Source organism: Triticum dicoccoides, chromosome 7B (genome assembly GCF_002162155.2).
Source record: "Triticum dicoccoides isolate Atlit2015 ecotype Zavitan chromosome 7B, WEW_v2.0, whole genome shotgun sequence".
In the NCBI taxonomy this organism is placed as follows: Eukaryota; Viridiplantae; Streptophyta; class Magnoliopsida; order Poales; family Poaceae; genus Triticum; species Triticum dicoccoides.
In genome coordinates, this window is record NC_041393.1 from 80,323,797 (window position 1) to 80,382,553 (window position 58,757).

General features: G+C 43.0%; 1 protein-coding gene across 1 annotated transcript; it reads right to left on the reverse strand.

Moving 5' to 3' along the window:
* Window positions 1-28,256: 28,256 nt before the first annotated feature.
* Window positions 28,257-33,755, reverse strand: LOC119340070 (serine/arginine repetitive matrix protein 1-like). Its single transcript, XM_037611985.1, has 4 exons — window positions 33,631-33,755; window positions 28,761-30,216; window positions 28,591-28,674; window positions 28,257-28,489 (listed from the first exon to the last, which is right to left on the reverse strand). The coding sequence occupies exons 1-4, from the start codon at window positions 33,739-33,741 to the stop codon at window positions 28,440-28,442; spliced, it is 1,701 nt and encodes a 566-aa protein (XP_037467882.1). The 5' UTR covers window positions 33,742-33,755; the 3' UTR covers window positions 28,257-28,439.
* Between the last annotated feature and the right edge of the window lie 25,002 nt (window positions 33,756-58,757).

The following is a 58,757-nucleotide window of genomic DNA, read 5'->3' on the forward strand; positions in this document are numbered from 1 at the left end:
CCAAAATCTTCAGGTTTGAAAATTATTGGATTAAGTTGGATGGATTCATGGACACTGTAAAGAACTTATGGGAGCTACCAGTGACTGCTAGATCCTCTGCCCATAGAATCACAACAAAGTTTAAAAGACTGAGAAATGGATTAAAAATTTGGGCAAAAAACATTTCCAATCTGGCCAAGAATATCATATCTGCAAATGAGCTAGTTTTGCTGTTTGACACTCTGGAAGATCATAGACCTCTTTCCATAGAGGAATCCAATGGTAGAGAAATCGTCAAAAAACACTTGGGGCAGTTACTGGAGTTTCAAAATACTTAGTGGAGATAGAGGGTGATGACCCACAAGTATAGGGGATCTATAGTCCTTTCGATAAGTAAGAGTGTCGAACCCAACGAGGAGCAAAGGAAACGACAAGCGGTTTTCACTAAGGTATTCTCTGCAAGCACTGAAATTGTAGGTAACAGATAGTTTTGTGATAAGATAATTTGTAACGGGTAACAAGCAATGAAAGTAAATAAAGTGCAGCAAGGTGGCCCAATCCTTTTTGTAGCAAAGGACAAGCCTGGACAATTTCTTATAATGAGAAAAGCGCTCCCGAGGACACATGGGAGTTATCTTCAAGCTAGTTTTCATCACGCTCATATGATTCGCGTTTGGTAATTTGATAATTTGATATGTGGGTGGACCGGTGCTTGTGTACTGCCCTTTCTTGGACAAGCATCCCACTTATGATTAACCCCTATTGCAAGCATCTGCAACTACAAAATAAGTATTAAGGTAAAGCTAACCATAGCATGAAACTAATGGATCCAAATCGACCCCTTACGAAGCAACGCATAAACTAGGGATTAAGCTTCTGTCACTCTAGCAACCCATCATCTACTTATTACTTCCCAATGCCTTCCTCTAGGCCCAAATAATGGTGAAGTGTCATGTAGTCGACGTTCACATAACACCACTAGAGGAGAGACAACATACTTCCCATCAAAATATCTAACGAATACCAAATTCACATGACTACTAATAGCAAGACTTCACCCATGTCCTCAGAAACAAACGTAACTACTCACAAAGCATATTCATGTTCATGATCAGAGGAGTATTAATATGCATTAAGGATCTGAACACATGATCTTCCACCAAGTAAACCAATTAGCATCAACTACAAGGAGTAATCAACACTACTAGCAACCCACAGGTACCAATTTGTTGTTTTGATACAAGATTAGCTACAAGAGATGAACTAGGGTTTTGAGAGGAGATGGTGTTGGTGAAGATGTTGATGGAGATTGACCCCCTCCCGATGAGAGGATCGTTGATGATGACGATGGTGATGATTTCCCCCTCCCAGAGGGAAGTTTCCCTGGCAGAGCAGCTCCGCCGGAGCCCTAGATTGGTTCCGCCAAGGTTCCGCCTCGTGGCGGCGGAGTTTCGTCCCGTAAGCTTGCTTATGATTTTTTTTTCCAGGGTAAAAGCCTTCATATAGCAGAAGATGGGCACCGGAGGGCCACCAGGGGGCCTAGGAGACAGGGGGCGCGCCCAGTAGGGGGGCGCCCCCCACCCTCCTGGCCAGGGTGTGGGCCCCCTCTGGTATTTTCTTTGCTCAGTAAATCTTATTAATTCCAAAAATGACTTCGGTGGAGTTTCAGGATTTTTGGAGTTGTGCAGAATAGGTTTCCAATATTTGCTCCTTTTCCAGCCAGAATCCCAGCTGTCGGCATTCTCCCTCTTCATGATAAACCTTGTAAAATAAGAGAGAATAGCCATAAGTATTGTGACATAATGTGTAATAACAGCCCATAATGCAATACATATTGATATAAAAGCATGATGCAAAATGGACGTATCAACTCCCCAAGCTTAGACCTCGCTTGTCCTCAAACGAAAGCCGAAATCAAAAAATATGTCCACACGTTTAGAGATAGAGGTGTCGACAAAAATAAAATACGGACATGAGGGCATCATGATCATTCTTATAACAGCAACATATACCGATTTTATCATATGATTTCTTATGCTTAAGTAATAATCTATTCACAATGCCAAGTATGGATCATAAACTTTATTGAGAACTAACAAACTATAATCTTAGTAATTGAAGCAATTGCAATTTATCATAACATCAGAAAGAGTCAAGAATAGAGCTTTTCAGCAAGTCCACATACTCAACTATCATATAGTCTTCTACAATTGCTAACACTCGCGCAATACTTATGGTTATGGAGTTTCAATCAGACACTGAGAAATATAGGGGCTTATAATTTCGCCTCCCAACGTATTCACCTTTGGGTGATGTCAACAATAATAGGTCATGCTAACTTACATCCAATTGGATATATATATATATATATATATATATATATATATATATATATATATATATATATATATATATATATATATATATATATATATATATATATATATCAGGATCTTTCCAACACGAGGTGCTTGCCAAAGGATAAAATGAAAAAGGGAAAGGTGAAGATCACCTTGACTCTTGCATAATGTAAAGACATAAAGTAAAAGATAGGCCCTTCGCGGAGGGAAGCAGAGGTTGTCATGTGCTTTTAGGGTTGGATGCACAAAATCTTAATGCAAAAGAACGTCACTTTATATTGCCACTTGTATGTGGACATTTATTATGCAGTCCGTCGCTTTTATTACTTTATGTGGACCTTTATTATGCAGTCTGTCACTTTTATTACTTCCATATCACACGATCGTATAAAGCTTATTTTCTCTGCACTAATAAGTCATACATATTTAGAGAGCAATTTTTATTGCTTGCAACATGACAACTTACTTGAAGGATCTTACTCAATCCATAGGTAGGTATGGTGGACTCTCATGGCAAAACTGGGTTTAAGGATATTAGGAAGCACAAGTAGTATCTCTACTTGGTGCAAGGAGTTTGGCTAGCATGAGGGGGAAAGGCAAGATCAACATGTTAGGAAGATCCATGACAATATACTTTAACTGAGATGTGAGAAAACATAACCCATTACGTTGTCTTCCTTGTCCAACATAAACTCTTTAGCATGTCATACTTAATGAGTGCTCACAATCATAAAAGATGTCCAAGATAGTATATTTATATGTGAAAATCTCTCTTTCTTTATTACTTCCTATTAATTACAACGATGACCAAAACTATGTTTGTCAACTCTCAACAACTTTTATGCCTCGTACTCTTTATATGTGAAGTCATTACTATCCATAAGATCAATATGAACTCTTTTATTCTTTCTATTTTCTCAAGATCATAGCAAGATAGAAAAGCCCTTGACTCAACACTAATCTTTATTATAGATAGCTCACAGACTCGATTACATAGAAGGGATCACGAAGCAAAACTCAAAACTAATTCATACCAAAACTTCAATCTACTAGATCAAGATATTACTAAAAGGATCGAAATAAGTAAAATGGTAAAGATAGGAGTGTGATGGTGATACGATACCGGGGCACCTCCCCCAAGCATGGTTGCCAAGGGGAGTGCCCATACCCATGTGATTATGTCCTCGGAGGTAGTGAAGAAGGAGTTGTTGATGATGTAGGCTTGTCGTCCATCTTCCAAGGCATAGACTCACCATCATAGAAGGATGATCGAGTCTCCGGGATCCTCAAATCTGCAGCCAAACTCATCCTCTTGAATCTATATTCATACTCACAGTTTTAGTTTTGCAGGTCATAGATCTGTGGTTGGAGGTGCTCGATTTTCTCATGAAGCTTGGAGATGGTATCCCCAATGTTCTTGGCGTCTAGCTTGTGGTTGTTGGTGAATTCCACGATCATCATCTGGTTGGCGTTGAGTCCACGCTCCACCATCCCTTGGCACTTGAAAACTTGTTGCTCCATAGCTTCGAGCTTTGTCTCCACGCTTCCGGTATGCCTTGGTCCCTCTACATCGCGGATGTGCAGCACCCCCTCACGTATCTCAATGGTTTGAGGGTGTTGCGGCACCTCCGCGAGATAGGGGTTGATAACCCTCTCTAAAAAAATTTCCTTGGAAGCGCTTGGAGACGTCATGGTGCTCTAGATCTGTCAAAAAAACAGCTCAAAACGAAAACAGAGGATTTTTGCGTGATATGGTGGTCAAAACCTTCGGGAGATTATATAATGAATTTTTACCGACCAAGAGAAGTAACGTGCAAGAAAACAGAGTCCGGAGGGCACGCGAGGTGCCCACGAGACAGGGGGGCGCGCCCTCCACCCTCGTGGAGGCCTCATGTCCTTCCCATATTACTTCTTGCTTTCTAAAATTCTTACATATTCCAAAACGGAGAAAAAGTGCCATTAGAATTGTTTTGGAGTCGGTTTACTTACCGTACCACATACTTATTCCTTTTCGGAGTCTACAACATTCTGGAAAGTGTCCCTTATGTATTCCTCTCGGGTTACGGTCTCAATAATATTAGTTTCAACGTTGATAGGATTACCTGAGATATAATGTTTGATTCTTTGACCGCTCACCACCCTCGGACTTGTGCCTTCAAAGTTGTTGATTTTTATGGCAACGGAATGATAGACCTCCTCGATAACGTAAGGACCTTCCCACTTAGAGAGAAGTTTCCCTGCAAAAAATCTTAAACGAGAGTTGAATAGCAACACATAATCACCTACGTTAAACTCACGCTTTTGTATTCTTTTGTCATGCCATCTTTTAACTTTTTCTTTGAATAGCTTGGCATTCTCATATGCTTGGGTTCTCCATTCATCAAGTGGGCTAATATCAAATAACCTCTTCTCACCGGCAAGTTTGAAGTCATAGTTGAGCTCTTTAATAGCCCAATATGCTTTATGTTCAAGTTCAAGAGGTAAGTGACATGCTTTCCCATATACCATCTTATACGGAGACATACCCATAGGATTCTTGTATGCAGTTCTATAGGCCCATAATGCATCAGCAAGTTTCTTGGACCAATTCTTTCTAGATCTATTAACAGTCTGTTGCAAAATTAATTTGAGCTCTCTATTACTCAACTCTACTTGACCACTAGACTGTGGGTGATAAGGGGATGCAATTCTATGATTAACATCATACTTAGCAAGCATTTTACGAAAAGCACCATGAATAAAATGTGAACCACCATCAGTCATAAGATATCTAGGGACTCCAAACCTCGGAAAAATAACTTCTTTAAGCATCTTAATAGAGGTGTTATGATCAGCACTACTAGTTGGAGTAGCTTCTACCCACTTAGTAACATAATCAACAGCAACTAAAATATGTGTATATCCATTAGAGGCAGGAAAAGGTCCCATATAATAAAAGCCCCAAACAACAAATGGTTCAATAACAAGAGAATATTCATACGCATTTCTTGACGTCTACTAATATTACCAATTCTTTGACATTCATCACAAGACAAAACAAACTTACGAGCATCTTTGAAGAGAGTAGGCCAATAAAAATCAGATTGCAATACCTTATGTGCAGTTCTATCTCCAGCGTGGTGTCCTCCATATGGTTTGGAGTGACACTTGCGTAGGATCTGTTCCTGTTCATGCTCAGGTACATAACGTCTATAACACCATCTACTCCTTCTTTATAAAGGTGTGGGTCATCTCAGAAGTAATGTCTTAAATCATAAAAGAACTTTTTCTTTTGCTGGTATGTGAAGCTAGGTGGTATAAATTTAGCAACAATGTAATTAGCATAACCAGCATACCATGGAGCAGTATGAGAAGCATTAATGACCGCTAATTGTTCATCAGGAAAGCTATCATCAATAGGTAGTGGGTCATCAAGAACATTCTCTAACCTAGACAAGTTGTGTGCAATGGGGTTCTTAGCTCCCTTTCTATCAATAATATGCAAATCAAATTCTTGGAGCAAGAGAACCCATCTAATAAGTGTAGGCTTAGCATCTTTCTTTTCCATAAGATATTTAATAGCAGCATGATAAGTGTGAATAGTAACTTTAGAATCAACAATGTACGGTCTGAACTTATCACAAGCAAATACAACTGCTAGGACTTCTTTTTCAGTAGTAGCATAATTTCTCTGGGCAGTGTCAAGAGTTTTACTAGCATACTGGATAACATTCAATTTCTTATCAACTCTTTGCCCTAGAACAGCATAATCACTAGCATCACACATAATTTCAAAAGGTAAATTCCAATCAGGTGGCTGAACAATAGCTACAGTGATCAAAGATTTCTTAAGTATTTCAAATGCTTCTACACAATCATCATCAAAGACAAAAAAGAATATCTTTTTGCAATAAATTAGTGAGAGGCCTAGAGATTTTAGAAAAGTCCTTAATGAACCTCCTATAAAAACCACGGCATGACCAAGGAAACTTCTTATACCTTTTATGTCCTTAGGACATGGCATCTTTTCAATAGCATCAACTTTAGCTTTATCAACTTCGATACCTCTTTCAGAAATTTTATGCCCCAAGACAATGCCTTCGTTAACCATAAAGTGGCACTTTTCCCAATTCAAGACGAGACTAGTGTCTTCACATCTTTGCAACACTTGATCAAGGTTTCTCAAGCAATCATCAAAAGAGGATCGATAAACGGAGAAGTCATCCATGAATACCTCACAAATCTTTTCACAAAAATCAGAGAATATGTCCATCATGCATCTTTGAAAGGTAGCAGGTGCATTACATAAACCAAAAGGTATACGTCTATAAGCAAAAGTACCGAAAGGGCAAGTAAAAGTAGTTTTTGATTGATCCTCCACTGACACATGTATTTGAGAGAAGCCAGAATAACCATCTAGAAAGCAGAAATGTGTATGTTTGGGTAGTCTTTCTAGCATTTGATCAATAAAAGGTAAAGGGTAATGATCTTTCTTAGTAGCTTTATTTAATTTACAGAAATCAATTACCATTCTATAACCTGTAATAATTCTTTGCGGGATCAATTCATCTGTATCATTAGGAACGACAGTAATACCTCCTTTCTTGGGGACACAATGGACAGGACTTACCCAATCACTATCAGCAACGGGATAAATTATACCTGCCTCAAGGAGATTTAGTATCTCCTTTCTTACCACTTCTTTCATCTTAGGATTTAACCGTCGTTGAAGATCTCTAACTGGTTTGGCATCTTTTTCCAATTTTATTTTGTGTTGGCATAGAGTGGGACTAATGCCCTTAAGATCATCCAGAGTATATCCAATAGCAGCACGGTGTTTCTTCAGAGCTTTCAATAATCTTTCCTCTTCCTGCTCTGAAAGGTTAGCACTAATAATAAAAGGATATATCTTCTTTTCATCAAGATAAGCATATTTAAGATTATCAGGTAATGGTTTGAGCTCGAACACGGGATCACCCTTGGGTGGAGGGGGATCCCCTAAGATTTCAACAAGTAAGTTGTGTTTCAGAATAGGACCCTGTTGAAGGAATACTTCATCTATTTCCCTTCTTTCATTCATAAACATATCATTTTCATGGTCTAGAAAATATTGTTCTAACGGATCAGTAGGATACACGGCAATAGAAGCAAGACCAATAATTTCATCCTTACTAGGCAATTCTCTATCACGGGGTTGTCTACGAAATTTAGCAAAATTAAACTCATGAGACATATCCCCTAAGCCAATTGTAACAATATCCTTTTCGCAATCAATCCTAGCATAACAGTATTCAAGAAGGGTCTACCAAATATAATGGGACAAAAGTCATCTTGTTGGGAACCAAGAACAAGAAAATCAGCAGGGTATTTAACTTTCCCACACAAGACTTCGACATCTCTAACGATCTCAACTGGCTTAATGGTATCCCTATTGGCAAGCTTAATTGTAACATCAATATCTTCTAACTCAGCAGGTGCAATATCATGCATAATTTCTTTATATAAGGAAAAAGGTATTGCACTAGCACTAGCACCCATATCACATAAGCCATGCTAACAATGATCTCCTATTTTAACAGAAATAACAGGCATGCCTACAACAGGTCTATGTATCTTAGCATCTGGCCTAGCAATATTAGCAGTTTCACCACAGAAGTAAATAACATGCCCATCTATATTATCATCCAAGAGATCTTTAACCATAGCAATACTAGGTTCAACTTTGATTTGCTCAGGGGGTGTATAAGTTCTAGTATTACTCTTACGAACAACAGTTGAAGCTTTAGCATGATCCTTTATCCTAACAGGAAAAGGTGGTTTCCCAACATAAGTAGTAGGAACAATAGGATCATTATAAGTGATAGTCTTTTCTTCAACTGTAATAGATGCAACTACTTTTACTTCAATGGGAGGATTATATTTAAACCACTTCTCCTTAGGGAGATCAACGTGAGTAGCAAAAGATTCACAGAAAGAAGCTACTATCTCAGAGTCAAGTCCATATTTAGCGCTAAATCCACGAAAAGCATCGGTATCCATAAAAGATTTAACACAATCAAACTTAGGTGTTATACCTGACTCCTTACCATCGTCGGAACCCCAATCTTCAGAGTTGCGTTTAATTCTTTCCAATAAATCCCACTTGAATTCAGTAGTCTTAAGCATATAAGAACCAGCACGGGAAGTATCGAGCATGGTGCGATCATTGAGAGAAAGCCGAGCATAAAAATTTTAAATAATCATATCTCTTGAGAGCTCATGATTGGGGCATGAATATAACATTGACTTAAGGCTCCCCCAAGCTTGAGCGATGCTTTCTCCTTCGCGAGGCCGAAAATTATATATGTAATTACGATCACGATGAACAAGATGCATAGGATAGAACTTCTGGTGAAATTCCAACTTCAATCGTTTATAGTTCCAAGATCCCGTATCATCACATAGCCTATACCATGTCAATGCATCTCCCTTCAAAGATAAAGGGAGGACCTTCCTCTTAACAACATCATCGGGTATACCTACAAGCTTAAATAATCCACAAACTTTATCCACAAAGATAAGGTGTAAATCGGGATGCAATGTTCCATCTCCTGCAAAGGGATTAGCTAGCAGTTTCTCTATCATACCCGAAGGAATGTCAAAGTAAACATTTTCAGTAGGTTCGGTAGGTTGAGGAGCAATTCTTTGCTCTACTGGTCGGGGCGAAGATGCCCCAAACAAGCCCCTCAAAGGATTAGTTTCCATAGTAACAAGTGATAGAAAATTTCAGCACACTATATAAATGTTTCCTTACCAAGTTCCACTCACCAAAGGCGCTTCATTCCCCAGCAATGGCGCCAGAAAAGAGTCTTGATTACCCACAAGTATAGGGGCTCTATCGTAGTCCTTTTGATAAGTAAGAGTGTTGAACCCAATGAGGAGCAGAAGGAAATGACAAGCGGTTTTCACTAAGGTATTGTCTACAAGCACTAAAATTGTAGGTAACAGATAGTTTTGTGATAAGATGATTTGTAACAGGTAACAAGCAATGAAAGTAAATAAAGTGCAGCAAGGTGGCCCAATCCTTTTTGAAGCAAAGGACAAACCTGGACAATTTCTTATAATGAGAAAAGTGCTCACGTGGACACATGGGAATTATCGTCAAGCTAGTTTTCATCATGCTCATATGATTCGCGTTCGGTACTTTGATAATTTGATATGTGGGTGGACCGGTGCTTGGTTACTGCCCTTTCTTGGACAAGCATCCCACTTATGATTAACCCCTATTGCAAGCATCCGCAACTACAAAAGAAGTATTAAGGTAAAGCTAATCATAGCATAAAACTAGTGGATCCAAATCAGTCCCTTATGAAGCAACGCATAAACTAGGGTTTAAGCTTCTGTCACTCTAGCAACCCATCATCTACTTATTACTTCCCAATGCCTTCCTCTAGGCCCAAATAATGGTGAAGTGTCATGTAGTCGACGTTCACATAACACCACTAGAGGAGAGACAACATACATCTCATCAAAATATCGAACGAATACCAAATTCACATGACTACTAATAGCAAGACTTCACCCATGTCCTCAGGAACAAACGTAACTAGTCAAAAAACATATTCATGTTCATGATCAGAGGAGTATTAATATGCATTAAGGATCTGAACATATGATCTTCCACCAAGTAAACCAATTATCATCAACTGCAAGGAGTAATCAACACTACTAGCAACCCACAGGTACCAATTTATGGTTTTGATACAAGATTGGATACAAGAGATGAACTAGGGTTTTGAGAGGAGATGGTGCTGGTGAAGATGTTGATGGAGATTGACCCCCTCCCAATGAGAGGGTCGTTGATGATGACGATGGTGATGATTTCCCCCTCCCGGAGATAAATTTCCCCGGCAGAACAGCTCCGCCGGAGCCCTAGATTGGTTCCGCCAAGGTTCCGCCTCGTGGCGGCGGAGTTTCGTCCCGTAAGCTTGCTTATGATTGTTTCCAGGGTAAAAGCCTTCATATAGCAGAAGATGGGCACCGGAGGGCCACTAGGGGGCCTAGTAGACAGGGGCGCGCCCAATAGGGGGGGCGCCCCCCATCCTCCTAGCCAGGGTGTGGGCCCCCTCTGGTATTTTCTTCGCTCAATAATTCTTATTAATTCCAAAAATGACTTTTGTGGAGTTTCAGGATTTTTGGAGCTGTGCATAATAGGTTTCCAATATTTGCTCCTTTTCTAGCCAGAATCCCAGATGTCGGCATTCTCCCTCTTCATGATAAACCTTGTAAAATAAGAGAGAATAGCCATAAGTATTGTGATATAATGTGTAATAACAACCCATAATGCAATAAATATTGATATAAAAGCATGATGCAAAATGGACGTATCAGAGGGCCACAATCAGATGGGTGAAATTTGGAGATGAGATCACTAAACTCTTTAAAGCTAAAGCTACAATCAAGTATAGAAACAATCACATTGATGTTCTCAAAGATGAGCACATGCCAGAACACTTTTAGCACCAGGAAAAGGTAGCTATTCTTTGGAGGTCTTTTAGAGAGAGACTTGGAACTTCAAATGAGATTGTGGACTTTTTTGACCTCCCCAGCATCGACTCCATTTACCAAAGAAGAAATTGATGCAATCATAAAGGTAATGCCCATAGACAAAGCACCTGGTCCGGATGGTTTTAATGGTCAGTTCATCAAATCTTGTTGGGATATCATAGCTGGGGATTTTTATGATCTTACTGAAGACTTCTATCATGGAAGGATCAGTTTGCATTCCATCAACAGCTCCTTCATCACTCTCATTCCAAAAAAGATAATCCTATGTCTCCTGCAGATTTTAGGCATATTTCACTGCTAAACTGCACTATAAAAATCATCACCAAGCCGCTAGCCGACAAACTTCAAAAAGTGATTCTCAAAATTGTTCATACAAATCAATATGGATTTCTCAAAGCTAGATCAATCTAGGATTGTCTTGCATGGGCTTTTGAATTCATCCATCAATGCACACAATCAAAAAAGGAGCTTATAGTCCTTAAACTGGATTTTGAGAAAGCATTTGATCTCATTGAGCAGAAGGTAATTCTACAAATATTAAAAGCCAGAGGATTTGGTAACATATGGTTAATGTGGATTAAAATGCTACTGGATTCAAGAACTTCAGTAGTTCTACTTAATGGTGTTCCTGGGAAGCAATTTATCTGCAAAGAAGGGGTTAGATAATGGGATCCAATCTCCCCCTTTCTGTTTGTCTTAGCTGCTGACCTCCTTCAAACTGTAATGAATAATGCCATGCATGCCAATATCATTCAACATCCCATGGCAAGTGCAACAAACCCTGATTTCCCAGTTATCCAATATTTAGATGATACAGTGATGATTTTGCCTGCAGTGCCTGGTAAGATTGGGCAAGTAAACAATCTACTGAAACACTATGCAGCTCAAACTGGGTTGAAAATAAACTATGCAAAGTATATGCTCATTCCACTCAATGTTAACCCTCAAACCCTGAACATTATTCTTTCTGAATTGGGATGCAAGCAAGGAAGTTTCTCATTCACTTACTTAGGGCTACCTTTGAGTGATCACAGATTAAGAGTTGAAGATTTCAATCCCATATGTCAAAAGATTGAAAGAAGATTGAGTGGGTGCTCCAGCATGTTGTCATATGATGGTAAATTACTGCTTGCCAGAGCAGTTTTCTCTGCTCTACCCATCTTCTTCATGAGCACTATGGCTCTCTCTGTCAACACTATAGATCAAATAAACAAGTATCTAAGGCATTTTTTCCTGGAGGAAATTTGTACAAGATCAATAAGGACCAACTCTTATCTCCTGGAAGAAGGTTTGTCAGCCAAAGGAGCAACGAGGTTTAGGAATTCTAGATATTTCTTTACACAACAAAACTCTCCTATTGAAAAATCTCCACAAGTTCTTTAATAAAGAGGATTTGCCATGGGTTAAGCTTATCTGGAACACTTATTACACCTCACAACTACCAGGACAGAAAATGGAGGGATCCAGTTGGTGGAAAAATCACTTAAAACTACTTCCAATGTTCAAAGAGAATTTTCAATGCACTATGGGAAATGGGCAATCCCTCACTTTTTGGCATGACAAATGGATGGATACACCTCTATCCATCAAATTCCCAGAATTATACTCTTTTGTAAAGAAGGATTCCATCTCTGTTGCAAACTGGGTTGCAGAGCCAAACCCTCATGTGTTACTCCACACACCACTTTTAGAATTAGCTTATGCTCAACTGAATGAAATTCAGACCCTTGTGGCTGGGCACTGGAATGTGCAAAGAGATGATAAATGGAAAGGAACTGGGCAAGGTTCAAATACTCTTCTATCAGAATGTACAACACCATTTGGCCAAAGACTAAAAAGAATATGTTGTTCAAATGGATTTGGAAGACTTCAAATAGATTCAGGCATAAAATTTTCTTTTGGCATCTTATACATGACAGAATCAACATTAGAAACTTGCTGAGAAGGATAAAGATGCAATTGGATGATTATAATTGTATACAATGTAGAGACAACACTAAAGAAACTTTAAGACATCTCTTTTGGGACTGCAACTTTGCACAAGAATGCTAGAACTGCATTGTACCTGATAGAAGACTGGGCATATCAAGTTTTGATGACATTCTAATTTTGCACTCACACCTTCAAAAAACAATTGCTCTGGACATCATTATTCAAGGTTGTTGGAGACTTTGGATGCTGAGAAATGGAAAGATTTTTAGAAAAGAGGTGCCAAGTATTGAATGTTGGAAGTTTTGGGTCAAGGAAGATTTGGGTCTTCTGCAACACAAGATCAAAGGAAAATATTTGGACAAATTCAAAGCCTGGCTATCTACTCATCTATGATGATTGTAGAGATTGTAGTTATTGATATTTAACTTTATCATGTTTCCCAGACTAGGAATAGGATAAACTACTCCACTGGAGAGGTCGTTCTTTTTTTATTTCTTTTGTACATATAGAGTTGATTAATGGAAAATTACCGTAGAACAATTGTTCTGTGGTTTCGGATTCAAAAAAAATACTTGTCATTTCTCTGGCAGGGTGGTTTGAATAAGAACTACTACTCGGTTTCCATGTTTTTCGATATGGTGCATGTCCTTTATTTTCAGTTTTGCCGATTTTAATTATGGATCTAAGGATTCAGATTTGTTCCGAGCATTTTGCATGCAGTAAAACTCTTCCTAGAGACAATTGGATATAGGAAACCAAGTGAACTACCAGTTTTGTCTTGAACAATCACTACTCTGATTTTATTATGGCATACCTAAATTTATTTTTAGAGAAAACTTGACATGCAGATTGGATTTTCTTATGTATCATTTCAGTAACATGATTACATAGTAATCTGTTTATAACTATGCAAGAGCCAATATGAGACAGAACATTGTAGCTTTGTACTACTATTACAGTTATACATGATTCTATATTGCTAAAAATATGTCCTGCTGTATTCAAACGAACAGATCCTTCTAATACAACAGCTATACATTGGCAGAGAGATAGTATATACTTGTTTCAGTTAGATTTTGTTCTTCATGTCCATATATAAATTCTCTTATTATCTCTTTGTGTACATCTTCAAATAGCAGCTTAGTTGGTGTGGAATTTATGTTCCTAGTTTATGTAGCTAAATAAATATCAGGAACTATGTTGTAGTGTTTATTCCTTAGCACTTCTGATTTATAAATAAGTCTACTATTGTACAATCCTTATAACTGAAGTTTGTTGTTCAAGCAGACACAATGTGCACTGACAGAGGATGGCAGGAACAATGGTACACATTCGAGTATGTATCTGCCAAAAATGATTATGTTTAACTCTAGGCATTGCATTACTATGTCATGGTGTACTATTCTTTGAAGAATTTGTATGAGTTACTAGAAAAGTATGACTTGATGAGGGATGCCTTGATTTTAAAAAATAGCCGAAAAGAATTTAGTTTAGTAAAATATTGTATAGCATTCTCGTAAGTTTGATACACTTTTCAAGAAAACGAACTTTGGTTAATCATTAAGTTATAACTTTTCTCATATTTGAACAACAAGGTTATTTGAGTTCTGCTAAAAACGGTCTTTTTTTTAACTTTTGCAAACTTTGTGGAAAGAAGCTACAAATAACTGATTTCGATGTCAAGTCTACAATTCAATGTTGATCTAGACGGTGGAATCTTTCAACTTCGTTGATGCTTTCTTGTCCGTTTTAATCTAATATCTATATGATGTGGTTTGTATAAAACTTATGGTGGTATAATTAGTTTTTCTCTTTTTTTTGCAGGATATAATAACGATGTAGATAGACGAAGACTAAATTAGTTCACACTACTTTGATGTCTATCGAGCCAATGGGACAGCGAAGGTAGTTCTTTCGCACAATTTGAAGAATGTTATTTTATATTGCATGATATGTCTGACTCATTTCTGTGGGCCTTCAATTAATTTGAGGCATCCTTTCCTAGGATCTTACCTTGATATTCCTCTATTTTCTCTTATTCGTCTCATGTTTTTTTAAGAACTGAAATAATTATAACCAGTGTTACAAATGTTTGCTGAGGAAAAGTACCTGCAGTAAACAAGAACCAGATGCAGGTTTTCTATCTTCACCAGTATTTACTTTTGTTTCTAATTGTTGGATCTTTCCTATGGCCCAAGATTAAGGATTAATGCTTTTGATATCTTATTTGAGAAAACGGCTTCATAGAACATAAGTAGAAGGTAAACTGTAGCATTGATCATTGCTATTTTGTACATAGGCAGTTCAACGAACTGCTCTGAGAGGGGATGTTGAGGGTGACGACGCCAACGAGCAAGTCGGCGTATGTAAATCTTCGCCAGAGCCATTCCAGCTCTTTCAGAGCCACAAGGTGAGCCGGAAGTCAGTGTATGTTTGATCGAGCACACTCGCTTCTCTCAGAATTCATATAATCATTAGAAGCTCAGAACCAATCATGCCACAAAAATGAAGTGGAATTCATTTGAAGGCAAGGAAGCCGAGGAATCAGGACGCCAACGGTGTGGAGCCGTTTGGAATCGAGAGGACTAGGGCTGCCATCATGGACCTCTAGACCAAGCTCAACATCTCCCTCGCGCCTCCATCAACACCGAGTCCTGGAGGGTCGCCGCCGTCCGTGACGGCAAGCTACTGCCGCTGCATCGTCAGCCGCATGGTTAGAGGGAGGCATCAAGGGCCTGCCAGCGACATGCGTGCAATTTCTATTAATGTATCTTATGTTGCCAAACAGCAACATGCTCCTGTCGACGCTATATCGTTGTGGACGTGGCATTTCAGTTTCTTCCTCAATGATGTTCCAATATAATAAGTTCCATCAAAAATTGCATGTACATGTGCTGCTATCTTGATCCAAAAAGGAAAGTAAAAATGGGCGTTCATCTACCTGGCACCGCCCAGATGCCCCTCAAACGGTGTGCCATGGGCGTGCCCCAACTACTAGTGTGTTAAGCCTAGATGATGCCTTTCTTACAAATAAGTGTGTTCTTCTGGGGTTTTTCATGATCTAAATTTGTACTAAAACACATGGGCCCCAGCCGCCAGTACTGGAAAATTAAACGGCTCCCATCCGTGCTCCCACTTCATCCTACGGCAGTTTTTTTTTCTTTTTCCTTCCTAATCTAATCATCCTCCTGATTTTAACGGGGTGGGCCCAGGTCTTATTTTGTTCTACAAATCAAGCCACGTACGCAGGAGCACGGATGGGCGCACGCATAGAGCGCAGGCAAGTCTTGTCTGGAAAGGAGTGCATCATGGGTCGAACGCGTGACTTACTGCAATAATGCCAGCCAAATTAACCACTCCAACAATCGCACTATTATGGAATAATTTTTTTCAAGAGTACGTCAAAAGCGTATTATATTTTTATAAAAGATAAAGAGAATATGTACAATAAGTGTAAGCCCAAATGGACACATTCGGGCAACACACAACCCCAACTCCAAGTACGCTGTGCTCTGTACTATTATAGAACAATTTAGATAACAGTCTTTCATTTAGGATCAGCCGGAGGCATGTGAGGCTTAAATGGGTTGAAAATAGTGCGGCCCATTTTGCACGCACTAGGTTTTTTAAAGATATTTGTAAAATGTATATGTAATAAAAATAATGTTAAAATATTCATTTTTTATAAATATTATAATTTATTTTGGGGATATACTCCCTCCTTTCATGTATATAGGCTCTAATGCGTTTTTTGAGGTTAACTTTGACCATATTTTAGAGCAATAATATATGACACGCAAGTTAAACAAACCACACCATCAAGTTCGTACTTACAAGAAGCTGATAACGATGTAATTTTCACATTATACATCTTATATATTATTAATCTTATCAATAGTCAACGGCAACCTCAAAAAATGTATTAGGCACTATATATACGAAAGGAAGTAAATATTACTAGATAAAGACGATGATTAGTAAATAAAAATATTTAAATATACAGCCATGTATTATATAAAAATGTTTCATAAATATGGACATTTCAATCTTTACTAAATAAAAATGGTTAATGAATAAAAATTAAATATATACCCATGTATTATATTAATATTTTTGAAAATAATACGTGATGATATTTTGTTATTGAGATTAGAATTTACATACCTTTTACAAATATCTAAAAGATACGAGCAGGTGCAAATGGGCTGCACTGATCGCATGAACGCCTTCGTTATTTACTACTCCCTCCGTTCCCAAATATAAGTCTTTTTAGAGATTTCAACAAGTGACTACATACGAAGCAAAATGAGTGAATCTACACTATAAAACATGTCTACATACATCCGTATGTTGTTGTTCATTTGAAATGTCTAAAAAGACTTATATTAAGGAACTGAGGGAGTAAAAAATAAAAGAGTGCCTCTGTTCAACTACATTTGGTATAGTTATCCATGTGAGACAAGAGTGCGTTACGGGTGGAGTGGCTTGGACCGACTAGTAGCCAGTCGCCTGTCGCTGGTTCGAGGGGCAAAGCACTCTTTTTCGTGTTAATTTTTCAGAAAAATTGAGATGCCGCCTCACCAATAATGACAGGGCCTTTTGTTGTAAATAAAAAATTCGAGGTGGTTTCTGTAAAAAACTGGCCACGCGCCCCCTTCCCGTCGTCGAGTCACTCTCAGCGGGCCCCACGCCACACTGGCATGCCTAGTCAGCGGTCCGGACGTACACAATCATGATTTGCACCGTATTTGCACGCGTTTCTGTAAAAAACTGGCCACGCGCCCCCTTCCCGTCGTCGAGTCGCTCTCAGCGGGCCCCACGCCACACTGGCATGCCTAGTCAGCGGTCCGGGCGTACACAATCATGATTTGCACCGTATTTACACGCGCGAACCAAGTCATTGCACAAGTTCAATATATGCCGCAAGTTCTAGTATCAAAGTGACCGTTTTCTAGCATCACCAGTATAATTGACTTTTTTCTATACGAAGAAAACGGAATAAAAACTAAAAGACCAAATAATAGTTTTTTTCTAAAAAAACTGAATTAGTGGCAATGGTATGATCCTTTAAGAAGGAACAAAATGAAAAAAGAAAAATAACAAAATAAGCACACAAAAATTGTGTTTTTTATAATATCCAACAATAGGCATATCATAGTAGAATTACTGCAAAAAAAAATTTCCTGAGAAGGAATAAATTAGTGCCATCATTATTACCTTTAAAGAGGAAAGAAAAAGAAATAAAACCTCAGAAAATTAAAATAGTGAAGTTTCCTAAGGAAGAATGAACTGTTGACATTGGTATTACCCTTTTAGGAGAAACAAAATGAAAAACAATCGAAATAAATAATAATAGAAATTGCTCACTTTACACAAAAATTGTGTTTTTATAATATGGAAAAATGAACATATAATAGTGGATTTTTTTCATAAAAAGACGTTTTCTAGGAAGGGATGAATTAGTGGAAATGGTATTGACAAGAATGAATAGTGACACTGGTATTACCATTTAAGAAGACAAAAAATAAAAATGAAAAAACTTGCACACAATTTATATAATAGGGGAATTACTCATAAGAAGTTTTCTAAGAAATGAATTAGTGACATTGGTATAACGCTTAAAGAACAAACAAAACGAAATACATTTTTAATGAGGTTTTCTAAGGAAGAATGAATTATTTGCATTTGTATTGCCCTTCAAGAAGAAAGAAAATAAAATAAAAAAAATAATGAAAATTTTGCATAACATTTGTAACTGAATTGCTCTAATATGTAGGAATAAACATGTCATAGTGGAATTTCCGCAAAAAATGAAGTTTTGTAAAGGAACGAATTAGTGGTATAGGTGTTACCCTTAAAAGAAGGAAGGAAATAAAATATAAACTCAAAATATAATGAAGTTTTCTAAGAGTAAATGAAAGAGTGGCATTGGTATTTTAATTTAAGAAGAAAGAAAATAATGCAAATAATGGCAAATTTTACACACAATATACACATAGTTACAGTTATTATAATATCCAACAATATGCATATAGTGGCATTTCAATGAAAAAATTGTTTTTAAGAAGAAATGAATTGGTGGTACTGATATTACCCTTAAAAAGAAAATGATATAAAGCTAAAATAAATTCAAAGTAAAGAAGTTTTCTAATAAGGAATGAATTAGCGGTATTGAGATTACCCTTTAACGAGAAAGAAAATAAAAATAAAATACTCATACAATTTACACAGTAAATTACAATTTTTAAAATATGCAAGAATAAGCATATAATAGTGAAATTTTCACAAAAAGATAAGTTTTCTACGAAGAAATGAATTAGTGGCATTGGTATTAGCATTAAGAATGAAAGGAATTGAATAAAAACATAAATATATCAAAATATAATATTTGCTTAGAAAGAATGAATTAGTGGCTTTTCTATTACCCTCTAAGAAGAAAGAAAATGAAATGATAGCTAAAACAAAATCAAAATAATGAGGTTTTTCTAAGGAAGAATGAATTAGTTGCATTGGTATTACCCTTTAAGAAGAAAGAAAATGAAAAAATATCTAAAACAAACAATGAAAAATTAGCACACAACATACACAAAAATTCTACTTTATTAAACTATGCATGAATACACATATAGTAGTGGAATTTTCGCAAGAATAGTTTCCTAAGAAAGAAAATGAAGTGATAACTAAATAATTAAAATAATGATCTTTTGAAGTAACAATGAATTAGTAGCATTAGTATAACCCTTAAAAAAGAAAGATAATACAAAAATAAAAAACTTGCACACAACTTTGCACTAAAATTACACTTTTTGTAGTATGCAAATAATAATCATATAATAGTGTATTTTTTTCCACATATTGCATAGTATTTGCGTATATATGCACATTGACTCAACATGCTAAAAATACCAACAAAATCAAACATAAAACCAAGTAATAAAGGACACACAAAAGCAAAAGCAGAAAACACATAAAAAGAGAAAAATTGTAAAAAAAGAAAGAGAGGGTAGGGATGGACTTCGCCTAGTGAAAAGAAGACTGGCCCAAATATGGGTTAGTAAAAAATAAAGCCATCCCAAAACAACTCAAAGACCAAACTAGAAAAAAATGGAGCACGAATCTCAAAGAACAATGAACGGGCAAAAAATTCGACTGAACCAAAATCAATTTTCAGGTGACTTACATTTAGCTAAAGTGATTTAATATATGTTTCAATTAATTAAGTTCGGCGATGGCATAATCTTATAGTCTTACTTGTATATTAGAAGTGTGAAGTTGTACTATCTCAAAATCCATATTGGCCGGGACTGCTCTCAACACTTCACTACTAGTAGTCACCACAGGAACATTTTTATTAAAATGGTGAAATTGTTGAATATCTCATGATTATTTCCCTCGTTGTCACTAGAGATATTAGCTTGGTTGCCTTGCCTGACATTCATTCTGAATTCTTGTACCAGGAGTTGTGCAAATAAGCCCATATGCAACCCCGGACCAAGATTCTCATTGTGGGTATTGAGCAACTGCCCCATTCCAGGAGTGTTCTTTCCTAGCATCCGATCAAACACTATCCTCCACTTGCAGTACACGACAAAGATCACCATGGAGACATTCACGAGCTCAGCAATGCCACCACAGACTGCAAAAGCGTGCACCTCGCGGTAGGTCGCGACGCTTGGGCGTGAGCGCAGGCGGGCAGCATGGACACAAGCATGACTGAGTCAGGCCACATAAAGCAACAAGCATGTTTCAGGCAACATGATATCGCAAGAGCATATTGTCGAAGACCCTGTGCTTGTCGCCGGGCAACGAAGTCTCGCACGGGCATATTGCAGAAGAAAGAATAAGTTGCACTCATTGTTGTATTTCTTCCTCATAAAAAACCTTGATGTTTCCTATCGAAGAGCAAAAACTAAGTGTGATGTTGAAGCATCACTTAACGGAGAAAATTTTTCTAGTTTCATCACAAGTGTTTCCTTCCTGGTATCTCTATTCCTTTTCTATCTTTTAGTCCTTGTATTTTTGGCTATTTAAGGATGTAGCAGAAAATTTGTTATGTGGTGTAACTCAATGACTCATGAAGCCTCAACATGGATGTATGTTTAAGTAGACATTACAGCGGGGAGAAGGGGTTATTACACGTTATAGAAACCATCTTCCAACCATAGGTCACAGATCATCTCTATTGATTCTTCTGTAAACTCCACATTCTTGTGCAACTTGCAAGCGCCTAAAAATTGCACCATAAACACTAAGGTCATTGTACATAGGCATTTGTTGGATAAAGGCCATGCTTCATCTAGGTTCCTATCTCAGCCAAAATATCCACCATGGTACCATAATGCGTCATCCCAGGTCAAGCCCATAGTCCTCCCTCATGCTCGAAAATTTTTGTCTTTCGTCAACCAAATCAGTATGACTGCATGCCGAGAGGATTGAGAGGAATGTTGTGTCATTGGCCACCCTGCCAAAATTTATCATCTCCTTAGACAGCTCCACTACAACCTTGCCAAAACCATGTCAGCCGCACCCATGGATCAAAAAATGCCCCTCCCTTGCTGAGTTGAAGAAACATCAAACTATACTAACACAACCACATTTGCATACATGTCAATAATGGTTGTTAAAACATGCACATCTCGATTTAATTGAAGTCCGATAGAGCATCCATGAGTCAATCTTGATTTAGGTGCAGCCTGAGAGAGTATTCATGGATCAATCTTGCCTGTAGTGGGTCTGAAATGTGTACAAGGGCGGGAGTGAAACTGGAAAGAGCAAGCGAATCAAGTTTCACACACGTTGCATCCTAGATAAGAGCCTCACCGCATCATATGACCTTCCATTATGTGTGAATCATGTCTTGTAGCCCAACTTATTGAGCACCTAAACAACAAGGACACATTTGGTCAGCACGTCTTGCAAAAGCGTGCACCTCACAGCAGGTCCCAACCGAGTACCTGGGCTCAGCACAAGTGGGCAGCATGAACACAAGTGTGACGTAGTCAGGCCGCTCCCCATCGTCATCCTACATCCGAACCACCATCAGCATAGCCACCCCCGCGAGCTCGTTCCTCGTGTACACTACAACAAGTGTATTCCAATCCATACAACACAGTCTCACATGGGCATATTATCGAACACCGTGCCCGGTCGGCGGCACTTCGTGTCCGTGTTGGCCAGTGTCGAGGCCGCGAGCTAGGCCTTGACCGCGCGACCCATGGTGAGGTCTACATGTGCTCTGTAGAGTTGGAGGATGAGGTGAATGTACGGACCATGGGGGCATGGAAGAATACACGGTGGCGAATGTTGTGAGCCCTCCCAGCAGGTAGGAGCATGTGGTTGTGGACCTCATTGCACGTATCTCCACGTGATCCTTCTGTATTCCTACATATCTTCCTCGTAAAGAAACTTTGAAGCTTTTTGTCATAGAGCAAATAATGGTATTGCATTGAAACATCCCTCGTTTAAGCAAGTTTTTTTGGTTTGATCCAGAGTGTCTCATTCCTGGTGTCTCCTATTCTCAAGCTAAGCTAGCCTCTCCTTTTCTATCTCTTATTTCTTGCACTATTGCTATTAAAGGGAGTAGGAGGAAATTAGCTATGTGGCGAAACTCAATGACTCACGAAGCAGTCAATTTCGTGAGATGTATATAAGGTGTGAGTCATATAAGGTGTGGTTGGTGAAACTATTTATCAGCAGTCAATTTCGTGAGATGTTTTTGACAAAACATAGACCATTCTTTATATATGGAGGGCAAGGGACACCTTCTCATTTAATCTTAGTACAGGCTTTTTTCTCATGTGAGAACCAACTCATATAGTTCTCTCTTCGTTAATTAATGTACTTTGGCAAGCGCCCCCGTCGTGAGAGCTTGGACTGCAGCTGGGCATGGATAGATACGTCTTGTAGATAGAACTTTCGAAAGAAGGTGAATGTGTGGAGGAAGACATGCTAGCGAGCACGCCTAGTAGGTCAGAGTGCATGACCACTAGTGCGAAAGGCTGCTAGTATCTTGCACATGATCAACCAGCAAAGCACGCTAGCGCATATCTTTCCTCGGTAGTACAAATGATCCTCCATTGTTTTTGACGTATCTGCTCCAAAAGCTCAATCCTAAATTACAGTAGAACATTCAAAATGTGGTTTTCCTTATTGCTCCTAATGCACGAGAGAGACTTCTTCTTTAGTCATATACGATTATAAAAATTGAAGCACACTAATCGCATCATTCCAAGGCACGGAGCTCTTATCGGCATACAATCAAACACCACCATCGACTACCCCACAATTGTAGTACACATCAAGGATCACCATGGATACATTCACGAGCTCACCAAATCCATCACAAAGTGCAAAAGTGTGCACCTTGTTTATGAAGGGTAACATCATTGTTTTCATTCATTAAGGAGATAAAAGCATACAAGGGGTAGGTGAGAACATCTAAACCACATCAAAAAAGAGAAATGAAGCTAAGATTATAGGGGGAATGCAAAAGAAGGAAAAGGATAGAGCTTGGTGTCAATGCTCTCATTGAACTCAACCAAAGTGGAGTAGGTTTTTCAGCTTTCATCTTCACATAACTAAGCACAACAAAAGCTCCTTGAGCTTCGTCGTCTTGTTGTCACCTAATAACACTCCCAAAAATAGAGGACATGTGTCGTATGGGAACGTGGTGATCCAAGATGGGTCACAAGCTCGCTAACCTTCCTTCCCATGAAGGTATCACACCTTTCCATGAATTGATCAAGCATTTAGATCAATTTCTGGCCTCATCACGGTAGCATCGGAAGATAGAACACACAAGAAGGAGTACAACCACAACTAGCTGCCACCAAGCTCAAACAGACCAGACCAACCAAGGATCAGCATTTCCAAGACAATGCCCCAAAGAATATAGCGACATGTTAAAAGGCGTCGTTATTTTCCAGTCCAAAAGTTGACCAGAGGCTTTTGCCCAGAGCACACTAGGGGGAGGGGGCTATGTGTGAAGCTCCATGATGACTCTTCCATGAAGGGAAACGACATCGGTGCCAGCATAGCCGACACATGTATTTCACCCACGTGCTCACACAATTACCCGACCTAACCATGCCAGCCTCTAGGGGCCTCGACCAGTTGGTTCTACGAACAAGCAAAACTACGGCGGCTACGTCGGGCCACACGCCCACCTAGCTCGCGGCCTTCCTAAGTCAGGGTGTCCCAGCCTGGCAAGCTACTTGACCAAAGCTGGATAATCCCGTCTATATCGGGACGGGCCAGACATGCCCTACTTCGAGCCAACTGGGCAACGAGCATCACCAAGGGATGTCGCCCCTCGCAATTAGCCAAAGATGACGGGTGACTCCCATTGTATGCGGAATCTATAGCCCAAGACACCACACCCTAGGATGCAAGGACAACAGAGAGCTCCGCCACCTTTGGTCACGGGCCCATCACCGCTGTGACTGAGGCAGACGGTGATAGAAAGAAGATAGTGGATAGGAGGGTTCGAGTAGTAGGGGTGGGGGAGTCTCCCGGGTCTCCATAGGTGAGGCGGCACGGGAGTTGGGAAAGAGGTCCATGGAGGAATCCACCCAATGTTTCCCGTAAGCTAAAACAGTTCATTTCCACCTTGCGGAAATAGAATGCTTAAAAAGCATGCACCTCGTGGCGCGCCCCAAGTGCCTGGGCTCCATGCAAGTGGGTAACATGAGATGAGTGCCATGGAGTTAGGTCATGCCCCATCCTCATCTTAGATCCAAACCACTATCTACATGGCCACCCTAACGAACTTGTTCCTCACTTAACCCGCAACGAGCGTGCTCCTGGCAACGCAGCTCACACGATCATATTGTTGAACACCCTGCATGTGTTGCTAGGCCAGTGGCATGTGGCGTACATGTTGGCCAGAGCCGTCACCCCGTTCTGCGCAAGCTGCACACAGTTTGAAGAGTGAGGTGAATGGGGGGATGGGTACTCGGTAGGTCGAAGTGCGTGATCGTGGACCTCAAGGGCGCATGGTGGTCGGACGTGCCCTGCTTACTGTCGGGAGAAGATGACAATGTGGCGGAGCACACCATTTTTTTCTTTTCTCTGGTTATAGGGTTACAACTTTTCCTTTCCAGATAAACCAAAAAAACTTGCATCTAGATGCATTCATAGATAGAGAAAAGTGTTTTGTACAAACCTCCACAGCGGACCAACACCCCAAAATACAACACTATGCATTGGAGAAGTACTCACCTGGAGAAGTGCGGCAAGGCTTGATCGTGTCGAGAAAGATGTCTATCAAGTTGTGAACAAGATGACAGAGGAGATGCCCTTGTACAGTGCAAGATGGGGGCGAATGGGATGTTTCACTACCACCAGTCTACGATCGCATCACAACCTCTAAAGTCATGCACACGAAACTCCAAGGTACACTGCACATATCTCCACTAGTTTCCCCGTGCCAAGCTACATTTGGTGCCAGACATGAACTTGACCTTTTTTACTGGAGAGCTAAGAATGGCGTGGCATTGAAGCCTACCTTGTTCGAGGAAGCTTTTCAGATTTGATCCAAACTGTTTCATTCCTAGTGTCTCCTATTCTCAAGCCAAGCTAGCCTCTCATTTTTGTAGTTCTTCTTTCTTGAAGCATTGTTGCTATTATAGGTTGTAGGAGAAAGTTCTGTTAGGTGGTGAAACTCATGTACTATGAAGAGAACCATTCACAGTAACGGTTGCATATACAAATAAGTTGCAAGACGTGTAGGGTGCAGTTGGTGAAACTATTTATCACCGGCTGATTTTAAGAGATATTTACTTGCAATGCTTTATATATGGAGGGAAAGGGACACTAAGGGTGGAGACACACATGGGCTAGAACCCCCACAAACGCACACACCACCATCGATCAGCTCCTCTGAATTTCTCACGGGCCATAGCAGTAGTATTATGTACTAACATACTACTACTTCCGTTCCATAATGTAAGACGTTTTTTGCCACTATTTATAGTGTCAAAAAACGTCTTACATTATGGGACAGAGGGAATATATGCTAATGGCAGTACATAATGGCTACTACTTAATTAGAAATTGAGCCTAAAGTTAATACTAATATGTTTAAATAAACGAAGCGCAGGTAATAGCCCATTTGCCCACTTTGACCATTGCCGGAACTATGAAGCCTACAAGATCTTTCAGTGAACCGGTGTGAGTCTAATCTTCAAGATCGATCTGCCAATTTTGCTAGGGCTCCCGCCACCACAGGTTGCCTTCTTGCTCCTGCAGTCCAGCCGTCGGGTGCTAAGAGACTCGACGCGTTTGGTTCCTGCTACCGTAACATAATGGGATACGGTATGGGGAAGCGCTGCTTCCAATTTTTCTATGTGGAATACTGGCTTTGTTTGGTTGGCGTCCGGTTTCCTAATCACCTTCCACTGGGCTGGTTTCGGCTTTGCGAAGCTGCGTATCAGAAACCGCTGCTGCCGGAAACGTAGTACGCGAACCAAACGTAATCTACCCCTGCAAAAAAAATAGAACCAAGCGTAATCTACGGTTTAAGAAAGCGTGGGGATCAGAAACCACGCCACTTTTGCCGAACCAAACGCGTTGGACGTGTGTGACAAGGTAGATCACATGCTGAGACAGGTTTCTTCCGCTAACCCATTGTGGTTGGCGCTCTGTTAATCTTCCCATGAAGCCATGCCATGGAGTCCATCGAGTATTTGTGCATGATGTAGGACTCAATTTCAAAGGTGTTGAACGTAATATGGCAACGCCTAGTGCTGTACGTGGCAGAGATTCAGAGTCCTGAAGATAACCATCGCCCAGGACTCCAACCGAAGATAGACTAGGATCTAGCTCGTATGCGTTTATCTTTGTAACCTCTCTTACTCTTCTTCTCCAAGTTGTAATCTGAACCAACTTGTACGCTATACCAGGAGGTCGCGACCTGGCTATATAAACATGCAACCGTCGCCCAGGATGGGCACGACGTTCCTCCATAAAAGGTACGCAGGTATACACTACCTCTACTGCTAGCTGGTATAGTGGTACATTCTATTTATTTATTTTTACTTTTTTGCGGGAAGTATAGTGGTACATTTTAAAGCACATGCGACACTTCTAAGCAAACCCATTCGTAGTTTTCTATTTTTAGGACTGCTAATGTGGCAAGGCAGCCCTAAAATAAGCATCTTCGCGTTCATTTTCAAGGAAAAATTTGCAACAAGGAAGAAACACGTGAGAGATCTTTTCAACATAAATACTAGTATCACTGTTGCCGCCTACCTGACTTCACATGATTCGTTGATGGTTTTGTGAGAGTAGAAAAGAATGTCTCACTAGAGCAGCACGCGTTGGAGTACAACTTAATTGGTCTACAGAAGTGTCCCATTCCTGTTGTCTCCCATAATAGCACAAAAGGGGTACCTCGTAACGACAAAACACCAGTATACTCTTTGAGCCAACATTGAACTTGTCACCAAAAAGACCATCATTCCCGGGATCAGACTAACTCTACAACAAATATGATGATCCTGGAGGCTCAAATTTTCCACAAGTCTCTGGACATTGGTAACTAGATCGACACCAATTCCGATGGAGTTGAACTACACCTTTTTTTAGCAACGAGTTGAACTACACTTATCCTTATTGTGTTTGCTATCTTGTCGAGGTGACGATGCTTCAACAACCTAGCCATAAACACTTAGGGACTATGAACATGCCAAAATATGTGATGCTTTTAGAACTTGAGAATGTTGTATGCTGCAAATATGAAACGTGTGCAAGGGGTATGCTATTGAATTGAGTGGAGTTCATGTCAAAATTTTGAATCTACATCTGATCGAGACAAACAATTTATTTACTTGCATGTGAGTCGGTGGCATTTATGAGATGTATGCACATCACACTAGTCCGTTTAGTGCAAGACAATGTGATGTCATGGAAATGTCCAACTCTACAGAACGTGTTTGGTTCACATTTATTTGGCATTTTTTCTCCACCATGTCTAAAAACCAGCATTCCCATGACGCTAATGTTTCATGGTCTACCTCTGACTCGGTATCGTTCTGGTTTGCCTCGGAGAGCTCTTAAAAGTAGAAACACCCTTTCCCTGATGATAATCAGTGACGGGTACAAAATTAAGTTTGGAACCATCGAAGTTTACGTTGATAAAACTCGATCTCGCTGCAAAGTTTGCGTTGGAACCATCTTAAAACTCATTCTTGCTGCGAAGTTTGTGTTGATGACATGAAAGTAACGGTTCATCGTTATTGTTTAATCATAGTCGAGTTGGTTACATAGTCTCGTGATTATGATTTTGCCCCTAAAATGGATGGTACTTGTAGAACTTCGGCTGGAGCACCAAACTTTCTTCTTTTTCAGATTAGAACCAAACAGTATTAATAATGACAGATGGATGGCTCATATTCATCCTGGCCGATCTTAATAAAATTTGAAATATATCTGAAATCAGAAGTTAGAAAAGGCCGACTGTACTCTTAAAACAGACACTTATTTATAAACAGGGGTAGTATTACACATTATGTGAGGTTAATATTGTTAACTCACAAAGTCATTCACCAGACAATCAAAATGTCGAGAGGAATCAATAATATAAGAACCTAAAAATAAATAAGTAGAATGCACGAGCAACAGCTTTGCCAGTAATTCCAGGCATCAGTTCCCTCTGTTTTTGAACGACGAGAACGAGAAGAACGATCGGGGTACTGCAACGACAAAGTAAAACAGAGCATAAGTGAAACGGCGAAAGAAACAAGCCGTGGCTATGGCGATGGTATGATGTGTGCCAAGTTTGTATCAGCGGAACCTCTTGGAGATTTTGCAGGCAGGGCCATCTCCTTGAGCTGAGACCTTGCAGGAGACAGCGGCACGAAGCTCTGCAGGGACCGAACTGCATGCGCACGCCGCGTCTTGGTGATCAGAAAAATGGCGAACACGTCGGAGGTAGACAATATGCAGAGAGCGCCCAGGAATTACCGTGGGGAGAGACGACATGGCTGCTGTCAAGATCGTCGGAGGCAGCATCCGACCAGCACGCTCTCGGCTTGTTGATCGGATCACCTTGCGCCGGCCCTTGGCTCGCGCAGCCGTCAGCTGCTGGAGGCGCCCCGCGCTCGATGACGACGGCGGCGGCGGCGGAACCGTCGGCACCGTTCCCGTTGAAGCCGTTCTTCTTGCCAAAGGTGAGGAACCTCTTGAGCCCCGCCACGGTGTCCATCGGCGACTGCGGCATCCCGGCTACGGGGACGGCTTCGCTCCTCGAGGCACAGCATGTGCTCGGGAGGAACACTATGCTCTGGTGCTCGGCCTCCTCCACCTCATCCGCCTCCTCCCGTTTCATCCTCAGCATCGCCGCGTCTGCCTCCAGCAGCTCTTCCGTGGACAGAGCTCCGCCGGAAGGCGGCGGGGTGGGGAGCGGGGAGCCGGCCGCTGAGGTGTCGAGCTCCGATCCATGGGAGAACGACGACTGCACGTTCGAGTACAGGGACCCGGAGCTCTCCTTGACGCTCGTGCCGGTCGCGTCAGATGCTGCTGCCATTGTCTCTGATGATGGCGATGATGCCATGGTCTCCGATGATGGTGATGATGCCATGGTGTCCTCGAAGACCTCAGCGGCTTCCTCGTCCCCAACCTGTTCGTGGTCTCTCTTGACGTACACGTAGCTCGGCTCGGTGTCGGAGTCACCGGTGATCTCCGCGTCGCCAAGCTTGTCACCAGATCGTGCGACCTCGCCGTCGCCATTGCCGTCCGCCTTGTTGTTGGAGTTCTTCGCTTTGGCGTCTGAGTGTTCGGAGCTTTGAACATCGTTGCGGTCGCTGTTTCCTAGCCTGGTCAAGAAATCGACCTGTCCGCGGCCAAGAGCCACCGACGGCGACGACGCGCGCGCGACGCCGTTGCCCGATCTCCTGGTGCGGTGAGGCCCGGGAGAAACGGCGGCCGCCGTCTTGATCTCTGCAAGAACGACCTGCTCGTGGAACCGGCTCCGCGCCGCGGCGATGGCGGCATCGGCGTCGCTTCTCGGCGCCGGAGCCGCGGCCTGCTTCACCTTCACACCACCCGCGCCGCCGTCGTAGCTGGCCCGCGGGGGCTGGAAGCGCGGCGGCCGCGGGCTCTCCCCCTTTACGGAGGATGAGGACGAGGAGGAGACGCTGCCGCGCTCCTCCTTGCTGCTGTCCTTGAGCGAGCTCCTGGTCCGCGACAGCGTCTTGAGCGGCCTCGGCGTCGCGGCGGTGGACGGCGGTGGCATCCTGTTCTCCTTCCGGGGAGTGGTGGGTGGCTCCGGGTGGGACGCTCGGCGGCTGGAGGGTAGCCTCGGGCTTGCCGCCGCCGGTGACGGCGATGCCGTGGCGCTCCTGAGACGTGGGAGCTTCATGGCAGGGATGCATTTTGGCGTGGCAGGGGAGGCTGGCTTCTCGATGCTCCGGGGCTTTTGCTGCACGAAATGAGAGAATTAGACAAGAAAATACAGTATGGCTTCTTAATCTGAAAAAGTGATACTCCCTCTCTCTCAATTTACAGGGCGTGCGCGTACATCTAGGTTGTCAATTTGACCAACCTAATACAAGTCATATATTACAAAAAATATACCAATATAAACTTTAGATGTTCTATTTTCAAATGATCTATTTTTTGTGTTATATAATTTATATTAGGTTGATAAAATTGACAACCTAGGTATACGCGTAGGACTTGTAAACTGAGACGGAGGTAGTAGAAAACTAGTACTACTACTAGAAGGTGTGTAAATTTTGTCTGAAATCAAATGAAGCAAGATTTATTAAAAAAATAAGAACAATTACAAACTAAATGGACATAATACGAAAATATAATTTATTATATACTGTATTTAGTAGTACTAATTTGGTATTGTGGTTACTTGTAATTTTTGCTGCAAACTTGGTCAAAGTTTGCATTGTTTGACTTCAGACAAATTTTATTGGCTTTATTTTCAAGTACGGGGGAAGTGCAAGTCCATGAGCATCAGAACTAATTGGTGAAAATAACCTCCAATGAATTTAAAGTTTAAACCTAGTAGAAAACCTCCACATGCAATATTTCGCTTATGTGTTTGCAACATTCTCCCTTTGTTAAAATTGGCTGCAACACTGAGCTCTAACTCGAGCTAGAGCTCCATCATATGGCCATGGCAGCTTTCACGCCAGGGATTTTGTTAGTAGCCATGGCCATGAGCTCTCCTGGAGGGGTCAGCTACGCCGCATCTTTTTCATGCCTCTCCTTGGTTTCTTAAATTTTGATTACATCAGAAAGCAAAGGCATGCACATCTACACGAGAACGGCATTTTCGAGCTCGGCCTTCATGTAGGCCGGGTTTTTTTAATTCAAAATTCATACTTTTTGGTTTCAAAAAATTCTGCAAAAAATTGTACAAGTATAGAAGCATGTGATGTGTATGTGTGTAAATTTTCAGGATGAAATACCTTGAGATGCGATCTGTGCAAAAAGAACAAATTCATGAACTTTTGGGATGAATAGTATCATGTTTTCAAAAGCCATAGATTTGTCTGTTTTGCACAGCCCTCATTTCAACATATTTCATCCTGAAAATTTACGCACATGTGTGTTATGCCTCCATGTATGCCTCTATTTTTTTTCGAATCTTCTGAAATGTAAAAATATGAATTTTTTGGAATTTTGAACTTTTTAAAACCCGGCCTCCACGGAGGCCGAGCACCAAAAGCAATTTTCGCACCTACACATGCAATATTTATAGGCATCTCAAGTTTCCAATTACCGGAAATTAACTTTCCCAGAGAGGTACGATGCAACAAGCAAAGGCATGGACACCTACTCTACTGAACCACATAATTCAAAAGCTACCTGATGAAAATTGCCTAGAGCTATCAAATTCCAATGAAATTCTACAAAAGGCAGCCGGTTAAGCCTAATAACAGTCCAGTAACCATATCAAATAACACCTGGCATGTTTCAACAACATTTTTGGTGCCGATGCTTGTCAAATTACTATCACTTTCTTGCCAGATTGTTAGCCACTTAATTGTCAGATCGTTGGAAGTCGGTATACGCACTAAAAGACTTGCTTCATGTTACTTAGGGGTGGGCATAAAAACCGAATACCGAACCGATTTCGAAACAAAAACACCAAAATTTTGTTTTTTATGCAGGCACGGGAGAATTTGGTTTTTAACTGTGCTAACCGAGCTTATATCGGTTGCCGCAAAAAAAAGAGCTTATATCAGATGGTTCGGTTTTCCCACTTGTTAATCGAAAATAAACCGAGTTTACATCAAGTCAAAAGCGCGAAAGAACAGCCCGAACGAGCTTGTCCCGCGCCCAACCTTGCTATGATGAAATAGTTCCGCTCCAGGGCGGCTAGCGTGCGTGCAACTCCCGTGGGTCGACCTGACCACCTGCACGCAAGGCCCAAAGTGCATAGTGTTGGCCGTTGTAATGAGTTTGCATGTACATATGGGGTCTACTATGAGTAATGCTAGACCCATGTAAAGTTACTTGAAGATTTTACGTAACAGACAACATGAAAGATTGAGATTAGATGGAAGGGGTTGGGAGGGACCCACCCATGAGAATCCGGGGGGCGAGAGAGTTTGTTAGGCAGGTTACGTAGCTCTTCCTATCAGCTTTCGTAGGTGTGGGATTATTCGTTTACTATTTAGTACCCCTTGCCTCGTTACTTGGAATAACCAGAAACCTTGGCTATAGTAGGTGTAAACTGAACAACGAACTGAATTAGCGGTTAACCGAACTTTTGGTTTCTTAATTTTTGTTGTTCACTGAAATTTAAAAATTACCCCGCTTTTACTTATTGTTAACAAACTTGAATACTCATCGTTAGCTTTTGGGTTTACCCGTAGGTCTAGCATTACTCGACTACAAACAATCATCGTGGTAACTCTTCATTGTTAAGATGGCAACTGTGATGATATATACTCTTGCAACTTTGTGGCGACAAAAAATATCATCAAAACATGTCAAGATGGGGTCTTGTTTTGAATTCCTCGTCGAGATGAACCCACGGGTAAAGCCAGATTGGATCAAATGTTTGTGCGATAATTTTTATTTTTATTTTGAAAAAAAAAACAATCAATGGGATGATCTTTGCAAATGATGTGTAAGATTCGTACATGTATGCTTGCGCGTTCTTTATATAGATAGCCAAAATCCCATTGGGATGCCTCTTGCCTCATATAGATTTCCTGAATCAACAAATATATATCCCGGTTGTTGGTTAAGTGAGGCGTACACATTTTCAAAGATTTTACTTTTAATTTGGTCAGTGAGTAATTAGTTGAAGAATATATATCATCCACCCGTGATGCAAAACCCGTGCCCGTGCCCGTGCGTTGGTGACAAGCGTACAGCAACCTCGGACCAGAAAGACCAATGGATACCAAGACATGCGTGCCACGTCTCTCACCCGATGGACCGAAGGACTGCACCACTGACACGATAGCTCAACTAAGCCTATCTTAATTAAGGAATCACAAGAAAGGCACAAAAAGCGTGTCCCACGAACACAAGGATCGGCAGGACAAACACGTCACCAAACAAACAAGGAACGAACGTGAAACTTGCTGCGTCCGCCGGAATGTCGTCGACGCCGAGCAAAAGGATCCAAGAACACTGACTGCTTTTGTCCCAGAGATTGCATGATCAGCTTAGAATTCTTACCATTTCGGAGGCAAAAGCAATGGGTTTTTGAACGTTTCTTATTATTCGGTTTTTAATCCTTCGAACGGAAAAAGGCGATCGGTTTTTCAACTTTTTGTTTTTGGAACACGCACTGGGCGAAAGAGACAAGGAGATCAACACAGTGATAAACTAGGCGTTGGGTTACATGATTCGTTACCTCTCTGGCGGGGCTGGCGGCGGCGGCGGCGGCGAGCCCGTCGCCCGGGCGGTGGCGGCCGCCGTCGAGGCGCGCCCAGAGCGCCTTCACCTCGGCCTCCTTGCGCTCCATGCGCGCGAGCCAGCCCTGGCGCAGCTTCTCGTCCCGCCGCCGCACGTACGCCTCGTACCTCCTCCCCCTCCCCACCTCCTCCTCCTCCTCCTTCTCCCCCGCGCCGTGGCTGCCGTCGTCGGGACGGCGGCGGTCGGACACGGCCGCGGCTGCGGCGGCGGCGGCGTCCCTCCGCTCGGCGAGGCGGCGCTTGTAGCCTTCGAACTGCCGCTCCAGCTCGGCTGCCTGCGCCCACAGCGGGTCCGCGGCGTGCGCGCCGCGCGGGAGCGGCAGCATCGTGGTCGTCGCCATGGGCGCGTCGTTTGCGCTTGCTCGCTTCGATGCGAGGCGCGCGCGCGACTACTACGTATGGTGTGCGACGTGTGGAGGAGCTCTTGCCTCTGGCTGGGGTTTTGACCTGGACGGGGTCGTGTCGTGGCCGCACGGCCGGCCGGCGCGGCAAGGCAACGCAAGATATGTGGCGGCGGGCCGGCGGGCTTTCGCTGCTCGACATATGGCGCGTTTTCTTCCGCTCGGGCCTGCGGCTTCTGGGCGAAATGTGGTCCGGGCGGGCTGGGATGTCAGTGGGCTAATGAGGGAAAGCCCATATTTGAGATGGCGGCAAAATGGCACAAGGCGCTGCTTCCTCATAAAAAAAATGCACAAGGCGCTGTGTGTGTGTGCGTGTGTGTGTGTTTTCGTCGAAAGGGGATTTATTCAAGCAATAATGGTTCGGTTACAATCTGCTCGAAGACTACTAAGCAAGAAGTCTGGGCTACTAACAATCCAGCTATCAGTACCCTCAAGCGTACAAGCACGCTGAGCACAAAGGTGAGCCGGAAAATTTTGCTCCCTACCAATATGACGAACCAAAAACGAAGAGAAACTAGATACGATATCCTCCACTTCCTTCAAGATAGGCGCTGCAATTGAACGAGAATTGTGGCGCGAATTCCATAGGTTGACAAGCTCCAGGCAGTTAACCTCCAATATCACATGTGAGTATCCACGTAGCTGTGCAAAGATGACCCCTTCACGAAGAGCTAAGAGCTCGGCAACAAAGGGATCCGACACACCTGGTAGAGGCTTACTTCATGTGCCAAGGAACTCAAGATGAGATCGGGCCACACCACTAGCTCCTCCTGCCATGGAGTCCGCAAGAATAGAACCGTCAGTGTTTATGGTGATCCAGCCCGCCTCTGGTGGTTTCCAACCCTGTACTCCCTGTGACGCGCGGCCCTTCGGGATGTCGAGGATGGAAAGGGTTTCATGTACCCACTTGATGGCCTGAACCGGGTCAAAGCCATCCCGATCGTGAGTCCATTTGTTGCGCGAAGACCAAATGGAATGCATAATAGTTATGATCTTGCATCTTGCATCCATTGGGAACATTGGGTTCAGCAAGATATCGCGAGCCCAAGTTTGTGGGTGCAGTCTCGGGAGGTGAAGATCAAACCTCTGTTGAGCTGCCATCCAGAAATGTTTTGCATGCACGCATCCAATCAATGCATGCATCAGGTTTTCCTCCATGGCTTGGCAAACGCCACAAATGCCAATGGGTTTAATGTGTCTGTACTTCAAGGTCATCGAGTCCAGAAGGATGCCGCACAAAACCCTCCACCAGAAGACCCTCACTTTCGGTACCACATGCAGCTTCCACAAGGCAGCCCACATCTGTTTATTTGCCGATGAAGATTCTGTAATCGCCCCTTCGTCATGAGCACGAAGCTCGTTTCGAGTCACAAGAGAACGATACGCCGATTTAACAGTGTAGTTGCCCGATTTTTCTAGAGCCCAAGCAAGGCTATCTTCCCCACCATTTGCACTCAGAGGAATGTTGAGGATAGCTTCTGCGTTAGGGTGAAGAAAATTTTGCCAAACTAGCTTGATGTTCCACATGCCTGTATAATCATCTATCAAATCTGAAACATGAGGTAATGGAGCAGAACTTAGGCGTCCCATAGGTTTCAGAGTTGCAGTATTGGGGATCCAAGGATCGGTCCAAGTTGAAGTGCTTGTGTCATCGCCTATCCTATGGATCAGTCCCTGCTCCAATGCTTCTCTGCCCGCCACAATGGCTTTCCACGTCGCCGATGCCCTCGCCAGGATAGTTGCATGGAGAAAATCCATATCAGGGTAGTACTTCCCCTTCAGCACACGAGCACAAAGGGAATTCGGGTGGGTCAGGAGGCGCCACCCATGCTTGCCAAGCATAGCCAGATTGAATAGTGGGAGGTCTTTGAACCCCATCCCACCCTTGATTTTTGGTGACGCTAGTTTGTCCCAAGACAGTCAGTGGAGAGCCCTTTTACCTATCAAGCTTGACCACCAATACTTTGCCATACAGGATGAAATACCCGTGCAAACCTTTTTTGTTAACTGAAAGCAGCTCATACTATAGGTTGGGATTGATCGGACCACTGATTTCAGCAAAACCTCTCGGCCGGCGCATGCCAGATTTCTTTCGGACCAGCCGCGGACCTTGCTGCGTATTCGTTCATTTATATGCATGAACGTTCCACTAGTAATTCTTCCAATTGCTGTCGGGAGCCCAAAATATCGTTCTGAGAAAGCTTCGATCGAGATCCCAAGAGCTAGCTTCAGGGATTCTCGAAGGGGTGCGCCCGTATTTGCGCTAAAGAAAATAGAACTCTTCTCCTTATTTACCGCCTGGCCGGAGCACTCAGCGTATATTCGAAGAATTTCATTTAGCCTGTCTGCACTTTGGGTCTTTGCACTGATAAAAATGAGACTGTCGTCGGCAAATAACAAGTGATTAACCCACGGTGCATGGATACTCACCCTGATTCCTCTGTCAATGTATGCTCCACCATAGTTATTCAGGAGGGAAGTTAGTCCTTGAGCACAGATGAGAAAGAGATATGGTGAAATAGGGCATCCCTGGCGCAACCCTCTCGAGGGGTTGAAAAAAGGAAGAAGATCACCGTTGACCTTGATCGTGAATCGTACCGAGGTAACGCACTTCATGATCAACCTGATAAAACGATCACCGAAGCCCAGTCTAGTCAACATCGCTTCGAGATAATGCCATTCCACCCTATCATATTCCTTCTCGATGAACTCATTCATGGCCTCAGAGACACGAGGTTGCACACATGGGAGAAGTTCTTCCATCGGAAAGTACCCTTGTGATTGGTATAATGCTTGATAAAAGCTCATTATTTCATGTTTTACTTCCCCTGGTTCGCTGCATGTCTGACCGTCCGCTTTCTCCAGGGAAGTTATTCTGTTTATGCGCTTGCGGTGGGCAGCCTGGGCCTGAAAGTATCCAGTGTTCCGGACGCCCTCCTTAAGCCATGTCACACGAGATCGCTGCTTAAGCCATATTTCCTCTTGACGAAGTGCTTCTCGCAGTTGTGATTCCACCGCTTTCTCTTCGTCCGTTGGTCCGCGGCCCAACGAGGTACGTCTTAGGCGATCAAGACGTTGATGAATCTTGCGTACTTTTTTCGCTAAGTTTCCAAACTCACGCTGGCCCCGAGTGCCCAAGTCGTTTTGGACCACCGAGAGAGCATCAATTAGCCCTTGAAGTCCACCTTGCCCAGCTCCTGTCTGCCATAATCTCCTGATCAAGTCATCATAATCAGGGTGAGATTGCCAAACGTTTTCATAACAAAAGGAACGATGTGCACGTGACCATCCCGGCTCCATTGTAGCCTTAAGTTCCGCAAGCAAGAAGCAATGATCAGACTCGATACTGCTGATATGCTTGACACATGAGAATTCAAACAAATCTAGAAACCATTGGTTGACGAGTGATCGATCCAATCTGGCCTTGACGTTCCGATCCCCTTGTTGTTTGTTGTCCCATGTGAAAGGGACTCCATGCCACCCCATCTCCTGGAGTGCACAATCAGCTGCCATGTCCCGGAATGCACGCATTTTCCCCTCCGGTCTTGGGTTAATTCCGAACTGCTCGTCCGCCTGAAGAATTTTATTGAAATCTCCCATGCATATCCATGCTTCATGAGGGACAGCATACAAAGTGTGCATGAAGCACCAGCTATGGTGTCTATTTTCCACCCGTGACTCGCCATAGAAGCCCGTGAAATGCCAGGTTTTATTTGCTTGACTCACGGTTACATCAATGTGGGAACCACTGTAATTTTGCAAAGTTACATTGACATCGCTTGACCAAAATAGGCCAATACCTCCACTAAGTCCGTCACTGTCAACGGCAAAACAACCTGAGAAACCTAAAGAATGCTTCAGTTCGTCAACTCTCTTGCCCCTAATCTTCGTCTCCATGACAAACAGTAGGGTGGGCCCTTCTTGCTTCACAAGCTTGCGAAGCTCTCGAACTGTCCAGGGGTTCTCAAGCCCCCGGCAGTTCCAAGACAAAGTGCTCATTGACTCGGGCAGGGTTGACTAGCAGCCGCTGCCGAATTTTCAAATGATGGGGGGTGGGCTTCTTTTTCTTTTGATCTCGCTCGGGAAAGGCCTCCTTGAGGTCTCCCATGTCTGTCTCAGTAGGCGTCACCTCCCCGGCGTCCTGGTCCATGTGTGCCTCTCCATGTTCAGTGATGGCGAGCTGTGCAGGTAGCACCTTGCAATAGACTTGAGTGGTCTGAGGCCCTCGTTTGCGCTTGTTCTGAAGGTGATTCTTGACAGGTGAGTTAACCTCCGTACCTCTCTGCTGCTTGGTGTTGGACGAGCATGACTCACGTGTGCTAGGATGTGAATCGGGTCTCCCCTTTGTCGTTCGCGCTCCAGAATTTTCCTTCTTTTTGTACTCTGGCGCCCTGAGGCTAGACTTGAAGGGTAGATCCCCCTTCTCGTCGCGCGTCCCCGGCATAGGGCAGAATAAGTCTGAGTTTCCCAAGCGGCTGCAAGAGAAGCAGAAGTGCGGAATATTTTCATATTGAATGTCATAGCAGTCCGTGCTTTTCCTCTTGGCCGACTCGATCAAGATCCATCTACGTAGGGGTTTCTGCACTGCAATGGTAACTCGGGCTCTAAGAAATCCCCCCACAGGATCAATCTCCACCACGGTGGCCTTATGATCAATCTGCTTTGCAATAGCCAGGCCCCAAGTGTTATTCTTCAGGTTGTAAGGAAGATTGGCAACCCTTGCCCACACCATCAACTGATCGAATTTGAGTTCCGATGGCTGCATGTGTGATTCGAAGTCCTCTAGGATCACTGCGTGTTTGCTGATGTGCCACGGGGATCCCTCCCAGATGCGATCCCGATCTCTTTTGGATTCAAACTCCGCAGCGAACATATTTTCCCCCAATGGACGAAAAGCCAAGCCCCTAGGGTTACCCCAAGCTGGACAAAGGGCATTGGATATGGTATTGATGTGGAAAAGATTTCGGTACATGACCTTGCCCGCCAGTAGCCACTTGGGTGCTGCACCGTCGTCCGTGTCATCGATCAGCGAAGACGTCGCCTCCTCTTCAGAGATATCAAGGGTCTGTTTGGTTCATGACTAACTTTGCCACAACTAAGCTTAGGCAAAGTGTGGATGCCACAAAAAGTGTGGCTAACAAAATGGCCACCACAAGTGTGGCAAGATTCGGCAAGAAGTTGAGTCTATGACATGTGGACCATGTATCTAGAAAAGTGTGGCAAGCCACAAGTGTGGCAATGAACCAAACACTTGCCTAAGATATTGTGGCTTGCCTAAGCGTAGGCGTGGTTGTTGGGGAACGTAGCACAAATTCAAAATTTTCTATGCAACACCAAGATCAATCTATGGAGATTCTAGCAACAAGAGATGGAGAGGATGAGCATCTTCATACCTTTGAAGATCGCTAAGCGGAAGTGTTACAAGAACGCGGTTGATGGAGTCGTACTCGCGGCGATTCAAATCGCAGAAGATCCGATCTAGCGCCGAACGGACGGCGCCTCCACATTCAACACACGTACATCCCGGGGACGTCTCCTCCTTCTTGATCCAGCAAGGGGAGAGGAGAAGTTGAGGGAGAACTCCTACAGCACGACGATGTGGTCGTGGTGGAGCTCGTGGTTCTCCAGCAGGGCTTTGCCAAGCACTACGGAGGAGAAGGAGGTGTTAGAGGAGGGAGAGTGTTGCGCCAGGGGAAGGGTGTGGCTGCCCTCCCACCCCCTCACTATATATAGGAGGAAGGGTAGAGGGGGACAGCCCCTCTAGATCCCTTCTAGAGGAGGGGGCGGCGGCCAGGGGAAACCCTAGATGGGTTTGGGCGCCCCCACCCCCTAGGAGACTCCCCCCCCCCCCCAAGCCGGGAGGGGTGTCTGCCCTAGGGAAGGCGCCCCAACCCTTCAGGTTATATGAGATGGGGTGGGAGGGGCGCTCAGCCCCTTAGTGGGCTGATGTGCCCCCTCCCCTTGCCTCATAAGGCCCCCCAACGCTTGCCCGGGCCTCCGAAACCCCTTTCGGACACGCTGGTCGTCACCCGGTACCCCCAGAACAATTCCGGACTCCAATACCCTTCGTCCAATATACCGATCTTCACCTCCGGACCATTCCGGAGTTCCTCGTCACATCCGGGATCTCATCCGGGACTCCGAACAACCTTCGATAACCACATACTATATCCCATAACAACTCTAGCGTCATCGAACCTTAAGTGTGTAGACCCTACGGGTTCGGGAACCATGTAGACATGACCGAGACATTCTCCGGCCAATAACCAACAGCAGGATCTGGATACCCATGTTGGCTCCCACATGTTCCATGATGATCTCATCGGATGAACTATGATGTCAAGGATTCAATCAATCCCGTATACAATTCCCTTTGTCAATCGGTATGTTACTTGCCCGAGATTCGATCGTCGGTATCCCAATACCTCATTCAATCTCGTTACCAGCAAGTCACTTTACTCGTTCCGTAATGCATGATCCCATGACTAACTACTTAGTGATACATCTCCAACGTATCTATAATTTTTGATTGTTCCATGCTATTATATTACCCCTTTTGGATGTTTATGGGCTTTTTTTTTACACATTTATATCATTTTTGGGACTAACCTACTAACCGGAGGCCCATCCCGTATTGCTGTTTTTTTTTTGCCTATTTCAGTATTTCGAAGAAAAGGAATATCAAACGGAGTCCAAACGGAATGAAACCTTCGGGGCCGTGATTTTTGGAATGAACGTGATCCGGAGAGCTTGGAGTGCAAGTTAAGAAGCTCCCGACGACCCCACGAGATAGCCCCCCCCTTAGGGCGTGCCCCCCTGTCTTGTGGGCCCCTCGGGCGTCCACCGACGTGCTTCTTCCTCCTATATATACCTACAGACCCCGAAAACATCCAGGAGCACCACGAAACACAATTTCCACCGCCGTAACCTTCTGTATCCGCGAGATCCCATCTTGGAGCCTTCGCCGCACTCTGCCGGAGGGGGAATCGACCACGGAGGGCCTCTACATCAACATCCTTGCCCGTCCGATGAGTTGTGAGTAGTTTACCACAGACCTACGGGTCCATAGTTATTAGCTAGATGGCTTCTTCTCTCTTTCTGGATCTCAATACAATGTTCTCCCCCTCTCTTGTGGAGATCTATTCAATGTAATCTCTTTTTGCGGTGTGTTTGTCGAGATCCGATGAATTATGGGTTTATGATCAGATTTATCTATGGATAATAATTGAATCTTCTCTGAATTCTTCTATGTATGATTGAGTTATCTTTGCAAGTCTCATCGAATTATCAGTTTGGTTTGGCCTACTAGATTGGTCTTTCTTTCCATGGGAGAAGTGCTTAGCTTTGGGTTCAATCTTGCGGTGTTCTTACCCAGTGACAGAAAGGGTTGCAAGACACGTATTGTATTCTTGCCATCGAGGATAACAAGATGGGGTTTATATCATATTGCATGAGTTTATCCCTCTACATCATGGCATCTTTCTTAATGCGTTGCTCTGTTCTTATGAATTTAATACTCTATATGCAGGCAGGAGTCGGTCGATGTGTGGAGTAATAGTAGTAGATGCAGGCAGGAGTCGGTCTACTTGTTATGGACGTGATGCCTATATACATGATCATGCCTAGATAATCTCATAACTATGCACTTTTCTATCAATTGCTCGACAGTAATTTGTTCACCCACCGTAATACTTATGCTATCTTGAGAGAAGCCTCTAGTGAAACCTATGGCCCCCAGGTCTATCTCTTATCATATTTGCTTTCAATCTACTTTATTTGCATCTTTACTTTTTGCATCTATATTATAAAATACCAAAAATATATTTATCTTATCATACTATCTCTATCAGATCTCACTTTCGTAAGTGGCCATGAAGGGATTGACAACCCCTTTATTGCGTTGGTTGTGAGTTCTCAGTTTGTTTGTGTAGGTGCGTGGGACTTTTGAGGAGCCTCCTACTGGATTGATACCTTGGTTCTCAAAACTGAGGGAAATACTTACGCTACATTTGCTACATCACCCTCTCCTCTTCGGGGAAAACCAATGCTAGCTCAAGACGTAGCACTTAGTCACATTGAGCTCATTATGATGATGCATTACCGAGTGGGCTCAGAGATACCTCTCCGTCATACGGAGTGACAAATCCCAATCTAGATTCGTGCCAACCCAACAGACACTTTCGGATATACCTGTAGTGCACCTTTATAGCCACCCAGTTATGTTGTGACGTTTGGTACACCCAAAGCACTCCTACGGTATCCGGGAGTTTCACAATCTCATGGTCTAAGGAAATGATACTTGACATTAGAAAAGCTCTTAGCAAAGGAACTATACGATCTTGTGCTATGCTTAGGATTGGGTGTTGTCCATCACACCATTCTCCTAATGATGTGATCCCGTTATCAATGACATCCAATGTCCATGGCCAAGAAACCATAACCATCTATTGATCAACGAGCTAGTCAACTAGAGGCTCACTAGGGACATGTTGTGGTCTATGTATTCACACATGTATTACGGTTTCCAGTTAATACAATTATAGCATGAACAATAGACAATTATCATGAACAAGGAAATACAATAATAACCATTTTATTATTGCCTCTAGGGCATATTTCCAACAGTCTCCCACTTGCACTAGAGTCAATAATCTAGTTCACATCACCATGTGATTGTAACGAGTGCAACACCCATTGGGTTTGATCATATCTCGCTTGTGAGAGAGGTTATTAGTCAACGGGTCTGAATCTTTCATATCCGTGTGTGCTTTACAAATCTCTATGTCATCTCCTAGATGCAGCTACCACACTCTATTTGGAGCTATTCCAAATAACTGTTCTACTATACGAATCCGATTTACTACTCAGAATAAATCCGGATCAGTGTCAAAGTTTGCATCGGCGTAACCCTTTACGACAAACTCTTTTACCACCTCCATAATCGAGAAAATTCCTTAGTCCACTAGTTACTAAGGATAACTTTGACCGTTGTCCTGTGATCCATTCCTGGATCACTCTTGTACCCCTTGACTGACTCATGGCAAGGCACACTTCAGGTGCGGTACACAGCATAGCATACTGTAGAGCCTACGTCTAAAGCATAGGGGACGACCTTCGTCCTTTCTCTCTCTTCTGTCGTGGTCAGGTCTTGAGTCTTACCCAATACTCACACCTTATAACACAGCCAAGAACTTGTTGGGGAACGTAGTAATTTCAAAAAAAAATCCTACGCACACGCAAGATCATGGTGATGCATAGCAACGAGAGGGGAGAGTGTTGTCCACGTACCCTCGTAGACCGATAGTGGAAGCGTTATAACAACGTGGTTGATGTAGTCATACGTCTTCACGGCCCGACCGATCAAGCACCGAAACTACGGCACCTCCGAGTTCTAGCACACGTTCAACTCGATGACGATCCCCGGACTCCGATCCAGCAAAGTGTCGGGGAGGAGTTCTGTCAGCACGACGGCGTGGTGACGATCTTGATGTTCAACCGTCGCAGGGCTTCGCCTAAGCACGACTATAGTTTTATCGAGGTGGACTATGGTGGAGGGGGCACCACACATGGCTAAGAGATCCAAGGGATCAATTGTTGTGTCTATGGGGTGCCCCCCTCCTCCGTATATAAAGGAGTGGAGGAGGGGGCCGGCCAAGGGGGGTGGCGCGCCCAAGGGGGGGAGTCCAACTCCCACCGGGAGTAGGACTCCCCCTTTTCCTATTAGGAGTAGGAGAGGAAGGAAGAGGAAGGAGGGAGGAAGGAAAGGGGGGGCCGGCCCCCTTCCCAATTCGGATTGGGCTTGGGGGGCGCCCCCTCCCTTGCTCCTTTCCCCTCCTTTCCACTAAGGCCCAATAAGGCCCATATACCTCCCGGGGGGTTCCGATAACCTCCCGGTGATCCGGTATTGTCCCAATCTCACCCGGAACCTTTCCGGTGTCCAAATATAGTCGTCCAATATATCGATCTTTATGTCTCGACCATTTCGAGACTCCTCGTCAAGTCTGTGATCATATCCGGGACTCGGAACAACCTTCGGTACATCAAAATATATAAACTCATAATGAAACTGTCATCGTAACGTTAAGCGTGCGGACCCTACGGGTTCGAGAACAATGTAGACATGACCGAGACACGTCTCCGGTCAATAACCAATAGCGGAACCTGGATGCTCATATTGGCTCCCACATATTCTACGAAGATCTTTATCGGTCAGACCGCATAACAACATACGTTGTTCCCTTTGTCATCGGTATGTTACTTGCCCGAGATTCGATCGTCGGTATCTCAATACCTAGTTCAATCTCATTACCGGCAAGTCTCTTTACTCGTTCCGTAATACATTATCTCACAACTAACTCATTAGTTGCAATGCTTGCAAGGCTTAAGTGATGTGCATTACCAAGAGGGCCCAGAGATACCTCTCCGACAATCGGAGTGACAAATCCTAATCTCGAAATACGCCAACCCAACATGTAACTTTGGAGACACCTGTAGAGCTCCTTTATAATCACTCAGTTACGTTGTGACGTTTGGTAGCACACAAAGTGTTCCTCCGGTAAACGGGAGTTGCATAATCTCATAGTCATAGGAACATGTATAAGTCATGAAGAAAGCAATAGCAATATACTAAACGATCGTGTGCTAAGCTAACGGAATGGGTCATGTCAATCACATCATTCTCCTAATGATGTGATCCCGTTAATCAAATGACAACACATGTCTATGGTTAGGAAATATAACCATCTTTGATCAACAAGCTAGTCAAGTAGAGGCATACCAGTGACACTCTGTTTGTCTATGTATTCACACATGTATTATGTTTCCGGTTAATACAATTCTAGCATGAATAATAAACATTTATCATGATATAAGGAAATAAATAATAACTTTATTATTGCCTCTAGGGCATATTTCCTTCAGTCTCCCACTTGCACTAGAGTCAATAATCTAGATTACACTGTAATGATTCTAACACCCATGGAGCCTTGGTGTTGATCATGTTTTGCTCGTGGAAGAGGCTTAGTCAACGGGTCTGCTACATTCAGATCCGTATGTATCTTGCAAATTTCTATGTCTCCCACTTGGACTAAATCCCGAATGGAATTGAAGCGTCTCTTGATGTGCTTGGTTCTTTTGTGAAATCTGGATTCCTTCGCCAAAGCAATTGCACTAGTATTGTCACAAAAGATTTTCATTGGACCCGATGCACTAGGTATGACATCTAGATCGGATATGAACTCCTTCATCCAGACTCCTTCGTTTGCTGCTTCCGAAGCAGCTATGTACTCCGCTTCACATGTAGATCCTGCCACAACGCTTTGTTTAGAACTGCATCAACTGATAGCTCCACCGTTCAATGTAAACACATGTCCGGTTTGCGATTTAGAATCGTCCGGATCAGTGTCAAAGCTTGCATCAACGTAACCATTTACGATGAGCTCTTTGTCACCTTCATAAACGAGAAACATATCCTTAGTCCTTTTCAGGTATTTCAGGATGTTCTTGACCGTTGTCTAGTGATCCACTCCTGGATTACTTTGGTACCTCCCTGCTAAACTTATAGCAAGGCACACATCAGGTCTGGTACACAGCATTGCATACATGATAGATCCTGTGGCTGAAGCATAGGGAACTTCTTTCATCTTTTCTCTATCTTCTGCAGTGGTCGGGCATTGACTCTTACTCAACTTCACACCTTGTAACACAGGCAAGAACCCTTTCTTTGCTTGATCCATTTTGAACTTCTTCAAAACTTTGTCAAGGTATGTGCTTTGTGAAAGTCCAATTAAGCGTCTTGATCTATCTCTATAGATCTTAATGCCCAATATGTAAGCAGCTTCACCGAGGTCTTTCATTGAAAAACTTTTATTCAAGTATCCTTTTATGCTATCCAGAAATTCTATATCATTTCCGATCAGCAATATGTCTTCTACATACAGTATCAGAAATGCTACAGAGCTCCCACTCACTTTCTTGTAAATACAGGCTTCTCCAAAAGTCTATATAAAACCAAATGCTTTGATCACACTATCAAAGTGTTTATTCCAACTCTGAGAGGCTTGCACTAGTCCATAAATGGATCGTTGGAGCTTGCACACTTTGTTAGCTCCCTTTGGATCGACAAAACCTTCCGGTTGCATCATATACAATTCTTCTTCCAGAAATCCATTCAGGAATGCAGTTTTGACATCCATCTGCCATATTTCATAATCATAAAATGCGGCAATTGCTAACATGATTCGAACAGACTTAAGCATCTCTACGGGTGAGAAGGTCTCATTGTAGTCAACCCCTTGAACTTGTCGAAAACCTTTCGCGACAAGTCGAGCTTTGTAGACAGTAACATTACCGTCAGCGTCAGTCTTCTTCTTGAAGATCCATTTATTTTCAATTGCTTGCCGGTCATCGGGCAAGTCAACCAAAGTCCACACTTTGTTCTCATACATGGATCTCATCTCAGATTTCATGGCCCCAAGCCATTTTGCGGAATTTGGGCTCGCCATCGCTTCTACATAGTTTGTAGGTTCATTATGGTCTAGTAACATGACTTCCAGAACAGGATTACCGTACCACTCTGGTGCGGATCTTACTCTGGTTGATCTATGAGGTTCAGTAACAACTTGATCTGAAGTTTCATGATCATCATCATTATCTTCCTCACTAATTGGTGTAGGTGTCACAGAAACCTGTTTCTGCGATATACTACTTTCCAATAGGGGAGCAGGTACAGTTACCTCATCAAGTTCTACTTTCCTCCAACTCACTTCTTTCGAGAGAAACTCCTTCTCTAGAAAGTTTCTGAATTTAGCGACAAACGTCTTGCCTTCGGATCTATGATAGAAGGTGTACCCAACAGTCTTCTTTGGGTATCCTATGAAGACACATTTCTCCGATTTGGGTTCGAGCTTATCAGGTTGAAGCTTTTTCACATAAGCATCGCAGCCCCAAACTTTCAGAAACGACAACTTTGGTTTCTTGCCAAACCACAGTTCATAAGGCGTTGTCTCAACGGATTTTGATGGTGCCCTATTTAACGTGAATGCGGTCGTCTCTAAAGCATAACCCCAAAATGATAGTGGTAAATCTGTAAGAGACATCATAGATCACACCATATCTAGTAAAGTAAGATTACGACGTTCGGACACACCATTACGCTGTGGTGTTCCGGGTGGCGTTAGTTGCGAAACTATTCTGCATTGTTTCAAATGTAGACCAAACTCATAACTCAAATATTCTCCTCCATGATCAGATCTTAGAAACTTTATTTTCTTGTTACGATGATTTTCAACTTCACTCTGAAATTCTTTGAACTTTTCAAATGTTTCAGACGTATGCTTCATTAAGTAGATATACCCATATCTGCTCAAATCATCTGTGAAGGTGAGAAAATAACGATATCCGCCACGACCCTCAACATTCATCGGACCACATACATCTATATGTATGATCTCCAATAAATCAGTTGCTCTCTCCATAGTACCAGAGAACGGTGTTTTAGTCATCTTGCCCATGAGGCACGGTTCGCAAGTACCAAGTGATTCATAATCAAGTGGTTCCAAAAGTCCATCAGTATGGAGTTTCTTCATGCGCTTTACACTGATATGACCTAAACGGCAGTGCCACAAATAAGTTGCACTATCATTATCAACTCTGCATCTTTTGGCTTCAACATTATGAATATGTGTATCACTACTATCGAGATTCAATAAAAATAGACCACTCTTCAAGGGTGCATGACCATAAAGGATATTACTCGTATAAATAGAACAACCATTATTCTCTGATTTAAATGAATAACCGTCTCGCGTCAAACAATATCCAGATATAATGTTCATGCTCAACGCTGGCACCAAATAACAATTATTTAGGTCTAAAACTAATCCCGAAGGTAGATGTAGAGGTAGCGTGCCGACCGCGATCACATCGACTTTGGAACCATTTCCCACGCGCATCGTCACCTCGTCCTTAGCTAATCTTCGCTTAATCCGTAGTCCCTGTTTCGAGTTGCAAATATTAGCAACAGAACCCGTATCAAATACCCAGGTGCTACTGCGAGCATTAGTAAGGTACACATCAATAACATGTATATCACATATACCTTTGTTCACCTTGCCATCCTTCTTATCCGCCAAATACTTGGGGCAGTTCCGCTTCCAGTGACCAGTCTGCTTGCAGTAGAAGCACTCAGTTTCAGGCTTAGGTCCAGACTTGGGTTTCTTCTCCTGAGCAGCAACTTGTTTGTTCTTCTTCTTGAAGTTTCCCTTCTTCTTCCCTTTGACCTTTTTCTTGAAACTAGTGGTCTTGTTAACCATCAACACTTGATGCTCCTTTTTGATTTCTACCTCCGCAGCTTTTAGCATCGCGAAGAGCTCGGGAATAGTCTTTTCCATCCCTTGCATATTATAGTTCATCACAAAGCTCTTGTAGCTTGGTGGCTGTGATTGGAGAATTCTGTCAATGACGTTATCATCCGGAAGATTAACTCCCAGTTGAATCAAGTGATTATTATACCCAGACATTTTGAGTATATGCTCACTGACCGAACTATTCTCCTCCATCTTGTAGCTGTAGAACTTATTGGAGACTTCATATCTCTTAATCCGGGCATTTGCTTGAAATATTAACTTCAACTCTTGGAACATCTCATATGCTCCATGACGTTCAAAACGTCGTTGAAGACCCGGTTCTAAGCCGTAAAGCATGGCACACTGAACTATAGAGTAGTCATCAGCTTTGCTCTGCCACACGTTCATAACATCTGGCGTTGCTCTAGCAGCAGGCCTGGCACCCAGTGGTGCTTCCGGGACGTAATTCTTCTGTGCAGCAATGAGGATAATCCTCAAGTTACGGACCCAGTCCGTGTAATTGCTACCATCATCTTTCAACTTTGCTTTCTCAAGGAATGCATTAAAATTCAGCGGAACAATAGCACGGGCCATCTATCTACAATCAACATAGACAAGCAAGATACTATGAGGTACTAAGTTCATGATAAATTTCAGTTCAATTAATCATATTACTAAAGAACTCCCACTTAGATAGACATCCCTCTAATCCTCTAAGTGATTACGTGATCCATATGAACTACACCATGTCCGATCATCACGTGAGATGGAGTAGTTTCAACGATGAACATCAATATGTTGATCATATCTACTATATGATTCACGCTCGACCTTTCGGTCTCCGTGTTCCGAGGCCATATCTCTTATATGCTAGGCTCGTCAAGTATAACCTGAGTATTCCGCGTGTGCAACTGTTTTGCACCCGTTGTATTTGAACGTAGAGCCTATCACACCCGATCATCACGTGGTGTCTCAGCACGAAGAACTTTCGCAACGGTGCATACTCAGGGAGAACACTTTTACTATGATAATTTAGTGAGGGATCATCTTATAATGCTACCGTCAATCAAAGCAAGATAAGATGCATAAAAGATAAACATCACATGCAATCAATATAAGTGATATGATATGGCCATCATCATCTTGTGCTTGTGATCTCCATCTTCGAAGCACCGTCATGATCACCATTGTCACCGGCGCGACACCTTGATCTCCATCGTAGCATCGTTGTCGTCTCACCAATCTTATGCTTCTATGACTATCGCTACCACTTAGTGATAAAGTAAAGCATTACAGGGCGATTGCATTGCATACAATAAAGCGACAACCATATGGCTCCTGCCAGTTGCCGATAACTCTGTTACAAAACATGATCATCTCATACAATAAAATTTAGCATCATGTCTTGACCATATCACATCACAACATGCCCTGCAAAAACAAGTTAGACGTCCTCTACTTTGTTGTTGCAAGTTTTACGTGGCTGCTACGAGCTTAGCAAGAATCGTTCTTACCTACGCATCAAAACCACAACGATAGTTTGTCAAGTTGGTGTTGTTTTAACCTTCGCAAGGACCGTGCGTAGCCACACTCGGTTCAACTAAAGTTGGAGAAACTGACACCCGCCAGCCACCTGTGTGCAAAGCACGTCAGTAGAACCAGTCTCGCGTAAGCGTACCCGTAATGTCGGTTCGGGCCGCTTCATCCAACAATACCGCCGAACCAAAGTATGACATGCTGGTAAGCAGTATGACTTATATCGCCCACAAATCACTTGTGTTCTACTCGTGCATATGACATCTACGCATAAAACCTGGCTCGGATGCCACTGTTGGGGAACATGGTAATATCAAAAAAAAATCCTACGCACACGCAAGATCATGGTGATGCATAGCAACGAGAGGGGAGAGTGTTGTCCACGTACCCTCGTAGACCAATAGAGGAAGCGTTATAACAACGCGGTTGATGTAGTCGTACGTCTTCACGGACCGACCGATCAAGCACCGAAACTACGGCACCTCCGAGTTCTAGCACACGTTCAGCTCGATGACGATCCCCGGACTCCGATCCAGCAAAGTGTCGGGGAAGAGTTCTGTCAGCACGACGGCGTGGTGACGATCTTGATGTTCTACCGTCGCAGGGCTTCACCTAAGCACAACTACAGTTTTATCGAGGTGGACTATGGTGGAGGGGGGCACCGCACACGGCTAAGAGATCCAAGGGATCAATTGTTGTGTATATGGGGTGCACCCCTCCTCCGTATATAAAGGAGTGGAGGAGGGGCCGGTCAAGGGGGTGGCGCACCCAAGGGGGGGAGTCCAACTCCCACCGGGAGTAGGACTCCCCCTTTTCCTATTAGGAGTAGGAGAGGGAAGGAAGAGGAAGGAGGGAGGAAGGAAAGGGGGGCCGGCCCCCTTCCCAATTTGGATTGGGCTTGGGGGGGCGCCCCCTCCCTTTCTCCTTTCCCCTCCTTTCCACTAAGGCCCAATAAGGCCCATATACCTCCCGGGGGGTTCCGATAACCTCCCGGTGATCCAGTATTGTCCCAGTCTCACCCGGAACCTTTCCGGTGTCCAAATATAGTCATCCAATATATAGATCTTTATGTCTCGACCATTTCGAGACTCCTCGTCAAGTCCGTGATCATATCCGGGATTCGGAACAACCTTTGGTACATCAAAATATATAAACTCATAATGAAACTATCATCATAATGTTAAGCGTGCGGACCCTACGGGTTCGAGAACAATGTAGACATGACCGAGACACGTCTCCGGTCAATAACCAATAGCGGAACCTGGATGCTCATATTGGCTCCCACATATTCTACGAAGATCTTTATCGGTCAGACCGCATAACAACATACGTTGTTCCCTTTGTCATCGGTATGTTACTTGCCCGAGATTCGATCGTCGGTATCTCAATACCTAGTTCAATCTCATTACCGGCAAGTCTCTTTACTCGTTCCGTAATACATTATCTCACAACTAACTCATTAGTTGCAATGCTTGCAAGGCTTAAGTGATGTGCATTACCAAGAGGGCCCAGAGATACCTCTCCGACAATCGGAGTGACAAATCCTAATCTCGAAATACGCCAACCCAACATGTAACTTTGGAGACACCTGTAGAGCTCCTTTATAATCACTCAGTTACGTTGTGACGTTTGGTAGCACACAAAGTGTTCCTCCGGTAAACGGGAGTTGCATAATCTCATAGTCATAGGAACATGTATAAGTCATGAAGAAAGCAATAGCAATATACTAAACGATCGTGTGCTAAGCTAACGGAATGGGTCATGTCAATCACATCATTCTCCTAATGATGTGATCCCGTTAATCAAATGACAACACATGTCTATGGTTAGGAAATATAACCATCTTTGATCAACAAGCTAGTCAAGTAGAGGCATACCAGTGACACTCTGTTTGTCTATGTATTCACACATGTATTATGTTTCCGGTTAATACAATTCTAGCATGAATAATAAACATTTATCATGATATAAGGAAATAAATAATAACTTTATTATTGCCTCTAGGGCATATTTCCTTCAGTCTCCCACTTGCACTAGAGTCAATAATCTAGATTACACTGTAATGATTCTAACACCCATGGAGCCTTGGGGTTGATCATGTTTTGCTCGTGGAAGAGGCTTAGTCAACGGGTCTGCTACATTCAGATCCGTATGTATCTTGCAAATTTCTATGTCTCCCACTTGGACTAAATCCCGAATGGAATTGAAGCGTCTCTTGATGTGCTTGGTTCTTTTGTGAAATCTGGATTCCTTCGCCAAAGCAATTGCACTAGTATTGTCACAAAAGATTTTCATTGGACCCGATGCACTAGGTATGACATCTAGATCGGATATGAACTCCTTCATCCAGACTCCTTCGTTTGCTGCTTCCGAAGCAGCTATGTACTCCGCTTCACATGTAGATCCTGCCACAACGCTTTGTTTAGAACTGCACCAACTGATAGCTCCACCGTTCAATGTAAACACATGTCCGGTTTGCGATTTAGAATCGTCCGGATCAGTGTCAAAGCTTGCATCAACGTAACCATTTACGATGAGCTCTTTGTCACCTTCATAAACGAGAAACATATCCTTAGTCCTTTTCAGGTATTTCAGGATGTTCTTGACTGTTGTCTAGTGATCCACTCCTGGATTACTTTGGTACCTCCCTGCTAAACTTATAGCAAGGCACACATCAGGTCTGGTACACAGCATTGCATACATGATAGATCCTGTGGCTGAAGCATAGGGAACTTCTTTCATCTTTTCTCTATCTTCTGCAGTGGTCGGGCATGAGTCTTACTCAACTTCACACCTTGTAACACAGGCAAGAACCCTTTCTTTGCTTGATCCATTTTGAACTTCTTCAAAACTTTGTCAAGGTATGTGCTTTGTGAAAGTCCAATTAAGCATCTTGATCTATCTCTATAGATCTTAATGCCCAATATGTAAGCAGCTTCACCGAGGTCTTTCATTGAAAAACTTTTATTCAAGTATCCTTTTATGCTATCCAGAAATTCTATATCATTTCCGATCAGCAATATGTCATCTACATACAGTATCAGAAATGCTACAGAGCTCCCACTCACTTTCTTGTAAATACAGGCTTCTCCAAAAGTCTATATAAAACCAAATGCTTTGATCACACTATCAAAGTGTTTATTCCAACTCTGAGAGGCTTGCACTAGTCCATAAATGGATCGTTGGAGCTTGCACACTTTGTTAGCTCCCTTTGGATCGACAAAACCTTCCGGTTGCATCATATACAATTCTTCTTCCAGAAATCCATTCAGGAATGCAGTTTTGACATCCATCTGCCATATTTCATAATCATAAAATGCGGCAATTTCTAACATGATTCGAACAGACTTAAGCATCTCTACGGGTGAGAAGGTCTCATTGTAGTCAACCCCTTGAACTTGTCGAAAACCTTTCGCGACAAGTCGAGCTTTGTAGACAGTAACATTACCGTCAGCGTCAGTCTTCTTCTTGAAGATCCATTTATTTTCAATTGCTTGCCGGTCATCGGGCAAGTCAACCAAAGTCCACACTTTGTTCTCATACATGGATCTCATCTCAGATTTCATGGCCCCAAGCCATTTTGCGGAATTTGGGCTCGCCATCGCTTCTACATAGTTTGTAGGTTCATTATGGTCTAGTAACATGACTTCCAGAACAGGATTACCGTACCACTCTGGTGCGGATCTTACTCTGGTTGATCTATGAGGTTCAGTAACAACTTGATCTGAAGTTTCATGATCATCATCATTATCTTCCTCACTAATTGGTGTAGGTGTCACAGAAACCTGTTTCTGCGATATACTACTTTCCAATAGGGGAGCAGGTACAGTTACCTCATCAAGTTCTACTTTCCTCCAACTCACTTCTTTCGAGAGAAACTCCTTCTCTAGAAAGTTTCTGAATTTAGCGACAAACGTCTTGCCTTCGGATCTATGATAGAAGGTGTACCCAACAGTCTTCTTTGGGTATCCTATGAAGACACATTTCTCCGATTTGGGTTCGAGCTTATCAGGTTGAAGCTTTTTCACATAAGCATCGCAGCCCCAAACTTTCAGAAACGACAACTTTGGTTTCTTGCCAAACCACAGTTCATAAGGCGTCGTCTCAACGGATTTTGATGGTGCCCTATTTAACGTGAATGCGGTCGTCTCTAAAGCATAACCCCAAAATGATAGTGGTAAATCTGTAAGAGACATCATAGATCACACCATATCTAGTAAAGTAAGATTACGACGTTCGGACACACCATTACGCTGTGGTGTTCCGGGTGGCGTTAGTTGCGAAACTATTCTGCATTGTTTCAAATGTAGACCAAACTCATAACTCAAATATTCTCCTCCATGATCAGATCTTAGAAACTTTATTTTCTTGTTACGATGATTTTCAACTTCACTCTGAAATTCTTTGAACTTTTCAAATGTTTCAGACGTATGCTTCATTAAGTAGATATACCCATATCTGCTCAAATCATCTGTGAAGGTGAGAAAATAACGATATCCGCCACGACCCTCAACATTCATCGGACCACATACATCTATATGTATGATCTCCAATAAATCAGTTGCTCTCTCCATAGTACCAGAGAACGGTGTTTTAGTCATCTTGCCCATGAGGCACGGTTCGCAAGTACCAAGTGATTCATAATCAAGTGGTTCCAAAAGTCCATCAGTATGGAGTTTCTTCATGCGCTTTACACTGATATGACCTAAATGGCAGTGCCACAAATAAGTTGCACTATCATTATCAACTCTGCATCTTTTGGCTTCAACATTATGAATATGTAAAAATAGACCACTCTTCAAGGGTGCATGACCATAAAGGATATTACTCGTCTAAATAGAACAACCATTATTCTCTGATTTAAATGAATAACCGTCTCGCATCAAACAATATCCAGATATAATGTTCATGCTCAACGCTGGCACCAAATAACAATTATTTAGGTCTAAAACTAATCCCGAAGGTAGATGTAGAGGTAGCGTGCCGACCGCGATCACATCGACTTTGGAACCATTTCCCACGCGCATCGTCACCTCGTCCTTAGCTAATCTTCACTTAATCCGTAGTCCCTGTTTCGAGTTGCAAATATTAGCAACAGAACCCGTATCAAATACCCAGGTGCTACTGCGAGCATTAGTAAGGTACACATCAATAACATGTATATCACATATACCTTTGTTCACCTTGCCATCCTTCTTATCCGCCAAATACTTGGGGCAGTTCCGCTTCTAGTGACCAGTCTGCTTGCAGTAGAAGCACTCAGTTTCAGGCTTAGGTCCAGACTTGGGTTTCTTCTCCTGAGCAGCAACTTGTTTGTTCTTCTTCTTGAAGTTTCCCTTCTTCTTCCCTTTGACCTTTTTCTTGAAACTAGTGGTCTTGTTAACCATCAACACTTGATGCTCCTTTTTGATTTCTACCTCCGCAGCTTTTAGCATCGCGAAGAGCTCGGGAATAGTCTTTTCCATCCCTTGCATATTATAGTTCATCACAAAGCTCTTGTAGCTTGGTGGCTGTGATTGGAGAATTCTGTCAATGACGTTATCATCCGGAAGATTAACTCCCAGTTGAATCAAGTGATTATTATACCCAGACATTTTGAGTATATGCTCACTGACCGAACTATTCTCCTCCATCTTGTAGCTGTAGAACTTATTGGAGACTTCATATCTCTTAATCCGGGCATTTGCTTGAAATATTAACTTCAACTCTTGGAACATCTCATATGCTCCATGACGTTCAAAACGTCGTTGAAGACCCGGTTCTAAGCCGTAAAGCATGGCACACTGAACTATAGAGTAGTCATCAGCTTTGCTCTGCCACACGTTCATAACATCTGGCGTTGCTCTAGCAGCAGGCCTGGCACCCAGTGGTGCTTCCGGGACGTAATTCTTCTGTGCAGCAATGAGGATAATCCTCAAGTTACGGACCCAGTCCGTGTAATTGCTACCATCATCTTTCAGCTTTGCTTTCTGAAGGAATGCATTAAAATTCAGCGGAACAACAGCACGGGCCATCTATCTACAATCAACATAGACAAGCAAGATACTATGAGGTACTAAGTTCATGATAAATTTCAGTTCAATTAATCATATTACTAAAGAACTCCCACTTAGATAGACATCCCTCTAATCCTCTAAGTGATTACGTGATCCATATCAACTACACCATGTCCGATCATCACGTGAGATGGAGTAGTTTCAACGATGAACATCAATATGTTGATCATATCTACTATATGATTCACGCTCGACCTTTCGGTATCCGTGTTCCGAGGCCATATCTCTTATATGGTAGGCTCGTCAAGTTTAACCTGAGTATTCCGCGTGTGCAACTGTTTTGCACCCGTTGTATTTGAAAGTAGAGCCTATCACACCCGATCATCACGTGGTGTCTCAGCACGAAGAACTTTCGCAACGGTGCATACTCAGGGAGAACACTTTTACTATGATAATTTAGTGAGGGATCATCTTATAATGCTACCGTCAATCAAAGCAAGATAAGATGCATAAAAGATAAACATCACATGCAATCAATATAAGTGATATAATATGGCCATCATCATCTTGTGCTTGTGATCTCCATCTTCGAAGCACCGTCATGATCACCATTGTCACCGGCGCGACACCTTGATCTCCATCGTAGCATCGTTGTCGTCTCACCAATCTTATGCTTCTATGACTATCGCTACCACTTAGTGATAAAGTAAAGCATTACAGGGCGATTGCATTGCATACAATAAAGCGACAACCATATGGCTCCTGCCAGTTGCCGATAACTCTATTACAAAACATGATCATCTCATACAATAAAATTTAGCATCATGTCTTGACAATATCACATCACAACATGCCCTGCAAAAACAAGTTAGACGTCCTCTACTTTGTTGTTGCAAGTTTTACGTGGCTGCTACGAGCTTAGCAAGAATCGTTCTTACCTACGCATCAAAACCACAACAATAGTTTGTCAAGTTGGTGTTGTTTTAACCTTCGCAAGGACCGGGCGTAGCCACACTCGGTTCAACTAAAGTTGGAAAACTGACACCCGCCAGCCACCTGTGTGCAAAGCACGTCGGTAGAACCAGTCTCGCGTAAGCGTACCCGTAATGTCGGTTCGGGCCGCTTCATCCAACAATACCGCCAAACCAAAGTATGACATGCTGGTAAGCAGTATGACTTATATCGCCCACAACTCACTTGTGTTCTACTCGTGCATATGACATCTACGCATAAAACCTGGCTCGGATGCCACTGTTGGGGAACGTGGTAATATCAAAAAAAAATCCTACGCACACGCAAGATCATGGTGATGCATAGCAACGAGAGGGGAGAGTGTTGTCCACGTACCCTCGTAGACCAATAGAGGAAGTGTTATAACAACGCGGTTGATGTAGTCGTACGTCTTCACGGACCAACCGATCAAGCACCGGAACTACGGCACCTCCGAGTTCTAGCACATGTTCAGCTCGATCACGATCCCCGGACTCCGATCCAGCTAAGTGTCGTGGAAGAGTTCTGTCAGCACGACGGCGTGGTGACGATCTTGATGTTCTACCGTCGTAGGGCTTCACCTAAGCACGACTACAGTTTTATCGAGGTGGACTATGGTGGAGGGGGGCACCGCACACGGCTAAGAGATCCAAGGGATCAATTGTTGTGTATATGGGGTGCATCCCTCCTCCGTATATAAAGGAGTGGAGGAGGGGCCGGTCAAGGGGGTGGCGCGCCCAAGGGGGGGAGTCCAACTCCCACCGGGAGTAGGACTCCCCCTTTTCCTATTAGGAGTAGGAGAGGGAAGGAAGAGGAAGGAGGGAGGAAGGAAAGGGGGGCCGGCCCCCTTCCCAATTTGGATTGGGCTTGGGGGGGCGCCCCCTCCCTTGCTCCTTTCCCCTCCTTTCCAAGGCCCAATAAGGCCCATATACCTCCCGGGGGGTTCTGATAACCTCCCGGTGATCCAGTATTGTCCCAGTCTCACCCGGAACCTTTCCGGTGTCCAAATATAGTCGTCCAATATATCGATCTTTATGTCTCGACCATTTCGAGACTCCTCGTCAAGTCCGTGATCATATCCGGGACTCGGAACAACCTTCGGTACATCAAAATATATAAACTCATAATGAAACTATCATCATAATGTTAAGCGTGCGGACCCTACGGGTTCGAGAACAATGTAGACATGACCGAGACACGTCTCCGGTCAATAACCAACAGCAGAACCTGGATGCTCATATTGGCTCCCACATATTCTACGAAGATCTTTATCGGTCAGACCATAACAACATACGTTGTTCCCTTTGTCATCGGTATGTTACTTGCCCGAGATTCGATCGTCGGTATCTCAATACCTAGTTCAATCTCGTTAACGGCAAGTCTCTTTACTCGTTCCGTAATACATTATCTCACAACTAACTCATTAGTTGCAATGCTTGCAAGGCTTAAGTGATGTGCATTACCGAGAGGGCCCAGAGATACCTCTCCGACAATCGGAGTGACAAATCCTAATCTCGAAATACGCCAACCCAACATGTACCTTTGGAGACACCTGTAGAGCTTCTTTATAATCACTCAGTTACGTTGTGACGTTTGGTAGCACACAAAGTGTTCCTCCGGTAAACGGGAGTTGCATAATCTCATAGTCATAGGAACATGTATAAGTCATGAAGAAAGCAATAGCAATGTACTAAACGATCATGTGCTAAGCTAACGGAATGGGTCATGTCAATCACATCATTCTCCTAATGATGTGATCCCGTTAATCAAATGACAACACATGTCTATGGTTAGGAAA

Excerpts from the sequence above, each read along its gene's own strand:
- LOC119340070 (XM_037611985.1), bottom strand. The coding sequence starts at position 33,741 with ATGGAGCGCAAGGAGGCCGAGGTGAAGGCGCTCTGGGCGCGCCTCGAC. Across the intron at positions 30,217-33,630 it reads CCGCCAGCCCCGCCAGAGAG|CAAAAGCCCCGGAGCATCGA; the intron begins GTAACGAATCAT and ends CATTTCGTGCAG. Across the intron at positions 28,490-28,590 it reads GCCTGCAAAATCTCCAAGAG|TACCCCGATCGTTCTTCTCG; the intron begins GTTCCGCTGATA and ends TTGTCGTTGCAG.